We start from the raw sequence: 72,089 nt of genomic DNA, 5'->3' as shown, positions 1-72,089 counted from the left end.
ATTTTGCAGAATAATTTGTAATGCCCAAAGAGCTATAAAACTATATGTACTCTTTGACCCAGCAATACCACCACTAGAAATGTACCCCAAATATGTTTAAGAAATGGAAAAAGAACCTATATAATAATATCTATAGAAGTTCTTTGTTTTAAGTGACATTAGGAATTAAGGGAATACTCATCAGTTGAAGAATGGCTAAATAAGTTATGGCATATGATTGTCATGAAGAAAAAATGATGTAGGTAGAGGTTTCAGAATTTTAAAAAAACACATGGGAAGACCTATATGATTACAAGTTAAATGAGAAGAACCAGGAGATCATTTGTGCTCAGTAACAGCAATGCTTTATTGATGATCATCTGTGAAAGATTTAGCAACTCTGATCAATATAATGAGCCAAGACATTTCCAAAGAACTCATGATGGAAAAAATACCATCTACCCCAGAGAAAGAATAAGAGAACTGATGGAATCTGGTTGTAAGTTGAAATATAATTTTCTCAAATACTTTTTGCTGTATTATGATACAGCTAATGCAGATATATGATATATATTTTGTATGATCTCACACACATAATTGATATAATTTTGCTTATCTGATCAGTGATTGAGGGGATTAGTGCAATATAAGGCTAAAATTGGAAATGAAAATTTAAAAATGAAAGACTGTTAAGATAAAAAAGATTTAGAAAGTCAAATTACCCAAATGTTTATTTATTTTATTGATTTCCATAAAACCAGTTCTGAGTTTTATCTTTTAGTTCAGTTTTTTTTAACTTCCACTTTAAATAATCTCTCCTTTGATTTTTAGGATTTCTAATATGGTCCATGGTTTTTAATTCATTGTATTACAGGTCAGTTCCACAGTGGTGATTGCTGGATATTTTGCCTATATGGTACTCTCTTCCATTTTCTTTGTCTTTTTTGACTGTATCCCCTCTTCTAAAACATTTTGATAACTGCCTACATTAATCTATCCTCCCTGTTACCACCAGTCCCTCCTCTCATAATTCCTTGTTGAATAAGATACGTTTCTACACCCAATTTTGTGTGCACATATAAATTTTCTTCTTTGATAATGTTCAGATGAGAGTGAGGTTCAAGCATTGCCCATATTCCTCCCTTCCATTTTCTCTTCCTATGTAAAATCTCATCCTTTCATGTCTCTTTAATATAAGGTAATTTAATATATCCTTCTACTTCTTTCCCTCTTCTCCTACCACATCCTTCCTCACCTTTCTTTTCATTTTTGAGATCATCTCATCATGACAGTCTCATGCCACGGGCAAGGTCCAGCCTCACTCTTGACTCCAGGGGTTCCCAACAGGTGGCGAACAATCAGTCAAGAAAATAACAAACAGAAGACATCTGTATATTTACAGCCATGGGCAAGCTTTACATCTGATAGCTGCTCCGCCGTCCTCAGGCTTGGTGTTTATTTTTGTACCCAATTTCTTGGCACACAGATACATTACCTAACACACATGCCCAAATAGAGATATTTGGAAAAGTGATACACTAACTTTTAACTAATCACTTGATTAACATTCTATATTCTTGTATTATGACTACAGATTCTTGACAGCATAAAGGTTTCACGCAAGATAAATGATTTCTTCACAGGTGGCTTAATTTTCTCATTACCCTTTGAGGAGTTTTGAACTTACAAACAATCAAGGAAATTATTAGAATTAATTAAATGATTAGAAGTAATCAATCAGAAGTTCTTAAAGACAATGCAACAATTGTATCATTGAGGTTGAGAGGTACTGGGAATACAATTTAGATTTAATATTAGACTGATCATTTCTCAGGGCTTACTAGGGAATTACTTAAGGGGAAGAATCAAGACACTGAGGCATGATGAAGCTTACTATACCTACACATTTTGTATGGGCCTTTATAATTGATTTGTATACTGGCTTCATGAGAATAAATTTCTGTAAGTGGGAAAGTTCTGGGCTTGGCCTGTAGCTACAGTTTTACTGAGAATTATGTACCTAAGTAGAAATTAACCCATGATAGATTTTGGGATTGGGTTTGAGAGTCTGATCTTTTGGTGATGTTTTAGAGAAATCGAGTACAGGTATTTTGCTATTGTATTATTCCTTCTGAGACTGGGAGAATAGTAATAATGTCAATTTCACATGTAAGGGATGTTAATGAGAGAGGTTATGCAAAGGGGATAGAGTGGGCAGTCACATCTTGCCAAAGGCCACCCTGTGGCCTCCTTAACTACCACAAGTGACTTTGTCAAGACATCGTGGCCTGATGGCTCCCAGCAGGCTCACATCTGTTTCTATTGTCTTTGTAGACTCACTCTATTTGCCCTAATAATGATATTGTATGTCCACTCCTCCTAAAAGGAAACAAGTTTTATAATAGTTATTCCTGTTATAATGTTGAAATAAGTGCCATTTTATAAACATTAAGTGATGTTTGTATGTTAACTGAAATGGGGCACTAATCATTGGTGATTCATTTTGGGAAGAACATCATAGAATGGGGTGGGTGCTCAAATTGATGGGACTTGGGTGAGAAACCAACAAGCCCTTAGCAGCCTGCCTGGAGGCTTAAGAAGAGATAGCCTTCTTCAGGAACCTGACACAGAGAAGTAAGGGAATTGGGACAAAGATTATAGGGAATATATGCATTTTTAAGGTATGTGCATCTTCTCTGCAACTGGAATAGGAGGCCCTTGAGAGCAAGGACTGATTTTATCACCCTTTGTATCTCTGTTTCATTAAATAGTGCCCAATGTAGAATATGCAATTAATAAATGCTTATTGACTGTGGGCTGACTTTCTGAGCACTTACCGACTTCAGACCCAAGGTGGTGTTTGGGATTTCTCTTCTCTCTTAGCTCCACTCATTTCTAAAGAATCTCCAGTTTAACAACAGTGCTGGTGACCAGGTGTTCATGGATGAGAATAGAAACCCTGAGGCTCAATACAACATCCTGAACTATGTGACCTTCAGTATGGATGCTGAAGCTCTGGTCAAAGTTGGACAGTTTAGCCCCAAGGCTGAGCCTGGTCAAGATTTCACCATTGATGGGGAGGCCATAGTGTGGGGCTGGTCAAATTCCAAGGTGAGAAACAAAATGCAATATCTATCTTGTTATATAATCCTGGGAACAAATTTTACCCTGCTTGGTTCCACATTGACTTTTTCTGGTAGAAAATCCTTTCTGGAAATACATTTCTTTTCTCCTTTCAGCAAACTTCTGGGTGAAGAAGTCAAATAAGCAATCTATGAGATGATTTTCCACTTGGGATCTTTAGCACCAATGAAGAGAGAGCTGGGATGGAATTTAAAGCTTATCTTGCTCAGCCATGACATTTGATAGAAATAAGAAACTTGGACATAAATAGGAATTTATTGGTCCAATGCCTTCTGATTCCAAGGCTGGAATTTCATCTACTACCTTGTATTTTGTGAATGATGACACTTAACCATACATTTTAATTCAGTGAGAATACTTCTATTTAACTGCCCAATGATTATATCTCAATGGATCTGAGCAATGAATATCATCTCATTTCTGAAACTCATTGCATTTCTTTTTTTAATTTATTTTTTACATGTCCATACAATTTAATAAAGTTGTTTCCTGCCATTTTATATTGCATTTTCTCTCCCTCTCACAGCCTCTCTCCAAGATAGAAGTTGATCTGATATAGCTCACACTTGTGTTGTCATACTCAACATATTTCCATAGTCATCATGTTGTGGAAGAAGACACATATCATTTACACTAGAGAAAAATTCCTTGAACAAGTAAAGTGAAGAATGGTTGCTTCAGTCTGCATTCAGACTCTATTTCTTATGGCATGACAATATTCCATTGTAATCACATGCCACCATTTGTTCATTCATTCTCCCGTTGATGGACTACCCTTGAATTTTCAGTTCTTTGCTACCACAAAAAGAGTCTCTATAAATGTTTTTGTACAAATAAGTCCCTTTCTTCTATCTTTGATCTCTTTGGGATACCTATGTAGTAGTGGTATTATTGGGTCAAATGGTGTGTCCAGTATTATGGCCTTTTGGGCATTGTTTACAAATTTTCCTTCAGAAAGATTGGATTTGTTTACAACTCCACCAACAGCATATCAATATTCCAGTTATGCCCTATCCTGGGAACACTTAAAAATGTCTTTTTTTTTTCATGTTAGCTAGTCTGATAGGTGTAAGTAAGTTGATACCTCAGAATTGTTTTAATATGTGTTTCTCTAATAATGGTTTGGAGCATTTTCCTTCTGACTTAAAGACACTTTTAATTTCTTCATCTGAGAACTGGCTATTCACATCCTTTGTCCCTTTATCAATTGAGAAATGATGTGTTCTCATACATTTGATTTGGTTTCCTTCATATTTGAGAAATGAGACCTTTGCCAGACATGTTTTCTATAAAATTTTTGTTTCCCTTCTAATATTGGTTGCATTGGTTTTCTTTGTGCGACATATTTTAATGTAGTCAAAGTTATCTGTTTTATATCTCATAATGTTCTTTATGTCTTATTTGCACATAAAGTCCTTATCTAGAGATCTGACAGGCAGACTATTCCATGTTCCCATAATTTGTTTGTGGCATCACACATTATTTCCAAATTATGTATACATTTTGACTTGACCTTGGCTTAAGGTGTGAAGTATTGGTCTGTGCCCAGTTTTTGTCATATTGTTTTCCCATTTTCCCAGCAGTTTTTGTTGAATAGTGAGTCCATTTAATAAAATGCACAGATCTTAGAGTTTGTCTAACACTAGGCAATTATGGGTTTTTTTATGAATGTGTTGCATGCCAGTTCTCTAATATTGACCTGCTCCTGTATTTCTTAGCCAGTATCAAGTTGTTTGTTGGTTACTACTTTATATAAATTTGAGATCCAGTACAGCTAAGCCACCTTCCTTTATATTTGTTTATTCTCTCTTTATTCTTGGTCTTTTGATCCTTCAGATGAATATTATCATTACTTTTTCAAAATCTATGAAATAATTTTTAGTAGTTTGATATGGCAACAAGGAGGTCAATTAATTTAGGTAAAATGATTAATTTTACTAATTGACTTGGCTTATCCATGGGCAATTAATATTTTTCCAATTTTTTAGTTCTGTCACTCATGTGAAAAATGTTTGGGGGTAGTGACCATATAGTTCTTGGGTTTATCTTAGCATGTAAACTCCAAGATATTCTATATTGTCTACAATTACTGGAGGCCATCATACCTCCCACTGACTGACAAGGTCACAGTCTGGGGAAATGGGGTCTGCAAGGCAGCCCCCAGAGAATGAGACTCCCACTGACCCCCCTCTGTGACTTCTCTCTCTCCAACTTTCCATACTAATGGACTTGTTATGATTATTATTCTCTCCCCAATACAGGAGAAATGATATGAGAGCAAATACTTATAGGATCAATACATATATATCCCAATTTAATCTTCCTAGGTTGTTACCCCCAAAAGATTACATTCACAGAATTAAAACCTAAAGATCATTATCCCCCTCCTTTCCTTCTTCACAGAGCCACATTCACTCCCATTACATGCCAGGCAAACCAAGAACATCAATCACCTTCAAGACACACTCCCCTGGATTCTGTTTATGGACAGAAACCAGGCAACATTGCCAGGTGCTTTAAAGTAACACAAGAAAAATAGAACTTGTAAATTGAGGAAAACCCCAAATCTGGTCTGTCATTAAATTGCCCTCTAACCTTGTACCTAGCTATGAAATATTTTGTTACCCATCTCCTAAGTAATTGTGATTGATTGTGAAAGCTGACCAAAAGTATCAATGATTCTCCTAGGTGTCAGGGAGAACTAACCTCCAGATCACCCTGTTTATGTCATTCATCAATAGCAACAATGTTTCATTGACTATCTCCTCAAGCGTGTCTTGTTGTTAAATTCCATGGAAACACAGATGTAGAAAATTGATTGTTTGCCATAGAAGTATGTAATCATCAGCCTATATAATAAATGAATCTCTGTGCTATGGCAGAACACTGTGTGACGCCTTTGCACGTGGACCTGAGCACTCAGTGTTTGTCATCTCCATTACTTGACCAGATCATCACTCTTAGACAAAGAGACCTCGGACTCTCAGAGAGACCGCTGGACAGCTCTCAATATACAGTTGCTTTAAGTGGGATTTCTCTGTCTCTTGATATTGGACTATATCAGAAATATAGAGAAATGCTGATGATTTATGTGAGTTTATTTTATATTCTGCAACTTTACTAAAGTTGTCAGTTGTTTCAATTAATTTTTTGGTTGATTTTCTAAGTATGCCATCATATCACCTGCATAGAGTGAAAGCTTTATTTCCTCACTGATTATTTTAATTCCTTCAATTTCCCCCCTCTTATTGCTATAATTAGTATTTCTAGTACATTACTGAATAGTAGTGATGATAATGGGTATCCTTAGATTCACTCTGGATCTTATTGAGAAGGCTTCTAGTTATCCCCATTACAGATGATGCTTGCTGATGGTTTTAAGTAGATACTTATCATTTTGAGGAATGTTCCATTTACCCAAATGTTATTTAGTGTTTTTTAAAACAAAAATGGATGTTCTATTCTGCTAAAAAGCTTTTTATGCAACCACTGTATTTCTGAACACAACAAATTTTTTTCTCCACATGAGAATGGAATTTTCCAATTCCATTCTAATGAATAATCAAAACAGTCTCCTCTTTAATTTAATCTATGTTGTGCATCCTACATGCAAAGAGAATAAGTATGTTTTAGATCAGTCACATACATTTGCTTCAGTAACTTTGGTTATGAGCATCAAAAAACCAAAGCTGATATTAAGGAGTACAAAATACTAGCTAACCAAGGGTGCTGAAATGTTATCTTATTCAGGTTCCATAGCGTAAAAATGATTAAAGTCAAGGAAGTCTAAAAGATCCAGCCAGTTTTCCATAACTTTTGGCACAGATAGGTCTAGAATCCATCTCTCTTTATTTTCAGATCAGTGCTAATTCTATCTCATACTCTCAGTGAAAGAAGAACAGGAACAATTTTCACATTTCTTTTTCAGAATAAGCTTCTTTGATCGAAATCAATATTAATCACCCTCTGATAATGATAGACTATCCTCTGTCATGTTCATTTCCAGAACCATCATGCATTTTATTCCCTTGTTCCTAGACTGTCTGTGCCACATGCAGTCAGAGCTGTGGTCCTGGATTTAGACAAATCCCCCTAGAAGGGGAGCCCATCTGCTGTTTCAACTGTTCTCTGTGCCCTGAGGGGGAGATCTCCAATCAGATGAGTAAGTATCTGCAGGATCTTTGCTCCTAAACCCATTGGACAAATCAACTGGACTTTTGCTCTCAGATCAGCTTAGGCTATCACTGGCTGAGCACTAGGATATAAGGAAATAAGTAGAATCAGTGAAAAATACAGAGCTAAGGACAAGGGACATGAATAAATGACACACACTTAGAATATGGTGTCCATTATTCAAAACCACAGTTACAAAATTTATAAAAAGCTGCCTTTCCCTATCTCTTTGTAGAACTCATTTGCATGGTCTTTCCCTAGTTTCACATGAAATGGGAGAGAACTGGCTGGAGTGTGAAGGAGTATTTATTCTATCTTGATGGTATAGAGCTCAGTTTATGTATGTCTGGGTATAACATTGATTAGAGACTTTAGATTAATTTAGATTTTGAGAAATTATTCTCAGAGAAAAGAAGTACCCCTGGCATATGCTAGATATTCTGTCAGTCTTACTCTGCCATATTTCAACATTGTATTTTGATAATTATCCAAAATTGAAGTATATTCTCCATTATGTGTAAGAGCTGTACTCTGTCTAAGAATTTTTTCAAAGAGACTTTACCCTTCTTTTCAGAGTCAGTCTTGACTGGATTATTTGGGTCATTTATTAGGTAACCCCATTAATGTAATAACTTGTGATAATCTCAGCTAATGCAAGAGTCATCCTTCAATAGTAAAGACATTTAAGATTTAATACAATATATACAATGACATATTAGAAACATTCTTTGAGTCCCTCTATAAATGATTTCAAACCTCTAAACTTCCTAACATAGGATGGCAGAATCAGAGAATTTTAGAATTGGAAGGATCCTCCACAGGGGGTGGAAAATAAACCAACTGGGCATGGGTAAGGGAGAGCTCAGGAAATTGTTTTAAACTACTTGATGAAATTGGAGTAAGGAAACTTTGGATTCTTCCCCAATATTCTCTCAGCATAAATTCAGTGGATGGCACTGAAATATAATCCAGTGATTGGGACTAGATATACTGATCGAGTTCTCACCTCCCCTTCAAATGAGGTCAAACACCTGCATTTTTCTTTCCATCTTTTGCATGTGTTTTTCTTAACTTGGTGTTTTGCAGAGAAGTGGCAGGCAGTTCATGGAATGCTAAAAGCAATCACAATTTCTTTTCTACATTTTAACTCAACACAGAGTGGCATCAGTTCTACCTTGATGTTAGCTTAGTATTTGGGGATATGAGAGAGTTCTGGTGGCATAGGATAAAGCAGAAAAAGGAGAGGTACCAGTCATCCTAGAGGCCAGAATACTATCAGATATTGGGGGATTTGGAGATATATGTTCTTCAGTTATGGAGGTCCTCTTGGGATTAGAATAAGAGACTCTTCAGAACATGGAAGTGAATTCAGACATTGGTGATTCTATGAAAGAGCTTTCATGTTCTGGCACCTGGGCTGTATCAGACCTTGGCTGCTCATTCTTTTGTTATTTTGGAACACCTATCCACATCACACAAAACAATGGGGCAGGGTTATGGGCAAGGTCCAGGGACTCTGGATGGAAGGACAGATTCTCCAGCAGACATGTTAGTCAGTGAGATGGCAAGCATTCCTTCAGGGGATGTGTTCCTGGCACTAAACTAAGTCCTGGAGATCTAAACAAAGGCAAAACAGTCCCTATATTGAAGGAAGTCATATTATGAGGGGAAGACAATGGACAAGTAACTGGTAAATAGAAAATCTATAGAGATGAGGGTAATCTCAGAGCAGAAGGTAAACAGGGCTGGGAGGAATACAAAAGGCCATCAGCAGATGATAGGAATTGACTTCTGGCTTGAAAAGAGCTAGAAAATACAAAAGACAAAGCTGAAAAGAGAGAGGGCATTCATAGCATGAGGTACAAACCCCTTTCTAGAATACACTTACACATGAAATACAGATATCTATACATTTACTGGACACCTAATAAAAACTATTGAAAAAATGTTGTACTATAATCTGTTGTCTAATAGGATGTGAGGACTTTATGGGTAGATATTGTTCCATTATTATGTTTGTAACTCAATCATGCTCCTTAGTGAGTTCCTGACCCACAATAAGCAGATGATGATTCGCTGATTTCTTGCTTAATATCTAGGAAATTTCTCAGATGATCAGATCTATAGTTATTGGTAGGACATAATAGATTCAGAATGGATTGGGAGAAGAGTATGAAGGAGTTCCAGCTTCTATGTCCATTGTTTGATGAAAATAGACATGCAGGACAATTTCGTATTCAGTTAGAAAAGCTGAATACTGAAAAATGAAATAAATTCAAAACAATGGATATAAATAAAGTGAGACTAGATTGGGTACTAGGTAACTTATTGATGACCTTCTCCCAGTATGCCTTGGGAATTAATCAATACTATTTTGAGGAATTATAGCTTTTTTCTCTGTGTGTTGACTAAAATCCTAAGAACTTGTTTGTCCCTGTGCAGATGTGAAGCATTGTGTGAAGTGTCAAGAAGATGAGTATCCAAATAAGGAAAGAAATCAATGCCTCCCCAAGGTTGTGACTTTCCTGGATGTTTCAGACTCTTTGGGTGTGATTCTGATCTCTGTGGCTCTTTCCTTCTCTCTCATGACAGTTCTGGTTCTTTGGATATTTTTGAAGTTTCAAGACACCCCCATAGTGAAAGCCAATAACAGGACTCTCAGCTACACTCTCCTCATCTCCCTCATCTTCTGCTTCCTCTGCTCCCTGCTCTTCATTGGCCGCCCTTCATCAGTCTCTTGTCTCCTCCGACAAACTACATTTGGGATTGTGTTCACTGTAGCTGTGTCCTCCATTTTGGCCAAAACCATCATGGTCGTCCTGGCTTTCAGGCTTACAACACCAGGGAGCAGGGGCAGAATGTGGGTACAATTCAGAGTGTCCAACTCTGTCGTCATTATCTGTTCTGGGATTCAAGTGATTCTCTGTGGCATCTGGTTGGGAATCGCTCCCCCTTTCCCTGATACAGACACACACTCTGAACCAGGTCACATCATCATTGGGTGCAATGAGGGTTCTGTTATTGCCTTCTACTCTGTTCTAGGCTACATGGGATTCCTAGCCTTGTGCAGCTTCACAGTGGCTTTCCTGGCCAGGAACCTCCCTGATACCTTCAATGAGGCGAAGCTCATCACCTTCAGCATGCTGGTGTTCTGCAGTGTGTGGGTCTCCTTCCTGCCCACCTACCAGAGCACGAAGGGGAAGGCCATGGTGACTGTGGAGATCTTCTCCATCCTGGCCTCCAGTGCTGGCTTACTGAGTTGCATCTTCATTCCCAAATGTTATGTGATCCTGCTGAAGCCAGACAGAAATACTCAGGAGAGGATAAAGAATAAAGGGGATCCCAGAGAGAGGAATTATTCTGGATCATTGCCTGCTCATTCCCACCAGAAGTGTAATCAGTTTTGAGGATAAGTATAAGCATATGGTCCAGGACCTGGTACATTCCACCTCTTGGCTCTTGTCTTGGATAGAATAATTCCATATGATGCCTCCCCTGAATTGTGTCTGTTCTAAAGTGAGCTTTCAAAGCCTTCCCAAGGCATAGAAGTACAACTTACCATAAAGTCAGAATTGAGGAATGATATCGACATGTCTAATCACCTGTCTTCTTCAGCAGATATCTTGTCATTTACTACCTGTGCTACCTAGACTTATGATAAAATGTTCAGGACATTACCATGCTCTTTTATTTGAACAATTCTAGTTCTAATGAATTCCAAGTTCCCAAATAATTCCCCGATATCAGAATAGAAGGGTCTTTCCTAAAAATAATAAACAGCATATATCTAAAACCATCAGCTAATATCATCTGCAAGGGGGATAAACTAGATGCATTCCCAATAAGATCAGGAGTGAAACAAGGATGCCCATTATCACCTCTACTATTTGACATTGTACTAGAAACACTAGCAGTAGCAATTAGAGAAGATAAAGAAATTGAAGGCATTAAAATACACAATGACAAGACCAAGTTATCACTCTTTGTGGATGATATGATGGTCTACTTAAAGAATCCTAGAGAATCAACTAAAAAGCTAGTCAAAATAATCAACAACTTTAGCAAAGTTGCAGGATACAAAATAAACCCACATAAGTCATCAGCCTCTGGGATTCTCTCATTTCCTGGGGACAGAGCGAGATGGTAGTTGGTGCTAGGAGCTCAAGCAGGGAGGAGGCCCGCAGACAGCTTCCCTTGAGATCGATTATGTGAGTCAAGGACTGATTCTTCTCTACCTTGGCCCTTTGGGCCTAATCTCCCTCTGCCTTGGCCAGAGGTTGAGTAACCCCTTTCCCTTTTCTCCTCTCTCCTTCTCTCTCTCTCCCTTTTTCCTACTCCCCTTGTGATTAAACCACCATAAACTCCGTTCTGACTTGAGTGTTTCATTTTAGGAATTTCATAAGTAAATTCCTTGGTGACCATAAATTAATATTATAACAACCTTTAAAGGTAATTTTCACCTTAACAAAGTGAAGGATCATATGTTTTTCTTCTGTTTCTGCTCCCACAGTTCTTTCTCTGGATGTGGATAGCATTCTTTCTCAGAAGGCCCTCAGGCTTGTCTTGAATCATTGAATTGCTGCTAGTAACAAAGTCATTTACATTCAATCATGCTATAATATAACAGTCTCTGTGTACTACATTCTCTAGGTTGTGCTCCTTTCACTCTGCATCAGTTATGGGAGGTTGTTCCAGTTCACATGTGATTCCTCCAGTTCATTGTTCCTTTTAGCATAATAATATTCAATCACCAACAGATACCACAATTTATTCAGCCATTCCCCAATCGATGGACACCTCCTCATTTTCCAATTTTTTACCACCACAAAGAGTGTGGCTATGAATATTTTTGTATAAGTCTTTTTCTTTATTATATCTTTGGAGGTACAAACCCAGCAGTGCTATAGCTAGGTCAAAGGGATGAAAGTCACTTAAAGCCCTTTGTGCATAGTTCAAAATTACCCTCCAGAATGCTTGGACCAATTCACAACTCCACTAGCAGTTGTATTAGTTTCCCAATTTTGCCACATCCCCTCCAACATGTATCACTTTCCCTTGCTGTCCTATTGGCCAATATGCTAGATGTTAGGTGGTACCTCAGAGTTGTTTTAATTTGCATTTCTTTAATCAGGAGGGATTTAGGACACTTTTTCATATGATTATTGATATTTTTTATTTCATCATATGAAAACTGCCTATTCATGTCCCTTGACCACTTGTCAATTGGGGAATGGCTTGATTTTTTTGTCAATTTCACTCAGTTCCTTATATATTTGGGAAATTAAGCCCTTTTCCGAGAGCTTTGTCATAAAAATGTTCTCCCAGTTTGCTGCTTTCCTTCTAATTTTGATTGCATTGGTTTGGTTTGTACAAAACCTTTTAAATTTAATATAATCAGTCATTCATTTTACATTTCTCAATATTCTCTATCTCCTGCTTGGTCTTAAATTCCTTCCTTTCCTACCGATCTGACAGGTATACTAATCTATGTTCACCTAATTTATTTGTGATTTCTCCCTTTATATTTTCATCATTTACCCATTTTCAATTTATCTTGGTACAGGGTGTGAGATGTTGCTCTAAACCTAATTTCCCCCATACTGTTTTCCAATTTTCCAAGCAGTTTTTTTTTTCCTAATACTGAGTTCTTGTCCCCAAAGCTGGAATCTTTGGGTTTATTAAGCACTAGGTCACTGTGGTCTTTTACCCCGAGACTATTCCATTGATCCTCCCTATTGTCTCTTAGCCAGTGACATATTGTTTTGATGACCACTGCTTTATAGTACAGTTTAAGATTTGGTACTGCTAGGCCCCCAACACTCACATTTTTTTCATTATTTCCCTTGATAATCTCTGTTCTTCCAGATGAACTTTGTTATAATTTTTTCTAATTCTATAAAAAAAGTTTTTTGGTAGTTTAATAAGTATGGCACTAGATAAGCAGATTAATTTGGGTAGGATTGTCATTTTTATTATGTTAGCTCATCCTACCCAGGAGTGATTAATGTTTTTCCAATTGTTTAGATCCAATTTTAATTGTGTGGAAAATGTTTTGTACTTGTGTTCATATGATTCCTGTGTTTGTCTTGATAGATAGATTTCTAAATATTTTATATTGTTTAGACTGATTTTAAGTAGAGTTTCTCTTTCCATCTCCTGTTGCTGAGTTTTGTTGGAAACATACAGAAATGCTGATGAGTTATGTGGGTTTATTTTGCACCTTGCAATTTTACTAAAGCCTGATACTTTAGTCTCTCATTGCATACTTTAATTTATTTTTCTTCTCTAATTGCTACTGCTAGAATTTCTAGTACAATATTGAATAAAAGAGGTGATACTGGGCATCGTTGCTTGACTCCTGTTCTCATTGGAAGGCTTCTAACTTGTCTCCTTTGGAGATGATACTTGCTAAAGGGTTTTTTTAATTTTTAAACCCTTACCTTCCGTCTTGGAGTCAATACTGTCTATTGGCTCCAAGGCAGAAGAGTGGTAAGGACTAGGCAATGGGGGTCAAGTGACTTGCCCAAGGTCACACAACTGGGAAGTGTCTGAGGACAGATTTGAACCTAGGACCTCCCATCTCTAGGCCTAGCTCTCAACACACTGAGCTTCCCAGCTGCCCCTGCTAATGGTTTTAAATATATACTGTTTATTATTCTGAGGAAAGGCCTTTTTATTCCTATACTTTCTGGTGTTTTCAATAGGAATGAATGTTGTATTTTGTCAAAGGCTTTTTCTGCACCTATGTGATTTCTGTTGGTTTGATTATTGATATGGTCAATTATGTGAATGGTTTTCCTAAAATTAAAACATTCTTGCATTCTTGGCATAAATCCCACCTGATCATAGTGAATAATCCTTGTGATCACTTGCTGAAGTCTTTTTGCTAGTATTCTATTTAAGATTTTTGCACCTATATTCATTAAGGAGATTAGTCTGTAGTTTTCTTTCTTGGTTTTTGATCGGCCTGGATTTGGAATCAGTACCATATTTGTGTCATAAAAGGAATTTGGTAAACCTCCTTCTTAAGAAAAAATCCCCTGGGCCAGATGGATTCAGAAGTGAATTCTATCAAACATTTAAAGAAAAACTAATCCCAATACTATACAAATTATTTGACAAAATAAGCAAAGAAGGAGTTTTATCCTTTCTACATTTTACTATTTGTCTCTGGGTCTTATTAAAAAGGCACTCCTTGCCCCATTTCAGAAATTATGAATTCAAAATGGCCTATAATGGAGGGAGTATCACCAAACCTCTAAAGAAGAGCTAGGGGTAGGGATATAGGACACCTGAGCTGGTATAGGTGATGTGAGAATGGAAAGTGTGACTCAATGATAAAATTGGGGATTGTGCCCTGTGGCATTTGGGCTGTGAATGTGTGGATAGCCAGTAGCTAGTTCTAGGAGAGAGTCATGATCCAGATTGTCTCAGAAGATGCTCACCATGAGCTAAGAAGTGGAGAATGAGGCTCAAAGGAAAAGGGAGCCAGCATAAGTCTGGTGTCTTATGGATTCCTGGTCCAGACTTACCTGGGACTTGCACCTGAAGAGTTGATTTCCAAAAGGCAGAGTGATCTCAGCTCCTAAGAGTCTAACTTACATCCAGCCCACTATGGGTGGGTCTTCCCAGACCTAAAAGTCCCACTGTGCCCAGCCTTTGAAGCCCTAGGATGATCCCTTTTCTCCAATGGTACCCTGGGTCAGGACCTCAAGATTCTGCCTGCTGCTACTTGCCAAGTCCTGCCCTTTGTCATAGGGAATTCCCCAACCCCCTTTCCAGACTTTTTATCCTTCACTCTGATGTGATCTCATAGCAGGCACTGAGGGGTAGGGAGGAAAGGGACCCTCAGACTCTGAAATGTGGCATTTCTCCAAGTTAAACCGGATTAGACATCCCAACTATAAAACCCATAGTATCAGAATCAGTCAAACATAAATTGCAGATAGTTGTTACCAACTCTGTTTACAGGATCTATAATATGCTGTACTGGTCATCAGTTTTGTGCCAATTGGTTTTAAGTACTCATCTTGTTCTTAGAACTGTAACATCATTAACTACCCATAGAAGTAATCCAGGGTGCCACATTGCTCACCCCATGTTGTCATCCCAGGACAGGGAGACCTCTCCCACATTGACCATGATGACCAGGCAGGCAATGTGGAACAAGGGGACTGTGCACTGGGGCTCTGGTATTCCAGAGGAATCCCCTAAATTTGTGCATGCTCCCTATTCCCTATGACATCACACCCTAACACACACCTGAACCTGAATTTGACCCCCCCCCCTTCAGGCTTTTCAGGAAAGGTGAATATTCAGGAATATTTCAGGAAAGGATGACAAGCTCCCTGGCCAGAGAAAGGGAGAGAGAGAGAGACTGAGAGAGAGAGAGAGAGAGAGAGAAAGAGAGAGAAAATAGTAGAAAGGGCCTTGGCCTAGGCCTGAGCCTAAGGGAGAACAAGTCAGTCTTTATCACTCACCACAAGATCGTCTTCAACCAAGCTCCAGTCCTCTGAACTCTAACTCCAACTAACTTCCAATCAAAAAACTACTTACCTGAACTGACTTCTCCTTTTAAAGAAAAGAAAACTATAGGCCAATCTACCTAATGAATATAGATGCAAAAATCTTAAATAGGATACTAGCAAAAAGACTCCAGCAAGTCATCACAAGGGTTATCCATTATGATCAGGTAGGATTCATACCAGGAATGCAAGGATGGTTCAATATTAGGAAAACCATCCACATAATTGACCATATGAACAAGCAAACCAACAAAAAACACATGATTATCTCAATAGATGCAGAAAAAGCCTTTGATAAAATACAACACCCATTCCTATTGAAAACTCTAGAAAGTATAGGAATAGAAGAGCCTTTCCTAAAAATAATAAAAGGTACATATCTAAAACCATCAGCAAACATCTGCAATGGGGATAAACTAGAAGCCTTCCCAATAAGATCAGGAGTAAAACAAGGATGCCCATTATCACCTTTATTATTTAATATTGTACTAGAAACACTAGCAGTAGCAATTAAAGAAAAGGAAATTGAAGGTACTAAAATTGGCATTGAGGAGACCAAGCGATCACTCTTTGCAGATGATATGATGATTTACTTAAAGAATCCTAGAGAATCAACCAAAAAGCTAGTCAAAATAATCAACAACTTTAGCAAAGTTGCAGGATACAAAACAAACCCGCATAAGTCATCAGCATTTCTATATATCTCCAACCCAGTTCAGCAGCAAGAATTAGAAAGAGAAATGCCATTTAAAATCACCCGAGACAATATAAAATACTTAGGAATCTATCTGCCGAGAGAAACACAGGAACTATATGAACACAACTACAAAACACTCTCCACACAATTTAAACTAGATCTAAACAATTGGAAAAATATTGATTGCTCATGGGTGGGAAGAGGTAACATAATAAAAATGACCATCCTACCCAAACTGATCTATCTATTTAGTGCCATACCCATTGAACTTCAAAATTTTTTTTTTACTGAATTGGAGAAAACCATAACAAAGTTCATTTGGAAGAACAAAGGATCAAGGATATCCAGGGAAATAATGGGAAAAAAATACAAAGGAAGGGGGCCTTGCAGTCGCAGATCTCAAACTATATTACAAAGTAGTGGTCATCAAAACAATTTGGTACTGGCTAAGAGACAGAAAGGAGGATCAGTGGAATAGACTTGGCATAAATGACCTCAGCAAGACAATATGACAAACCCAAAGACCCCAGGCTTTTGGGACAAAAATCCACTATTTGATAAAAGCTGCTGGGAAAATTGGAAGACAGTGTAGGAGAGAATAGGTCTGGATCAACACCTCACACCCTACACCAAGATAAACTCAGAATAGGTGAATGACCTGAATATAAAGAAGGAAACTATAAGTAAGTTATGTGAACACAGAATACTATACACATCAGGCCTTTGGGAAGGGAAAGATTTTAAAACCAAGAAAGACTTAGAGTCACAAAATGTAAAATAAATACTTTTGACTACATCAAATTAAAAAGGTTTTGTACAAACAAAACCAATGTAACTAAAATCGGAAGGGAAGCAACAAATTGGGAAACAATCTTGATAACAAAAACCTTTGACAAAGGTCTAATTACTCAAATTTATAAAGAGCTACACCAGTTGTACAAAAAATCAAACCATTCTCCAATGGAAAAATGGGCAAGGGACATGAATAGGCAATTTTCTGTTAAAGAAATCAAAACTATTAATAAGCACATGAAAAAGTGCTCTAAATCTCTTATAATCAGAGCAATGCAAATCAAAACAACTCTGAGGTATCACCTCACACCTAGCACACTGGCCAACATGACAGCAAAGGAGAGTAATGAATTCTGGAGGGGATGTGGCAAAGTGGGAACACTAATTCATTGCTGGTGGAGTTGTGAATTGATCCAACCATTCTGAAGGGCAATTTGGATCTATGCCCAAAGGGTGAGAAAAGACTGTCTGCCTTTTGACCTAGCCATAGCACTGCTGGGCTTATACCCCAAAGAGATAAGGAAAAAGACTTGTACAAGAATATTCATAGCCGAGCTCTGTGATGGCAAAAAATTGGAAAATGAGGGGATGCCCTTAGATTGGGGAATGGCTGAACAAACTATGGTACATGTTGGTGATAGAATACTATTGTGCTAAAAGGAATAATAAAGTAGAGGAATTCCATGGAGACTGGAACAACCTCCAGGAAGTGATGCAGAGTGAAAGGAGCAGAACCAGGAGAACATTGTACACAGAGACTGAGACAATGTGGTACAATTGAACATAATGGACTTCTCCATTAATGGCAATGTAATGTCCCTGAACAATCTGGAGGGATCTATGAGAAAAAACACTATCCTTAAGCAGAGGACAAACAGTGGGAGTAAAAATACAGAGGAAAGGCAACTGCTTGACTACAGGGGTTGAGGGAATATGATTGAGGAGAAACTCTAAATGAGCACCCTAATGCAAATACCAACAAAAAGGAAATGGGTTCGGAGCAAGGACACATGTGATACCCAGTGGAATTGCGCGTCGGCTAGGGGAGGGGTGGCGGGAAGGGTCAGGAAAAGAAAATGATTTCTGTTTCCAATTAATAATGTATGAAAATGACCAAATAAAATAATGCTTAAAAACTAAAAAAAAAATACTTTCTAGTGTTTCCTATATGAATGAGTGCTATATTTTGTCAAAGGCTTTTCTCCATCTATGGAAATAATCATGTGATTTCTGTTGGTTTAATTATTGATATGGTCAATTATGTGGATTTTTTGGTGCGAATTAAAATTAATACCCAATACTCCAAGTATTATGTTTATAAAGTTTATTAATACTAACCTGAAGCAAAGAAAAATAAAAAAAGCTAAGATAAACAGGCATCTCACCCCACCACAGCCCCAAGCGAAAAGAGCAAGAGGCAGAGTTACAGCCAACTATATACAAAACATGACCACACAACATGGTGGAGAAATTAAAAGAAATTCTAGGAAATACTGAAGGACTTTTGGGGGATGAAGTCTAAGGGTTCAAGATTTCTAATTATACACTTCTCCCTGGGATCCTTTTGGGAGACTAGTCTCCCCAAAGGGATCATTTTAAACATAACCAACTTATAAATTGCAATAATTTGTGGATAAAAGTAAAATAGAACAAAACCAATGATTGCTAGGTTGGCAAAAAGCCAATTTTTAGGCAGTCTCCTTTGGCTTAAGAGTGTATATTCAAAACAAATGCATTTAACATCCCACATGTGAAGATAGAATTTAGTTTTTTCCTGATTTTAACAATGAAGATACTTAGTCCAACCAAATCAGGGGGGATTGTGACCTTCAAATTACTCTACCCAACTTAGACCATACTTTAAGGGAAGACAGAGTTGTAATCTCCTGAACAATGAATGTATTTAACTCTTACCTTATAGTGAAGCTAGAACTTTAGGTTAAGTCTATTTTAAGATCTTAATACAAGAAGGTGTTAAGTAACTATAAAGGTTAAATTAATCACAAAAAGGTTAAGTAACTCACAAAAGGTGAATTTAAGAAAGAAGTGTTAAGTAACTCTAAAAATATAATCTAATCAAAGAAGATGAGAACTCTAAAACATACGGGCATTTAGAGGAGACACAAGAGTGAAATATTTGGCTCACTTCCTCTCTTGGGCACCTTTCTGGTGGTGGAGAGTTGGTTGGTAGCAGATTGCTGGACCTTTCGGCATCTTAGTGTGGCGACAAGTTATTGTCTGGTTTGGTGGTGAATTTCTGACTGAGTTTTCCTCCTTTATTTTCCAACTTTATCCTATTAGAAGCCTCTAAACTTCTTCAGAGACCTAGAGGCAGGGATTTTAAACTCCCCCTGGCACAGGCCAGGCAGGAGAAATCCTATATCCTCTTCCTTCTTTCTCCTTGAATTCCTTTCCTCTATATTAATTAAATTACCATAAATTTCCAGACTGACTTAGGTATTTTATTTGAGATTTCCCTTGGCAACCAATTAAATCTAGATTTTTAAGTCACAATCCTAAAATCACTTTTACAGTTTGGCTAATCCACAAAGGTTGTAAACAGGACCTTCAAATTTCTGTGAAATCTCTTCCCTTTCTTTCTTTATTACTTACTCATCAAGCTTTTTAAACAGTTTGAAACACAGCTGCGAGAGCAGGTGAGTATAAAACATTTTTATTTCTCTAGTTTCTCCTTAATTTGAGTTGAACACAGCTGTTTTGTTTTTAGGCAACCTTCACTGACAACACTGCCTAGATTACACTTAATTAGGAGAGAGACCTGGAGAGAGTTTTGGCCTTGTCCTGCTCCCCACATGTTTTTTGAAGCCTGCTAGGAAAATAATTACAAAACATATATATATAAAAATGAATACTACATTCTTTGACATTTATATGGTGGTTGAAGAATTACGGACATTGAGGAATTCAGCATACCTCCAATTTTTTATATTATTAGGTAGTGTCATTTTTGTACTCCTCAGCACTATGATTTTAGAGATGCTAAAATCAAAAAATTATTTGAAGCTGAAATTCAGAAAAACACGTAAAATTCCAAAGCTAAAATACAAAAAATTATGCAAAAATCCAAAGATAAAACACAGGAAAATATAAAAAAAATTTGAGGCTAAAATGCAGGAGAACATGCAAGCCCAATTGGATAAATTAAAATATTTCTTACAGGATCAATTGGAAAACATCCACCCCACCAAAAAGAGATCTGAAAATGACAGAACTGTTTCTGAACCTCTAAATGAGGAAATTTCCTTTCCCAAAATAGAGATGGAAAACACCTTCTCTATAGCTCAGCTAACAGACTGGTTCTCTCATGGTTTGCAAATCTTGGCTGAACTTAATCCCCAAGACCCTTCTCCTGAAATCCAAGTTTCTCCTGATCCTTCTCCTATATAAAAACCAATTCCAGCTCACAGGAAATTTCATCCTTCTAAAGAAACTCCTTTTAGTCAAACTGACCTACAGGTACCAAATTCAATTAGAGGCCTGTTTCCTCTAAGAGAAGTACCTGAAATAGGACGGAATGGGGATGTGGTGACTTTAAGGCACAATATACCATTTACTCCCCAAGAACAACCCTAAAATTATCTTTACACACAATTCAATTTAGCACATACCAAAGTTCACTCTGGATCTTTTGGTGTGGCCTGTGGTCTCTACAGGTATCTTCATGGCACCTTCTCCAAGAAATTTGCCATCTGGATTCTGGGAGTTAGTCTCTTGTTCTAAATTAGGCTCAAATTAAATCAAAGTTCACACCAATAACATAATCCCCCTTAAGGAAGGTAATAACAAACACAGGGATCACTCAGGGATACATGGCTGAATTATGAGGTATATGAATCAATTGGCAAAATAAAAAACACCAAAAAATCCAAATAAAAGAGAAAAAATAACTTCTGGATGAACTATAAAATATCGGTCTTATGTCTAAAAAATCCAAATAAAGGAAAAGTAAACCTATAACAGATTATTGATTCAGGGCCCAATTAAAGTGATTCATGTAATTGTGGACTTACCCAATCAGTAACCAGGACTACAGAAACTGTCACACTATGAAAGACAGGAAAGGGACTATATTATTAGCAGCAAATTGGAAATATCATTTCATTGGTCTAGTTTTACCTTTTTTTCTCAGATACTCGAGCCAGGATGGCAGCCAATGTGAGGAGCTTATTAAGGCTCAGGGAAATTCTGCCTCTGGCATGTCAAAACAGCCACAACCTCAAATCCCAAACAAGTTCAAGTCCTCTTGTCTTGGCTCAAAACTTCATCAATCCCACTGGGATTGGTCTCTGATCTTGTGCTCAATAGGTGCTATGCTGGTTAGCTTTGTGCTTTTTTGGCATTGTGCAATAGCTCTTTTTGTATTCCCTTCTCCTGGAATCAGACAGAATCATTGAGCAAAGTCCCATAATTTTTTAAAAACAATCAATGACATTTCTATAGTTGGAAGCTTTTTGGGGTATGCAGGCATATTAGGATTCATGTACATTTTTAACTAACTCTAGTGCAAAAATAAAAAAAAAGTTTTAATACTGGTAACATGTGCTTCAAGTCCAAAAAATGAGAAAAAGAAAAAATAAAACTCAAATATTGTATTTGAGGGGGGAAAAATAATGCTTTAAAAATAAATATTATATATATATAGCATACAATCAGTGAAACACTGTGTCAGTCAAGGAAAGGTAGAATACAAAGGTTTCTCATGCAAATGAAATCCATTTCCTTTTTAACTTGGCTATAAACCACTGTGTGAGAACAAATGATTTTCACAAAGTAACAGCTTTATAAAAGAGTATTACAGTAGATAGCACACATTCATAAAAGTACCAAAGTTCCCAAAATTCACAATAGTCCAGTTAATGACAATAGCAAACAAAACCACTATCATATAGGATTCATCTGAGTCTCTATAGGCACTTGCTGTTGTGAATTTTAAAATTACTCCACCATAATCAGACTGTACTTTAGAAGATTTGATTTAGCTATTTCCTGATCAATAACAATAGATACTTGGAATAACAGAATCAGGTCTTGGGAAGTCCACATTTTCTCTACCCTCCTTAATTTTAACAAGATTAGGAAGGTCTGCACCAAACTCAAAGATTAAGTATCTGAGGAAAAGGCAACAGACATGTGCAGAAAAACAGACAGACCCCGAGGCTGTCCTAAGTCAAGCTAAGCGATCACTGGTACAGATGAGACACAGAAAAGTGACATAAAACCATCTATATAAGGCACGTAACATCCGCTCTCTTTCCCTTTCCCTGGAGAGGCGACTCGGGCTGAGAGTGTGCTAGGCTTTTCGACATCTTGGAGTGTTGGTGGTGAATTTTGCCCTTGAACTGATTCAAGTTTGGGCATCTTAGTTGAGCCCCTTTGGAGGTCAGGCTGATTCTTCCCTCCTTCACACTCAAAACCATACTTTCTAGATCTCCTAATCTTCCTGCCCAGTAAATCACCATAAAATTTTTAGCTGAGTTTGGATGTTTCATTAGGATTTTATAAAATTCTTGGTGACCAAATACAATTGTTACATTCAGTCTCAACCATAATTTCAACCTTTACACTGTGTAACACTTTTAAAAAATCTATGAACTAATGGACCTTTGTCACACTTTCTACAGATGTAGCAAATCTTTCAACCTTGGAAAAGAAATTAAGTGTATTACTGCTATTATTCCAAAATTTAGCAGAAAAGCCTAGGAAAAAAACAAACTTCTATACTACGGATAAAAATCTTTTGGGTCTATAATATCACTTCAAATCTAAATACTTCTGGTGGAAGTAGATTAAACTGAAGAGTTAAAAAAAAAACTATGCAGAGCCTAATTTTGGCTTTATGATTTATATAAAACTTTCACGGCAATAACTTTTATTTTGTTCTCTACCTTTAATAAACATCCATCCTCATTCAAGTGAGTTCTAGTCCTTCATCCTTGGGTCCCTTTCAACCAAATGTAGTGGAAATTAATGTTTGTAATAATCATAAAATTTTTATCAATCTTTAAATGCCGACATTTCTTTTCCCAATTTCCCATTATTCCAGTGGGACTAAATTTTTGAGCATGTTCAATTGAACTCAATATGAGATCTGTGTCTTAAATAAATGTCATCTGGCTAAATGCAAATCTTTTATACACAGACATTTGTCGATCTTAATTTTGATTTTTTGGTTTTTTAAAATTTGTCAATTTTTAAATATATTTGGGGGGAATACACACACACACACACACACACACACACACACACACACACACACACACACATCCAGAAGCTACTAGATATCTAAAGTTATCACTTCTGAAGTCCCCTTAAAATCAAGATAAATAATTAACTCATTCAATTCTCCAAAGGTTGTATACAATTTTAATCAGTTTTTTATAAGAATCCATCCATCATCTATGTGATAATTAAGAAAGGCAAATAGGAACAAAAGGCCATTTAAGCAACATGTAACATTGATGGATCTAGTGACAAGGGTTTGCATACGTTGACTATGGGACAGTACAATATTTTGTTCAGTAAAGTATTAGGGGAAGGGTACAAATAAAAACAGTATATATAACAGAAGCATTTATTAGATTAATATATAAGCTTAAAAATAAAATTAAATCTTAAAACAATTAGGAAAATACAATAAGCAATAACAGGGTACAGGCAGTGAGTTCAAAAATCTCTCCAATTTCAATAGATTTCTTCACTATTATGGAGGGAAACAAACTGAAAATAGTTAGCAAGCAATAAAACAATGGAGTCTGAAAAGGTTTAAAATTCACATCCAGATCTCATTAAGTTTCCTTCTCCTCCCCAGTATTTATCATGCATTTACATTCCTTTTATCACCCCTCTGGAGTTCCTCATACATGCACTGGGCAGAATGTGAACAAATTCTATAAAGGATGTATTACAGAGGCTAAACAGGCCAAAATAGCAAGGGGGAGTAAGACACACCTCCCATCTGAATCTTAAGATTAGTCAAGCTCTCAACTGCAAGGTATCCAATCAGCAAAAACCCCACCAGGATCAGAAGTGAGACAACATAGCCTAAAGCTATAAGCTGCATGAGCTTGATATGGCTCTCTGGAATTGGAAGCTATTTGAGATGGGTAGGAAACTGAGCCATGCATACAATCTTATTTTCTGTTTGGAAGAGTAACCTTTCTTCCCCTTCTCCCCTTGGGATAAAACACTAGGGCCCATGCTCAATGCCCTCTCACACAGGCAGAGCATGGAAGCCTATCTGGGTTAGGCAAACTGGAGCATGGGTGAGTGAGTTCCCCTGATAAAATATGACTATAACACTTGAAAACCCATGTTGTGGGTGGTAGTTTATACTTCACCCTCAGCAGAAAAAAATATAGGTGCTTTTAAATGACTCTCAAACCCTCAGGCACTTGAGCGTGGACTGTAGTAGCTCACGGACAGCAGAAATGGCAAGGAACCTCTAAGCAGTGTCTGGTCAAACCTGGGAGGCTGCAGTGGCAGTGGCAGTAGCTTGAGGTGGCAGGAGCAGCAGCAAGGGTGGCAGGGGGAGAAAACACAGCTTGCAAAATTTATCTACACTATCTTACAAAATATTTGAGAATTCTATCCCAAAGTTGTACACCAAATTGTGAGAATTAAATTTAATATCCAGTACTCCAAGTATTATATTTCTAAAGTTAATTAATGCTAACTTGAAGCAAAGAAAAATAAAAAAGCTAGGGTAAACAGGCAGCTCACCCCGCCCTAGATGCAAGAGAGAAGAGTTACAGATAGCTATATATAAAATTTGGCAACATAACATGGTGGAGAAATTAAAAATAATACTGGGAAATACTATAGGACTTCTGGGGGTTTCAAGATTTCTGATAATACATTTTACTAATATTAAACAGTATTTGCATTCTTGGTAAAAATCCCACCTGATCATAGTGAATAATCCTTATGATCACTTGCTGGTATCTTTGCTAGTATTCTATTTAAGATTTTTGCACCTATAATAAGATGGGTCTGTAGTTTTATATCTTGGCTTTGGTCTGCCTGACTTTGGAATCTGTACTATATTTGTGTCATAAAAGGAATTTGGTAAAACTTCCTAAGAAAAAATCCCCAGGACCAGATGGATTCACAAGTGAATTCATCAAACCTTTAAAGAACAACAAATCCCAATGTTATACAAAAGAAGCAAAGAAGTTTTATCCTTTCCACTTTTCACTACTTGTCTCTGGGTATTATTAAAATGGTTGCTGCCACCTTCTGAATACCGATCCTGATCTTTCTTACTAAGTACCCAAAGAATGAGGCAGGCCCTTCCCCATTTCTGAAATGGTGAGGTAGGGATATAGGGCACCTGAGCTGGTATAGGTGATGTGTGAAGGGAAAGTGCGACTCAATAGTAAAACTGGGGATGGTGCCCTGTGGCTTTTGGGATGTGAATGTGAGTGTAGAGAGCCAATAGCTAGTTCTAAGAAAGAGCCATGTTTCAGATTGCCTCAGAAGATGCTCACCATGAGGTAAGAAGTAGAGAATGAAGCTCAAAAGAAAGGGGAGCCAGCAGAAGTCTGGTGCCCTTTGGATTCCTGGTCCAGACTTACCTGGGACCTGCACTTGAAGAGTTGGTTTCCAAAAGGCAGAGTGATCTCAGCTCCTCAGTATCTCACTTACATCCAGCCCATTCTCGGTGGGTCTTCCAGGCCTAAGAGCCCCACTCTGTCCAGCCTCTGAAGTCCCAGGATGGGGTCTTTCCTCCAATGGTATCCTGGGTCAGGACCTCTAGATTCTGCCTGCCTCTACTTACCAAGCCCTGCCCTTCATCATAGGGAATTCCCCAAACCTCTTTCCAGACTTTATCCTTCACTCTGATGTGGGCTGATAGCAGGCATTGAAGTGTAGAGAGAAAAGGGACCCTCAGACTCTGAAATCTGGCATTTCTTACTAATTAAAACTGGTTAAGCATCAACTACAAAACCTGTAGTTTAAGCATCAAACACAAATTGCAGATAGTTTTCACCAACTCAGTTTATGGGATATGTAATATTCTGTACTGGGCATCAGCTTTCTGCCTCATTAGATTTTCTAAGTACTCATATTTTTCATAGAACTGTAACATCACTAATTACCTATAGTAGTCCCCCAGGGTGCCACATCTCCTATCCCAATTTTGCATTCCTGAAGGACAGGGAGATCTCTCCCACATTGACCAATGATGATAATTCAAAACAAGGGGCCTGCACACTGGGGCACTGGTATTCCAGAGGAATACCCCAAATTTACACATGCTCCTTATTCCCTCTGAAATCACTTCCTAAAACATACCTGCACCTGAATTTGGTCTTACCCCTTTCAGGTTTTTCAGGAAAGGTGACAATTTTTCTAGAATGGGGGATGATAAGCTCCCTGGCCGTGATAAATATGCCAACTCTAATTCAGAGTTGGGAAGCTACTATTCTACAGTTGAGGCTGCTACTCCATACATGAAGCTGCCATCGTACAACAGAGCTGCTACTCAATACAACCAGCTGCAAAGAGGTTACTCTACTAGCCCCTGGACGTGTCCATCAGCCCTGATGCTACCTGATTAGCCTCCAGACAATTCCACTTGTTATTATACAACCATAAATTACTTCTTCAGTATGATGGTCAGACTAAAGGAAAGATCATGTTTGTAGAAGAAAAGTTACACAGGAGGTGATGGGCTACTCTTGTTTCCACATATCAGTTAATGAAAACTGCAGACTCCTATTATTCCACCACAACAATCAATGAAAACACCAAGACCCTGACTACTGCCAAGTTACCACCAATAGGATCTTTTTTACAATTATCAGGTTAATCAGCACTTGGTCTTAAAGATGCCAATGTGAACGATTTTGCATCCACTCTTTTTTAATCATAACTATTTTCTGTCACTGAATTCTTAGGTTCCTTGGCATAAAAAAGGCTATCTCCTATAGCTCAGGGTCTCTGCTCTTGATCTGACCAGGGTCCAGCTTTATTGGGAGTCTGGCCTCCTCCCAACAGAACTATTTAGAATGCAGTTCAGTAGTGGTGTGATAAATTTCCCTCACGTATGTACCACAGACCTTAATGCAAAACAGGCTTAAGATTTGATATAAGTGATTGGTTTAGAAATTGTAGAAATAAGTGTAATCAAATCAGTTATATTACACTGGCTTCTAGGTGCAATCAGTCCAGAATTTCAAACTGATTGTTCTATGTAAGATAATTGTTTTAATAATGCATTCAACTAAATACGAGTCTTTGCAATGCCAATAATTTTACTTCATATTTGAAATCCGTATCATTTGTTATATTTTAATTTTTCCTTGTATATAAATTTTGGGGGGAAATTTACATAGGAAGAGATGCTAATTATGAATGATTTTTATAGAGCAAAGACATTATTTTATTCCTAATATAATTCCTCTTTAGATCTAAATGCCATGAAATGATGAATTAAAGCATTTGAGAATAGGGTTAGTTTTTTAAAACTGAAGTATTGGACATATTGTTGTGTGGCTAATAATTTTGTTAACACTTTTACTCTTGGTTGCGTTAGTTTTATTTGTATAGTTTTGAATTTAACAAAAAACATAACTACGTTATACTTCATAATATTATCAATTTCTTGTTCATAAATTCCTTATCAAAAAGCAGATATGAAAATTAAACTATTCTATGCCACCTTAATTTTCTTATGGGATCACAATTCAGGTCTAACTCATATGTCACATATGGACCTAATCTTGGAAGAGTTTAGGATATAATGGGATGAATTGTTGGATTTTGAGCAACATCAAAGTTCAGTGTGAATGTTTGTGGTTTCTGTAATGTGTAGCAGAAGAGGAAAAGTTATGAGCTCCATTTAGCTCGATATTCTTTGGCCACCATTAGAAGACAAGGCAATGTAAATAAAAATAGAATCTTTCTCAAGGTGAGAACTTGAGGATTTGCTCATTGGGTTGTTTGTGAGAGGGGGAGGGTTAGTTTGGAACAGTTTTCCCAGTTGAGGACTCAAAGTCCAGCCGCTAAGATTAAACACGGCTTTACTATATTTGTTTTTAAGGGAAAAAAGAAAAGAAAATATTTGAACTTACCTCCTGCAACTGATTTGTGTAGATTCAAAATAACCTATCAAAAGCTGACTTAGGGACAGTCACAAAACTAAAGGAAAAGTTAGAAGAGCTAAGATTGAGGATATTTTGTCACAACAGATGTGATCTGCCAAAGATGTAAGGGGGAAATGGGTTAATTTTTAAAGGGTTGGACTTGAATGTTTAAGAGTGGTTGCTAGGAATCTAATTAATTCCAAAGAGATTTATTTACAAAATATAGAAAGAATGAAGAAGAAAATCAGAGAATAGGATAAGATATCTAGCCTAGACACTAAGTAATTTACTGCCAGCCCTTCTGGGTAGGGAAAATTAGTTTTACCCGGGCTTGGCAAAGCTGAGGACCTGGGAAGTGTCTCTCAAGAGGATAGGTCTTTCCTGAGGTTAGTCTCTTCAGAGAAAAGCCAGCAATTAAGAGTCAGCTTTTTCACTCACCATGTGTCAGTAGTCAGCAGATCCTTGTGACCCTCTTCACCAGCCTCAATTCGAAAGCATGAAGAATTGAATTCTCACTGGAAGGACAAGCTCCTTTTAAAGACATTTTCCCTTGCATCAATTCCTGTGTCTTCCCCCAATTCTATGTCTACCAGTCACAGTTGACACTCTGCTCTAGGACTGTCCAGAAGGCAGTCAGTCGATTCTGATTCATCATCCACTATCACGCACATGGATCACAGACCTTGCACTTTTGGTGATTAAATCTAAAGACGCAGAGCTTCATACTTAACTTCTAAGTACTATGTTTATACCTATGGAGATTAAATCTAAAAATAGAGAAGGATTGCAACTTGATCTTCATAATAAAGTATTTTCATTGTTATAATCAGGGGACAGTTAAATTTAATCTTCACACACCCTAGCCATGCTGACAAACTCCAGCATTAACAAAACTGGAAGAGAAGAGCCTGGAAATCTCCTTTTATCTCAATTTATCAAACTTGTCCTCTGCCCACTAACGCTCACAAGTAACATCACAAAGGTAAACTGTGATTTAAAACTTTGCCTGGGTCACTCAGGGGGCAGCACAAGGGCAGTACAGGAGACACCACCCTACCCCCATCTTGTGATTTCTTGTATCTATTGCTGCATTTCCCCAGTTGCTATTCTATGATCACTCACTGTTTCTATAGCACAATCCTCACCTCTGAGCCAAGGTCAAGATCACACCATGTAGGCTATTCCAGGAAGGGGGGAGGTGGTAAATTTCCTCCAAATAGCAAGATCAGAGCTATGTGTGAACATCTTTCCATTAGCTTGCATACATGAGATTTCTCTCCAGTATGGATTCTGTGATGTACAGCAAGAGTGGAGCTCACTCTGAATGCCTTTCCAAACTGCTTGCATTCTTAAGGTTCCTCAACAAGTGTGGATTCTCTGATGAACAGAAAGAAAAGAGCTCTGAACAATTTTATTTCAATACTGATTATTCATGAGATGTTTCACCAGTGTGGTTTCTCTGATGCACAGCAAGATTAGAGCTGCGACTAAAGGCCTTTCCACACTGCTTGCATGAATAAGGTTTCTCCCCAGTGTGGATTCTCTGATGTTCAGCAAGATGGGAGCTGCGACTGAATGCCTTCCCACACTGCTTGCATGAATAAGGTTTCTCCCCAGTGTGGATTCTCTGATGCACAGCAAGATTGGAGCTGCGACTGAATGCCTTTCCACACTGTTTGCATTCATAGGGTTTCTTTCCAGTGTGGATTCTCTCATGTTCAACAAGACTGGAGCTCTGACTAAATGTCTTTCCACATTGTTTGCATTCACAAGTGTTGTCTTCAGTGTGTATTCTCTGATGTACAGTAAGATTGGAGCTGCGACTGAATGTCTTTCCACATGTCTTGCAATCATAAGAGTTCTCTCCAGTGTGGATTCTCTGATGTACAGTAAGATTGGAGCTGCGACTGAATGTCTTTCCACATGTCTTGCATTCATAAGAGTTCTCTCCAGTGTGGATTCTCTGATGTACAGTAAGATTGGAGCTGCGTCTGAATGTCTTTCCACATGTCTTGCATTCATAAGAGTTCTCTCCAGTGTGGATTCTCTGATGTACAGTAAGATTGGAGCTCCGACTGAATGTCTTTCCACACTGTTTACATTCAAAAGGTTTCTCTCCAGTGTGTATTCTCTGATGTACAGCAAGAGTGGAGCTGCACCTGAATGCCTTTCCACACTCCTTGCATTCATAAGGTTTCTCCTTAGTGTGTATTCTCTGATGTACAGCAAGAGTGGAGCTCCGACTGAATGCTTTTCCACATTCCTTGCATTCATAAGGTTTCTCACCATTGTGAATTCTCTGGTGTAGAGCAAGATAGTTCCAACTGAATAGCTTTCCACACTGCTTGCATTCATAAGGTTTCTCCCCAGTGTGTATTCTCTGATGTACAACAAGAGTGGAGCTCCGACTGAATGCTTTTCCACATTCCTTGCATTCATAAGGTTTCTCACCATTGTGAATTCTCCGGTGTAGAGCAAGATAGTTCCAACTGAATAGCTTTCCACACTGCTTGCATTCATAAGGTTTCTCCCCAGTGTGAATTCTCTGATGTTCAGCAAGAGTGGAGCTACAACTGAATGCCTTTCCACACTGCTTGCACGCATAAGGTTTCTCCCCAGTGTGGATTCTCTGATGTACAGCACGAGTGGAGCTGCAACTGAATGCCTTTCCACACTGCTTGCACTCATAAGGTTTCTCCCCAGTGTGGATTCTCTGATGTACAGTAAGATGGGAGTTCCGACTGAATGCTTTTCCGCAATGCTTGCATTCATAAGGTTTCTCCCCAGTGTGGGTTCTCTGATGTCCAGCACGAGTGGAGCTGCAACTGAATATCTTTCCACACTGCTGGCATTCATAATATTTCTCCCCAGTGTAGATTCTTTTATATCTAGCAAGACTGTCCCTATGCATAAAAGTCTTTCCACACTCATTATTTCCAGTAGACTTTTCCTCAGTGTGCATTCTTTGATGTTCAATATGAGACAAGTTTTTAGGTGAAACACAGAATTCTCTGAAAGCAATATTATTGGGACCATAACTCATGAATCTTTGAAGGTTCAATTCTTCCACAGGAAGGCTCACCTCTGTTGGATTTGTCATTTCAGATCTCATCTCTCCTAAAAGAAACAAATCATAAAACATATATGTATATATATGCATATATATGTATATACACACACAAACACAGAGGGAGAGAAACATATAAACCTATATAACTCTCCTTTCCTCAACTATCAAAACATAAATTGAGTAATATCCTATTTCCTCAGGTAAAAAGACTTCCAATTTAAATAGGCACAATTCATACTTTGAAAATGTCACTACCACAAAGCTAAAGAAAATTTTAAATAACAAAGAGTCTCCCATATGACCTCTTTGGCTCTTCATAAAAAATCTGGGGTTGTGGACAGACTAGCTTTATAACATTAACTCAGAACACAATTTCAGAATGCCTGGATGAGTGACTCAACCTCAAATCCTGGCAGCTGAGAACAAATCTTGTGACTGAGTATTCTTTCTATGTCCACAGTACTAGACAATTCACTTTCAACTGTTTTATTTTCATCTTCATTGTCTATACATTCAATCCTCTCTTCATAGGCATAATACCATTGGGTAAATGAAGACTAAATATGATGCTATTATTTAATCATCTAGCTTCTCTGTAAGCATTACGTAAGTTCATTTGTGATTGCTTTCAATCTCATATTTTGTTCCAGTATCCGAGATCAGATGAAGAAATTCAGCACTTTTTACATTTATCCAAGGCATAAAAGATTTTGTTCTGTTCCCTACTCCTTGTGAGTAGCCATTATTTTTCCTTAAATGTCCCTTTTCACTAAAATAAAATCCTTCAACTAAATACAATTTAAACAAAAACATGGTATTCCCCATGTTTAAGAATAAATAAGTCCACCAGAAATGCATCAATGTCCCAATTTTGCCACATCCCCTCCAATATTCATTACTTTCATTTGCTGTCACGTTAGCCAATCTGCTTCATGTGAGGTGGTATTTCAGAGTTGTTTTGATTTGCATTTCTCTAATTATAAGAGATTTAGAATACTTTTTAATGAGGATATTAATAGTTTTGATTTTTTATCTGAAAATTTCCTATTCATGTCATTTGCAGATTTATCAATTTGGGAAAGGCTTGATTTTTTTGTATAATTGTATAATGGATTTAGCTCTTTATAAATCTGTGTAATCAGACCCTTGGAAGAGGTTTTTGTTATCAAGATTTTTTTTCCCAATTTGTTGCTTCCCTTCTCATTTTGGTTGCATTGGTTTTGTTTGTACAAAAACTTTAATTTAATGTAATCAAAATTATTTTACATTTTTTCATTTTTCTAACTCTTGCTTGGTCTTAAAATCTTTCCTTTCCCAAAGATTTGACAAGTATACTATTCTGTGTTCATTTAATTTACTTATAGTTTCTTCTTTATATTGAAGTTATTCACCCATTCTGAGTTTATCTTGCTGTAGGGTGTGAGATGTTGATCCAAACCCAATCTCTTCCATGCTGCCTTCCAATTTTCCCAGAAGTTTTAGTCAAATAGTGAATTGTTATCCCAAAAGCTGGGATCCTTGGGCTTATCATAGACTGTCACTTACCCCAAGACTATTCCACTGATCCTCCTTTTTGTCTCTTAGCCAATATCATATTGCTTTGATAACCACTGCTTTATAGTATAGTTTGAGATCTAGTACTGCTAGGTAACCTTCCTTTGCATTTTTTTCATTATTTCCCTGGATATCCTTGATCTTGTTCTTCCATGTGAACTGTTATGGTTTTTTGTAATTCAGTAAAACTTTCTTGGTAGTTCAATGGTTATGGCACTAAAGTAAATAAGTTTGGGTAGGATTGTCATTTTTATTATGTTCGCTCATTCTACCCATGAGCAATTAATGTTTTTTCCAGTTACTTGAGTCTAGTTTTAATTGTGTGGAAAGTGTTTTGTAGTTGTGTTCATATAATTCCTGTGTTTGTCTTGGCAGATAGATTCCTAAGTATTTTATAATGTCTAGGGTGGTTTTTCTTTCTAATTCTTCTTGCTGGGATGTCTTAGAAATATATAGAAATGCTGGTGCCTTATGTAGGTTTATTTTGTATTCTGCAACTTTGCTAACGTTGCTAATTATTTCCACTAGCTTTTTAGTTGATTCTCTAGGATTCTTGAAGTAGACCATCACATCATTTGTAAAGAGTGATAGCTGCATCAACTCATTGCCTATTTTGATACCTTTGTGTCAAGGTAAGTTCATTTCCTCCCCCTCCCGGTTGCTGACTTGATTGATCCACATTCCCTAAATGTCAGAGTTTGAGTCCATTATGTCTGTGAACGTCAATAAAAGAGAGGGGGCAGGGCCAACTGGGGCTTTTTTTTGATGAATTCTGAGAGAGAGCAGAAAGGTAAGGAGGTACAGGAAGGAAATGGAGAATAGGCCACATGTGGTCAGGGGGACTTAAGAGTAAGAAAGAGATTTTAACTATGATTGTCTACCCCTTCAAATAAACTTTATAAAAATTAATAACTGGGTAGATATATTAATTTCAGATATTATAGTAGCCAACCACTAGCCAGGTTTATTTCAGATCCTTAAATTCTTCTGAGAGCAGTTCTCAGTAGTGCTTAGGTAAGCATAGGGGAATAGAAAGGGTTTCAGTTTGCTTGCTTGCCTTCATATGAGAAACGCACCTTGGCTTGTAATATTTATAGCGGAAAGATGAGTGGATAATGAAGAACAGGGGATATGGAAGATTTGTAGCAGGGAATGGAAGAGTTGAAGGGAGAGCAGGAATATGGCTGCTGGTGAGGCAAAGGAGAGAGATAACTCCTGCCGAGAGGCTGTTTTAAAACAAAATGGGTTATCTGAGAAATGGGCCACTTATGATAGCCTGTGGAGATGTCATCTCTATGGATCGATGCCAAAGATGCCCCAGAGCAGGTAAACACTGACCCTCCTGAGGGACAAGATTTCCCCAGACTTTGGTTGTCCAGCAGGGGTCCAATAAGGACTGTTTGTAGTTGGATGACTGAACTGAGGGTCAGCTCCTTCTATGCCCCAGAAAAGATAGTCCACTTATCTGACTGCAATATTCAAATAAGATAAATTTGAATAACCAGTTAGGATTAGAGAGGTATTAGGGAAAAAGGAAGAGGGATGTTCCTAAATAAGGTTGGGAGTTTTTCTCAGCATTGGAGCTGAGGCCAGGCCTAACAGGCTGGTGGAGGGTTTCTCTTATTCCTGTCTATGCTATAGCTATGCTAGTTTTCTTAATTTCAAAACCTTAGCAGTAGACAGCAAGCAACAAGAAAAGTTCTGATCTTCAGAGCTGGTTGGGCCTGTCTCTTTAGGCTGAAGAAAATAGTGCCACCTCTATCCAGAGACTCCAAAGAAAAAGCTCCTCTCACTCCCCTCTTCCAGGAAGGAAGTGCCAGTCACAAGACCCACTGCCACTTCCAGTTGCCCCTTCACCCACCAACCGTCAGTCTCGTCAATTTCTTCTCTCTCTAATATTTCCACTGTTGCTTGTTCCAACACAGTGGCAGAAAGTCTAGAACTTGTTCTAGTTTCCTTTCCACAGGCTGTAACGGAGAAATGGCAGCCCCGGATTGGATCTAATCAGTGAGACCTGTGAATTTTCGATTTACTCCACCCTGCTTAATCTTTAGAATTTTACCAACAAGGAATGTATGCACCCCAACTTAAGGATTAAGTGTGGGGGAGGAAGGTCTACGACTGCTAGCAAATGACAAATCAGGAATGACTAACCCCCTGGGCTGTACAAAGCCCTGTTTAAGCCACCATTGGTACATGTGAGACATAGGAAGTGCCTTTATATTTCGAACCATTTCCTATGAGAGGGTGTTGGCAGTGGAAAGTAACTGTGGAGGAGCTCAAGCCTGAGACCTCAAGTTGATTCCCTTAAGATTGTCATGTGGTGAATGCAAGGCTTACTTGCCTTTCCTTGGCTTTTCTGGAGGCACAAGCCTTCAAGAAGGCCCCTCATCTTGGAGGAGGGCTCGTGACTGGAAGCCATGCTAGATTTAATTCTCAGCCCCTCACCCCTGGCTGGGGCCTCTGAACTCCTGCCTGAGATCTCTCTCCTTTTCCTCTTTCTTCCTTAATATCTTCACTCTATTGTAAATAAACCACCATAAAAATTCCATTCTAACTGGAGAATTTCATTGGGATTTAGAATTTAAATCCCTTGCAACCAACTAAAAATATATTCAGTCCAACCATAAGTTTTATTCCTAACACTTCCCTCCTATATGTATTTCCCCACCCCCATTCCTTTACCTTAGCCCAGGGTGGGTCAGTAGAGTAAGGGGCCCGAGCCTTTCTGCATGGAACCAGGGAGGTTTTAGGACCCAGGTAGGGAAGAGGCTGATGTTTTTTCCCCTGAATCATTAAGGACTCTCTGTCCCACATGGTTCCACCTACACACCCAGTTTAAGAGGATACTGGGAGCCCCCTGATAGTAATACAGGGAAGGACACTGACGTGGGCTCCTGAATGCCTGCAGCTTTTTCATTCAGCATAATGCAGCTCGGGTAGACATCCCTTAGACTAATCTTGGGGGTATTCTCAGGCTGGGAGGGATATTAAGAGTTAGGAGGTCCCAGTCCTTGAGTCCCAAACACTGACATCATAGAGGGTCAGAAACTAATCCCGTCAAGGGAGCTAATAGGAAATAGAGTCCAACAGTTACAAAATAGGAAAACAGTGACTTGCCCCAGAAGCCCCTGCTAAAACCTCTGAAAAAGGGAAGAGAATCTAAATCAATTGAGGTATCAAATTTTTTCTTACCCTACAGGGAAAAATATTATTTGTAACTGTAAAAAATTGTATTCACTATTAGAATAGTTAGAAGAATTATCCACAGGTAGAGAATGGGGTACTAAGTGGTTTTAAAATCATATATAAAAAAAAAGAAGAAAGAAGGGAGAGAGGTAGAGAAGAAGGCACCAAGAGAAACGTGAAGGAATAAGAAAATTAGGATAATCTATATTATACAAAAAGGCACACGGGAGTGGGAGGAGAATAATACAACTATAAGGAGAAGAAGAGAGTGATAAAAGGTAATACTCAAACCTTACTCTCAGTGGAATCAATTCTGAGAGGGAAGAGCATCTAGTTCCACTGGGGTATCAAGTTCTATCTTATCCTATAAGGAAGTTGAGAGGGGAAAACGAAGAGGGGAAGTGGGGCAGAGAGTTGGAAAAAAAGTGGGGAGGGAAAAAGAGAGGGAAGGGAATTTAATAGGCCCTAAAAAAATAAAATGCAATAAAAAGGGAGGGAGCAGAAAGGGAGAGTGGGGAGGGAAGCAATATGGACAAATCATAGAAATAAATTAATAATTTCATTGAGGAGAATGACAATGATGAGACACCCTATAAAAATCTATGGGATATAGCCAAAGTATTAGTCTGGGGGAAATTTATATCCTTGAACTCGTATATTAACAAATTAGGGAAGACAGAGGTCATTGAATTGGGCATACAAATTTAAAAAGTTGAAAGAGAACAAATTAAAACTCCCTAAATAAAAATTAATTAGAAATCCTAAAATTAAAGGGGAAATTAATAAAATCGAAAGTGAAAGAACTATTGAATTAATAATAAGACTAGAAGCTGGTATTTTGAAAAAAAAAACTGAATAGGCAAAATACTGGTTAATCTAATAAAAAATAAAAGAAATAAGAAAACCAAATTAACAGTATCAAAAATGAAGAGGGAGACCTCACCTATAATGAAGAGGAAATTAAAGGCAAACATTAAAAACTATTATGCCCAATTATATGGCAATCTAAGTGATATGGGCAAATATTTACAAAAATATAGATTGCCTAGATTAACAAAAGAAGAATAAATAATCCCATATCAGAAAAAGAAATCAAACTAGCCATCAAAGAACTCCCTAAGAAAAAATCTGAGGGTCAGAGGGATTCACAAGTGAATTCTATCAAACATTTAATCCCAATCCTACACAAACTATTTTAAAAATGAGCAAAGGAGTTCTATCAAATTCCTTTTATGACACAAATATGGTACTGATACCAAAGCCAGACAGATCAAAAACAAAAGAAAAAAAAACTACAGATCAATCTCCTTAATGAACAAGATTTAAATAGAATACTAGCAAAAAAACTCCAACAAGTGATGACAAGGTTTATTCATAATAATAAGGTGGAATTCATACCAGAAATAAAAGAAAGGTTCACTATTTGGAAGACCATCCATATAACTGACCACATTAATAAATAACCAAACCAATAAAAATCACATAATTTATCTTCATAGATGCAGAAAAAACCTTTGACAAAATGCCACACTCATTCCTATTGAAAAACTATAAAGTATAGGAATAGAAGGACCTTTCTTAAAAATAATGAACAGTATACATTAAAAACCATCAGCAAGGAGGCAGCTGGGTAGCTCAGTGGAGTGAGAGCCAGGCCTAGAGATGGGAGGTCCTAGGTTCAAATCTGGTCTCAGACACTTCCCAGGTGTGTGTCCCTGGACAAGTCACTTGACCCCCATTGCCTAGCTCTCACCACTCTTCTGCCTTGGAGCCAATACACAGTATTGACTCTAAGATGGAAGGTAAGGGTTTAAAAAAAAAACCATCAGCAAGCATGATCTGCAATGGGGATAAATTAGAAGCCTTCCCAATAAGATCAGGAGTGAAACTATGATGCCCATTATCACCTCTATTATTTAACGTGGTACTAGAAACACTAGCAGTAGCAATTAGAGAAGAAAAAGAAATTGAAGGTATTAAAATTGGCAATGAGGAGACCAAGGTATCACTCTTTGCAGATGATATGACGGTCTACTTAAAGAATCCTAGAGAATCAACTAAAAAGCTAGTAGAAATAATCAACAACTTGAGCAAAGTTGCAGGATACAAAAAAACCCACATAAATCATCATCATTTCCATATATCTCCAACATATCTCAGCAACAAGAATTAGAAAGAGAAATTTCATTTAAAATCACCCTAGACAATATAAAATACTTAGGAATCTATTTGCCAAGACAAACACAGGAACTATATGAACACAACTACAAAACACTCTCCACACAATTAAAACTAGATGTAAACAATAGGAAAAACATTATTACTCCTGGGTAGGATGAGCTAACATAATAAAAATGACAATCCTACACAGATTAAATTTACTTATTCAGTGCAATACCTATCAAATTTAGAAGAAACTTTTTTATTGAATTAGAAAAAACTATAACAAAGTTCATTTGGAAGAACAAAAGATCAAGATTATCAAGGAAAATATTGAAAAAAAATGTCAAGGAAGGTGGCCTAGCAGTACCAGATCTCAAAATATAGTATAAAGCTTTTGTCTCATCACCCTGCTTGCTCCACCCTCCCTGACATCTCTCTGAGCCTTGAGTACTCTTTTCTGGGGGAGTCTCTGCCTCCTCTTCTAGAGAATTTAACAATCCTTTTTGGGCCCAATGTTGTCTCTCAGCCAGTCCATTAATCTTGACAAGCATAGAGGAGGGAAAGTAGGGGTGCAGGAGGCTTAGGGGGCTTCCTGGAGAAGAGTCTCCCCAGCATATAGGGTGGGAAAAGAAGGGGGGAAAGTTCAGGGAACCAATCTGGAGTTAGGTTATAGGGCATTAACTTCAGAAAATGCTGGACTCAATCCATAGTTTTCCATTATGTGGAAATGAGGGGGCAGGGGCCTGGGAATAGAGGCAGAAGGGCTTCAGTTTACATTTTTCCACAAACAGCTACTATAAGGGTGCCTCAAAACAAGCCACTTAATCAAATCTATTTCCTCATATGTAAAATAAGGATAATTGTGTCACTGAATTAGGAAGATGAAGATGAGGAAGAAGGGTCATAATATTACGAAGAAAACCCTTGGCAGAGCCCTGGGCCAAGAGCAGGTCATTATAAACGCTTCATCCCTTTCTTCCCTTCCTCACTGGCTCTGCTGGAGGCTTAGGGCAATAGGAAGGAAGACCAAGGACAAACCATCTCTCCTGGGGACACCGAGGATCTGTGAGCTCTTAGTTTAAGCTGGTTAAAGAGAAAAAGATACACAATAGAGGGGAAGAGGGTGGGAGGAAAACCCACCCGAACAGTTTTCCCTGATGGGTTTGGGAGACCCAATTCCGGGTCAGAGAGGCGAGACAGAATCAGCTCTGAGATTACTTCCACATCTGAGATTCTCCAAGAAGCATTTGATCTCAGACTTCAGACTCACCAAAGGGAGCCCCCAATGTCCCATTAAATAATGCAAAGGCCTTTTACAGGAGAACCAGGCAGGAGGAGGGCCCTGGCTCTGGGACTCAGCATATTGGCCCTCATCCCTTCCTCATGACTGAAAACCGCTCCCCACCCTGCCTGCTGCTCAGGGCGATACTCCCTTGGATGGTGGACTCAGGCAGCAGGGAGAGGCTCCTTACCCACAGAGAGCAGGTTCCGGGCATTCTCCAGCATCACCTCCTTGTACAGCTCCTTCTGGGGAGGGGACAGGAGGCGCCACTCCTCCCTTGTGAAGACCACAGCCACATCCTGGAACGTCACCACCTCCTAGAGCAGCCCAAGTCAGAGCACAGAGGCTGAAAGCCACATCACAATGAAAAGCCCACCTCTGGTCAGTTACAGGAGGAAACTGACCCACTGAGAAGGGAGGAGCCCAGAATTCCCACCCTTTGTCAGTGTCAGAGCCAGCTCTAGAAGCTGAGTCTGTAAGAGCCCAATGGAAGCTGGAGAAGAGCAGCTCTCTGATGCTCCTGTAGGAAGCTGAGGAGTTTTTAGTGTGTGAAGGGAAATCTCTAGGGGACCTCCAGTGCAGCCTAGATCCCAGGGTTCCCTGAGGTGGGATGTATGTGTCAGTCACATGTCTGTGGCCCTGTTGCTATGTCCCAGGGCAACCAGCATCAGTGTGAGACTCTCCGACATGCCAGAACATGACCCACAGAGGGGGGAGTGTAAAAAGCAGGTGAGGGAAGGAGAGGGGCATTCTCCAGCATCACATCTTTTGTACCTCCCCCAGAACTAACTGGCTCTGTAAGCTGGGAGTTTCTTTTTCTGATCTGCCCTATGACAAGCCCAGTGTGAGCAAGCTGAATCGAGACTGAGATCTAGAAAGGCTGAGCTAGCGGGAATGCGCGCTCTTTCTCTCTCTTTCTCCCCTGTAATAAATGTTCATCTGTGGGATACATGCCTAGATCAAAGGGAATGCACAGTTTGAAAGTCTTTTGGGCAAAGTTCCTAATGGTCCACCAAATGGTCAATCAATGGTCAACAACTCCACAACAATGCATCAGTGGCCCAGCTTTCACACATCTCTGTAGAGATCATTTTCTTTTTCTGGCAAATTGGTCAAATTGACAGGCATGAGGGGGTGCCTCAGAGGAGTTTTACTTTGCAGTTCAAGGTCTCAAATGCTTAGATGAACTCAAGATAGAGGTAATTACCAAGAAAATGAAAAAGTTTGATTCCTTAAAACAGAAAAACTTCTGCACAGAATCTTAACCTCTGTTTGCCTCAGTTTCCTCAACTGTGAAAGGATGAGAAGAACAACATTTACCTTGGAGTGTTATTACACAGATTGCTGAAAGCAGATTGTTAGAGGAACAGGAAGCATTCCAGTCAGTCTGTATCCCATTCTTTATCATTGAGCCAGATGACTTTGTGACAAGGCCAGGATGTCTCCCTCAGGACCTTCCTAACCCTGTTTGCACAGAAAACTCCCAGCCCTTCCAGAAACTCACCCCTTTCTCTGCAGCCTGTTCTACAAGGCGAGGACAAGACCAGTGAGGAAGTCTCCTACTCAAGACTCCTCTTCTGAGAAAAAGGCCCCATTTCTGTGTGAGGACCCTTCCTGAGCTTACCCCAAACTCCTCATACTCTTTCTGGATCAGGGAGCTTAGCAGTAGGACGACAGTGGGGGGTGGGGGGGGGGTGTCACACTGAAGCCACAGGAGAGCTCTCTGGGGGCCTCCCCACTTGCCAGATTCTGGCTGTCCCTGGCTAGGACCCTGACTATTCACTACAACAGGCTCCACTGGCATATACTAACCTTCCAGCCTCTTCCTCTCCCTTCACAACTCCCTCCTCCTCCTCTGACCAGAAACACAGGCCTCCTGGTTGATCCTTGGCCAAGATCTTCTACAGTCTGATTCTGGACCTTTCTAGGGGCTGTCTGTGTCCCTACAGAGAAGGTTCTCCCTCATGTCTGGGGCCTTGGAGGTTCCTTCAAGCCCCAGCTGAATCCTCCCCTCAGAAACCAATGATCTCCCCAAAACTTGAGAGCTTCCCTTCCACAATGCCTCCCTCCATCCTGCCTACACAGAGCTTGTTTGGACACAGCTGCTGAGGGGTCCTCAGTCAGACTGGGGTGGAGGTGGGTGGGTGGGTGGGTGGAAGGCAGCCAATTGGCTTCTCCCTTTCTATGGGCTAAGCAGTGCCAGGCACACACCAGTGTTCCTCCACACTGGCTGACTTCGGATCAGAAGTGGGAGAGAGGAAGGAGCTGGAGAGACCCAGGAAATACTCAAGGACTTGAGGCAAAATTCAGTGAGCAGCTCCAGGGAAGACATTGTCCCCTGTATGGCACAGACCAGGGGACATCCTCAGGCTCAGCTCCAGGTCACACTCAAAAGGGAACAGGTGAAAAGAAGCAGAAGAGGGTGTGAGTGTCACCAGGCAAGTAGAGAGAGCAAAGAGAGGATTCCTACAAAGGGAAGGAGTCAATGGATGTCCCTGGCATTCACTTGTTCCCAGGGAGAAATCCGACATGGGAGGCAGCACTGGGGGTGGGGGTAGCTCTTGGGGTCAGATTTGCCTAAGGGTCAAGGAATCACTCCCAAAGCTGAGAAGAGAGTCGGGAAGGGCTGTTCCTCCTGTTTTAGATGTGGAGACAGAAATGGTCCAGCAGGAAGGAGGGAGCAACTTCCCAGCCCATCTTGTATCAGAGCCAGGGGAGGGTCTCCTTGGCTGATGGGGCTCCCATCTTGGGCTGGAATGCACTTACCCGGGCTGTGCGTCTATCCCTCTCCACGGCCATCCCAGGAAATCCAGGCTCCCTAGAGAGGCAGCAAAGTAGCCCCGGTGAGTCTTCATTCTCCATCTTTTCCCGGCCTTGATTCTGTAAGGGTTAAATTAGGAGTTTTGACAAACTAAGGGAGCAGCTTTTAATCATTTAAGTTTTAATGAGAATAGAGATGTAAATTAATATTATCCCTTTAAGCCAGCCAAAACAAAACTCCTAGCAGCTTTTAACAATTAACAAATTGGTTTAGAGATAGTAAAAGGAATATAGTAAAGGAGAGAAATATAAGAGATAAAGAAAATTTTCCAATATCTATGCTAGTTATCCTATAACTACTGCCAATAACAACCACTACACAAACATTTCAACACAATCAAAACCAACTCCATCAGTGTTTAAGCCAACACCAATTAGGTCTGTCAACAAAGACCAACCACCTTCCAAAAAGTTCAAGAAAGAAAATAAACCTAACTGTCCAAACAAAAACCTCAAACACAAAAGCCCGCTACAGAATAAATGCAAAAAGCTCTTTTGGTAAGCTGAGGCCCACCTTTATATTCCAACAACTTACCACCAACGGCCAACCCAACACACAGCAGATAACTTCCCCCGAACTGCCAGCCCTAATTATCAACAACTGACACTGGCCCCCTTTTATAGCCTTTTTACTACCTCACTTCCTGACTCTATGGTTCCTCCTTCCTGTCATTCTTAGCTGGTTAGTGCCTCCACGTCCCTATGGTAAGAGGAGCCCCAAGTCCCGTTAAATTAAAAAAGAAATAAAAAATTCCTTTTTACATCTCCTCACTCAGACTCCTGCTCTGCCCCCCCCCCCATCTTCCCCCTACCACTTTCTGGCCCCCTAAATGGAGCTCCAGTCAAAGATCTTCCCAACAGGCCTCCCTTGGCCCTCTCTGCCCTTCTGAGTAGCAGGAGCTGGCCTAGATACCCCCTCCTGGGGGACTCCCTCCCCTCTTTCCCCCAGTGTAGAAAAGCCCATCTTCCTCAATGCCTTTGGGTTCATTCTCTGGGCCAATTGCCCTTGGTGAGACCTGAGAAGAAAGCTGCCCTGATCTCCCTCCCAGCTCATGGTCTGGCTCAGCCCTATCCCTTGTGGAGCCAGGCCTGGGCCTCTGCACCCTGACCTTGGGAGGGAGAAGGGACCCAGAAGGCAGAGGTTTTCCCTTCGATTTCCAGGCCCGGGACTGCCTCACAGGGATCTCCCCAGGGTGAGGGGCCACAAAAGTCACCCAGGGCCAGGCCTGCCCTCAGGGGAGACCCTGCTACCAGCAGAGGGAGGGAAGAGAAGAGGGTCTGAAGGGGCAGATGAACCCCTCCTAGACGCCCAAGAGGCAGGGCTTTGGGATCCCACATAACATGGGTCCAAGCCAGAGTCCAAAGTCCCCTGGCAGGGAAGGGGCCTGGGGGCTGTGCCAGATGGGGGAGCAGGGAAGCCTGGGGAAGGGGAGCCAAGGGAGGGGCTTGGGGAGCCACATAATCCAACAAAGCTCCTGGCAAGGAAGGCAGGGACCCTGGAGAGACTCGAGTGTTCCTGGGGCGGCTGAGCCTGGGGAAACAGTATAAAGGGGAGCTGGGGTCTCCCTAGGAGCTAGATAGGGCTCCTGGGACCCTCTGGCACAGTTGAGGCTGGGAATCCCTAAAGGGAACTGGAGCCAGAAAGCCCAAGGCCTGGGCCCTAATGGGGACCAGCCCAAGGCCCAGGGGGCCAAAGAATAGGACCAGGAAAGGGATTTGGTTCCTGGGGAGACCCCAGGGGAAGAAGGCAGAGCTCAGGGATCCTCACAGAGGGCCTGGTCTGAAATCAGCAAAGAGGAATCTCTAAGTAGGAGCTGGGGGTCAGGACACCTGGGTCAGGAATCTGTGGGCCCCTGGAATGGCCCCTCTCTCCCCCTAAACTCCACCCCAGAGTTGGGATGCCCCCTGGGACACCCCTCACCAGGCTGGGCTGGGCCCCCTCCTCCTGCATCCAGCCCCCTCCTTCCCTTCCTACCATCCTAAGGACCCTCCCCCTGCCCTCACCTCAAACTGTCTAGATACAGCCTGAGGGAGGTGGGGGCAGCAGAGAGGTCCTAGAGGAGAGCAGGGCCCCATGGGGGGGATGGGGTGATGAGGGAATGTGAGGCCCAAAAAGAGGGACCATCTGGGGGTTGGGGTTGAACCATCTCAGGAGAATCAGGCAGATGAAGGGGGTTTATTGATAAATGGCAGAAGGAAGAGAAAAGGGGAGGGGAAGGGAAGGAGGGGGAGAACCAGGAACAGGGCCTGGATATCCAAGAGGCCAAGATGGTAAAATGTGACAAGAAACTGGCCCAAAGCCAAAGCCCTGCTCCCAGGGGCAGGGGCGGCAGGGGAAATCCCCTGCTCCAGCTATCCCATCCCAGAAGTCCTCAAGTGCCTGCTGGAAGCCCCCTTGGTGTAGGGGAGGGTCCCAGGGGTCCTTCCCAGTGCTTCAGGGGGGCCCAACCAGCCTCCAGGGGGCGATCCTTCAGCCAGGAAGCCCTTCCAGGGGGTCAGGCCAGGCTGAGGATTCAAAGACAAAATGGGGAGCTGCCAAGAGCAGAGGAAGGGTCTGAGGCCAGACTGGAACCCAGGTCCTCCCCACAGCAGGCCTGGCACTCTCCCCAGTGGCTGTGGTGGGGGTCCCTTTGCCAGAGAGCAGTCCTCCCTGTGAAGCAGGCTCTCCTCCTCCCTCAGCCCCCCATCCCTGACTGCAGAGCCTTCCTGGGGCTCTGCTGGCCTCCTGGGTTCTTCCCCCTCCCAGCCAGTCTCCATCCCTCCAATCAAAATTCCCATGATGCTCTCTGTCACTCCCAGCCCTAATGTTCCCATCCCCCTCCTCCCTGCCACACCCTCTGCCCGGACCACACCAGTCTCCTGGCCAGGAGCACCTAACTCTCCCTCGTAGCTTGGACCACTGCCCTCCCCGGCTTCCCTGCGGTCCAAATGACAATCTCGTCTCCTTCAGGAAGTCCTCCTGAACTCCTCTTCACTCTCTGTACTCACTATTGCCTGTCTATACTGAGGTAAAATTATGTCTGGTACTGCCCTCCCATCCCCTCCAGTTAGGACGTTTTAACAGGAAAGAAGATCCCAAGAGGAAGCCGGAGGCCACAGCCGACCCTGTCAGACACCAGAGCAGCTCCGTGGATACATTGTACCCGGCAGGAAACTCGCACCCCGTACAGCTGCCCGTACAGCTCCGTTCTGGCCTCCGTCCTTTTCGGACTCAGCCAGCCGAGTCCCAGGACGTGGGGGGAGGGAGGGCTTCCAGCTTTGGGGGATCCAAGAATTGGCCTCCAGGAGGCACATGGGTGGGGGGTGTCTGACCCAGAGGAACTCGTAAAAGGGAGGATTCAAACTCAGTCATGCTCTCGGCCTCCCACCCTCCCCCAGACCCCTCTCCCTCCGGCCTCTCCCCTCACGGGTCCCCTCTTTTCTGCTGTCCCCCGATACCACTTCATAGTTACCGAGGCTTCTGGGATGGAGCGGACGAAGTTCCCTGGCCTGCTAAGCAACTGAGGATAGAAAAGCTTCATAAGAGCTGGAGAAGAGAACTGCGCACCATCCTAACTTCCGGTTTCCCAAAGTCCTCTACGCCCCCAGTTCAGGCCTAGATTTTCCCCGCCCTGTCCCTTCTGGCTAGCCCTCCCTCTCCCTGCCTCCAAGGCCTACCTTAGGAGCCTCAAGCATGAGCCCTGCCCCCACCCCGCCCCTCAACCCTCCCCTTCACTGCTCCACACTCTCCGTGGGCCCGCCTCCATGCCTGCCCCTCCCCTCTGAGGCCCAGGCCTGAGCTCACCCCGCTCAGTTTAGACAGTAAAAGGCAAATTTGGGCTAGTTTGCTCAAGACAACACAGTATAAGACTAAGATTTAGATGCTTGGCCGGAGGGGGGAGAAGCGAGAAATAGCACAAGTGGGCGAGCTCATGGGAGAAAGCGTCCGTCTGATGGGCGTTCACCAGGGCCACAGCTCGCAGGCCGCTTTGGGGACCCACGGCTGATTGACCAAACCGGAAGTGCTCTAGTGTATGCCTCCGCTGCCGCTCCCAGGCTCCTCCCCGCTTCCTTCCATTTACACCTAGAATCCTTCCAGTGCCACCAGCGCGCACACTAGGCCTCTGCCGAATGGGCGGCTCCGTCCCTCTGGCACCAGCCACAGCATACGGGCCTCCGCGTTGGCTCCCCCTTCTGGAGATGCCCGGGACGGTGCCGGGCTAATGGAATACTCTTGAAGGACAGTGGTTCTGGGTAATGCATAGAGCGCCCCCGGCCGGACACGTCTCTGCGCTGTCATCCGCCCGCCTGGCACCCCTCCACAGATCAATTCGGCAGTGCCAAATGAGCTCAGTGTCCCCGCGTGCCCGGCTCTACCTGCAGGGATCCTGGACACATGGAGGTGACGTCAGCATAGGAGCGGGAAGTTCCTCTTTGGACTCCGGAGCAGAGAGCTGACGGGGACCTGCAGGCTTCCAATGAACCAGGAGCTCCTCTACCCGCTGCTCCCCTGGGCTTGGAGCCACACCCCCACCCTGTGCAGAGATCCGGGGTCTCTGAGGTCGGTTGGGAAATTCCGAAATACATCGGGAAGTCGCTGAAGTTAAGGAATGAGGGAATGTTGGGAGGAGTAATAGATGCCCAGAATGTGAATGTAATGAACTCAACCATAAACCGCAAGCAAATAGAGTGGATTAGAAACCAAAATCCTACCATGTGGTATACATGAAACACACATGAGGAAGGTAGACACACATTGGGTAAAAGAGGATGGAGCCAAATCTATCGGGCATCAACTTAGAAAAAGAAGGCAGGAGTCACAATCGTGATACCTGACAAAGTAAAAATAGATCTCGTGAAAAGAGATAGGGAAGGTATTTATATCCTGATAAAAGGCAGTATAGACAATGAGGAAATATCAGTACTCAACATGTACCAAATGGCAGAGCATCCAGATTTCTAAAGGAGAAACTAGTGGAGTCCAAGGATGAAATAGAAAAACTATACTAGTGGGAGACCTGAACCTTCCTCTATCTGAACTAGATAAATCAAACCAAAAAATTAATAAGAAACAGACAAGAGAAGGTAATGCAATCTTAGAAAAATTAGAGTTAGTAGATATATGGCGTATAAATGGAGATTTTGAGCCTTTGGACTTCATCCCCCAGAAGTTCCTTAGTATTTTCAAAATTCCATGTTCCTGCGTCCCTGCTTCTAACAGGAGGTAAGGTCCATTTTAGTAGCTGAAGTGAAATACAATTATAATCCCCACCTCCCATATTTATAAAAATGTGAACAATTGGGACATCACAGTCTCATACCAAAGGAGCTGGAAAGTTAATCCCAGGGAATGGTACCCCTGAATGGCTCCCAAAAGAGGAGCATCTCTCATTTATAACTCTTCAACTCACTTTACCCAACATCAACAGTACAGGGGTTTGGGTTTTTCCTAGACTCCTCTGCCACATTTTTGTAATGATATCTAGATTTCTTGATGATGTTCTAGACCCAAATAAGTTTTACTTTGTTTTTAAATGTCTCAGCCAAGGTTGAAACATTGCTATACCTGAAAAACTTGTGACAAATATCTATTTTCTTTAAATGTCATACAGCAGACTCATGTAAAAAAATGATAGTGGCAAATCTGGCCTCAGACACATCCCAGCTGTGTGACCCTGGGCAAGTCACTTGACCCCCATTGCCTAGCCCTTACCACTCTTCTGCCTTGGAGCCAATACACAGTATTGACTCCAAGATGGAAGGTAAGGGTTTAAAAAAAAAATGATAGTGGGTTTCTTTGCTATTGTATTTAACTGGGATATTGTGAATTTGGGGGATCTTGGTACTTTTTGAATGTGCATTACCTGTTGTATTACTGTTCTTTATAAAAAACTGTTACCTTGTGAAATTCACTTGCTTATACTCACAGTGGATCATGGCCAGGTATGAAGAGGAAATGAATCTCATTTTTGGTAAGAAAGCTTGTATTCTACATTTCCTTAGCTGAGACAATGTGTCAATGATTATAAGCTATATTTTTTATTTTTAAAAATCATTTTATTATATTTATCTTGCATGTGCAATATACTATTCCAGTTTTTTTATTTTTTTCTCTCCTTTTTATATTTGAAGCACATGTCACCAGTATTAAGATTTTCTTTAACTTTTTTGATTTTGCAGTAATATAAGTTTAAAATATATTTTCTATAATGTCAATGCATGCCCCCAAATCTTGATTGTAAAATTGTAAAAAGATTGTAAAAATGATGCCACTGATTGTTTAAAAAATATTATGGGACTTTGCTGACAACCACTGTGTGATAGAACTAAAAGATGAGTATATTTTAATTGTACATTTCAGAGGTTTAAGATGCTCAAACAAACAAACTTTGCCAGCCCTGTCTGACCAAGAAGCTTGTTTGAAGCTGTGGAATCTTAATGCAAACATTCCACGTCCAGAATGATAAACTGAGTGGAGTGATATGTAATTGTTCAAGTTACCTCACATGAATTTTGGGAATATATTGGTTGATATTTTGATCTGTATAAAGATATATGTTGTAAACAGTAGCCAAGGAATGGGTAGGATGTTAAAAACGGCAGATATGTGAAAAATGCTAGCTCAGAATTTTATGATTCTTATGTGAGTTGCTCCTAAAACATGTGTTTTGAGAGAGAGAGAGAGAGAGAGAGAGAGAGAGAGAGAGAGAGAGAGAGAGAGAGAGAGAGAGAGAGGAGACATATAGGGAAGTGAAAGAGAACAGATAGATGTTCTACTCTTATAATTGGATCCCTGACCTAGGGATAATGTCTAAAATTAATGTATGTGTTGTGGGAAAATCATATATAATACTATAATTTCTCTGTACAGTTACCCTGAAGTAATTCCTGACTGATCTTGTCATGGTCTTTCAGATGGCCTAGGTCCAAGAGATAATACAGCTCTGATTTATATTACTAGGGAGCTACTCAATTCAGCACTCCTTTTCTTTATTTCAGGTTTTGTGACTGAAGTGTGATATGTAAATTATTGCCAAAATACATAAGAATAATTGAGTGATCAGCCTTGTAGGGATATAAAAGGCTTGTTTGAAGGTATGGAAATTTGTTTCTGGACTGTTGATAAGCAGAATTTCTCTCAGCTGAAATGAGTGAGACTTGTCTTTTAAGGAAAAAGAAGGCTTCTGGGATCTAATGGAGACACAGTACCCAAAGGACAGAGAATGTCCTGGGATGGTTATAGAGGCATATTCTGGGCTCACTTGGGAATGGACCTTTTCTGACCATCTAGGCAGTTGATCCTTGAGTGATGCAGTGATGTCAGAGCCAGTGGTGGCTTTGGCCTGTATGTGAAGCCCTTACTATGTGTCCCTTGGGATGTGGGGAAATGCTTTCCCTATCTGCCTTTTCTTTTGTGACGGGTTCTCATAGTCAGCATATGGTACAAATTGTAAAATTAAAGTTTATATTTCCTCAAACAACCTATTAGGTTAATAATTGAAAACTCTTAAATTGTTAGGGAACATACTTTGAGAAGTAGGTGAAGTTTATTAATAGATGGCTTGTATTTGTAGCCTTAATTGACCACAGTTGAAGTTTGGATCTTGAGCTTGGAAATATAGCTCAAAGCTTTCTTGAATTTACCCCAGAATCTGGGGTAAAGAAATACATCTGTAAAATATTGTTACTCAAGTGTTTATAGATGTTTATAGTTAATGTGTACTTGGCAAAAGGATATTCTTTAACAGAAACATCACATACCAACTCTGCAAACAACTCAGGAATCCGATTTCCTAAAGGGATCTATTCCTGTCAGAAGATGATTTCTGAAGAAGTCTGTTGGCTAAGATACCCAAATGGAAATGTGTAATATCAATTACTATTGTACTAATTTCTCTGTTTCTATCTGGTGTTCTAGTTTTTGCCCTAGTCCTGGTTTCTACACTTCTATCTTAGGAACTGACTCTCCCCCTTGTGACCTGTCTGCCAATCAGGGGAAGCAGTCACTGGACATCCTTCAGATCTCCAAGCAGGTCGCCCCCTACCTAGGACCCAGGCATTCACTGAGGACACGTCCCTAAAGACCCTGTGTCCACAGCCTTTCCCTCCCTGTTCAAGTTCCCCTGTGGGATATGTGGACCTTGCATTTGTAACCTTGTCACTTCTCTAGTTGCTTCTAAGGTAGAAGCACTCATGGGAGCCACCCAGATGCCACTGTAACCTCGGCAACTATTCCAGCCTGAAGCCCTGGACATTGCCTACAGTCAATACCTCTCTCATGACCATAGGCAAGGACAGCGCTACAACCATTTTCAGCTCTGAAGAAACTACAGAAGACTGAGACTATCGCCCCTTTCCCCTTAGATATTTGGAGGGGGGGAGGGGAGATGACATGGGTATTGCACCCCCAGAAACTCGGGCAGTCTATTGTCAGGGAAATTCCTTTGCTCCCTTACAACCTCATGACTCCTAGCCTAAGGATTCTTTGCTTTTATGCTGATCATATCGGGCTGGTAAATCGCTGAGTAGCCTTTGTCGAGGACTACATTAATATTGTCCAGCTATGGTCCTTCACCAGCAATATCAAACTCTGACTCCTACTGAATCCCCTTATGATGATACAGTCACATGAGGAAGATTCCTCATGTACAGCAGAAGAAGTGGGGAATGAAGAACCAGCTCCTATGCTCTTCCCTGATCCCCTCGCCCCTAGAACCCCTGCAGGACTCCCTAGAGCCCCTGCAGTCAAGTTACTGAAGAACCAGTGACCATAACCTGGAATGTGCTAGGGACTGATAAAGACTCAACCCCCAGGACCGAACCCCACCTAGGGCCTCCCAACTTTTCTGAGGAGATAAACTGTACTAGGCACCACAAGCCTACACTTTGTAAACCTTAAAATTTCTTAGACTTGTGAATGTTGGAAATTTCACCATTGGAATGTGAACCCCATTGGCAAGGGAGGTTCCTCCTCCTCCCTTCTTAAGATTACTTTAGGACAGAAACCTTTTGCTGAACAATGGAAAGGGCTGCAGCATAGATCAAAATTTAATTATTCCAATCTCCACCCTACTCAGGGTAACAGGATTTAGGAAGGGCTGCAGCAAAGGATCAAGATTTAATTATTTGAGAATATGACCTTCAACAGACATGTGCAAAGCCACAGACCTCTGGGTGGTCCTGGGTTAAGCTAGAGCCACCATTGGCACAGGGAAGACATGGACAGTGATTGGTAGATATGAGAACTGAGGGGAGGGAACTTGGATGGTTTCCTTAAAGATAGCGGGGTCTGAGGACTAGGGGTGGTTGGTTGGAGAGGTTGTGCTCTGAGAAGCTTGCTCTGAAGAAAGCTGGAGGTGGAGGCCGCTGAGACTGTTTCTCCATTTTGGTCACGTGAGTGATAGGAACTGATCTCTTTTCTTTGCCTCAGCTATCTAAGGGCTTGGGCCTTTTGGCCCAGCCTAAACAGAAGGGGTATTTAAGCCCTATTCCCTTCTCTCCCCTTTCTCTCTCCCTCTCTATCTCTATCTCTAATGCCTTTCTTCCTCCTGTTTGTAATTAAACTCCATAAAGGGTTGACTGCTGACTTGAGTTTTCATTTAGGAATTACATAGCTGAATTCCTTGGCGACCTTAAATTAATATATATCAGTCTTTTAAAGTGATTTCCTTCCCACAACTTGACTGCAAGGACCTAACCCTACCCAACTGTTTTATAAGACGTCCTCTTCTGCAACTCAAACCTACCCTATATAATCCTTCTCTCCCTTTCGTTCAGGGTTCCATCTGCCCAGGAGGTTGTGGGACCCAAACTCGAGCTTGTAATAAAGCAGTACCTCTTGCTTTTACATTATCCTGTGTGCCTCCCAATTTGGGAAACCAGAACCAGGTCTAACACCATGAAACAATTATGAATTCTCAAAAATTTTTCAGCAGATAGCCTTACAGTAAAGATAGTAAGTGCCTCATGGCTGCCCACCACGAGGTCTAGTGACAGGGTGTGCCTGCGCTCCTGCCCTGCCCTGCTTCCCGCTGCCTGCTGTTTCTCCAGTCCATTTGTTTGACCAGCATTCCTCACCGCTCTCCACCCAGCTTGAAGCCTCCTCTTGCGGAGACCACATGTGCCACAAGAGCCTGACAACCCAGCCATTTTATTTCCACAAAGAGTGACATATAATAATCTTTTCACCCCAATCCCTTTCCACACTGCATGTGTTTCTAGCCTGCCATAGCCATTTTTCAACATGAAAAAAGGAACCCCACACTTACTAGTTTTCAAGCAGATTTTTTTTTAAGCTGATCCTGGACTCCTAGTTTGGAAGGCTGTTACTAAAAGTTTTTCACAGAGAGGGAAGTTAGTTCCAAATCAGTAGATTTAAAGTCAGTTTTGAGGAATAAGCCTGATTTTTTTTCCTTCTTTTGCTTAACCCAAAACACCAAGGAGAAGTATTTTTTCTCTCATATGCAAATACGCTATTGTTTTCCCTAGAAGTTTTGTCTCTTTCTGTTTACTCTTTAAAAACAAACCCCCTTCAGCATCTTTCAGGAAAAATGCTATTTCAAAGCATGCTTAAAACTCTGAAACAACTGTTTTGAGTTGGTATAGCTAAAAAGTGCAGCTTGGATCTGCTTAATTCTGTTCCTGGGAATTTTTATTTTCATTGGAGATTTCCCACTTTATTTCCTTCTCAAGAATATGCCACAAGCCAGGCTGCTTATGCTACAAACCAACCTGAAATATTTTGACAAAGTTCTAAAAGTCCCAACTGCTATCAATATGCAGAGTGGAGATTCTGCCCTGTACTTCTATGAAAAAATTCATAGCGCTGCCAAAAGAAATCTAAATGGATAACAATACTGAGGGAGGGGAAGGAAACTTTAAAGAGATCTCGAAGTTTCTTGCTAACTATTTTGAGTTTATTCTCCTCCTATAATAGCAAACAAGTCTATTGGGATTGGTGAAAAAGATTTTGACTGCACTGCCTGTCTGTACCTTCTTATTGGTTTATATTATTGTATTTACTGATTGTTTTAAGGTTTAATTGTTTTAAGTTTATCTGTTTTAATTCAATCAGTATCTTTCTGTTATACTGAATCATTTTAAGCTACTATGTTTTGCCTATATTGATCTTTAATTTGTACCTTTACCTGTGCTGAAGAACAAAATATCACTGTATAAGCTCATGAATATCTTGCCCAAACTCTTGTCACTAGAACCATCAAAGTTCACATGTTGCCTTTGTTAATTGTCACATAGATGAACAATTTTAGGATAAGAAATTTACTACCTCCCAGAATCCAGAATGCCCCATGAAAACAGATGACTGCAGAGACCACATGCTTCACCAGAACATCCAGAGTGAACTTTAGGGTTCGAATTGAACTATAAGGGGGTTGAAATGCTTTTGTTTTGAATGAATACTCTTATGCCAAAGAGGACTGCCCCAAATTGGCTTTTTGTCAACCTAGTAATCATTGTTTTTGTTCTCTTTTCCTTTTGTCCACAACTTACTGCAATATTTAAGTTGATTATGTTTCCATGATCCTTTTGGGGAAACTGATTTTCAGCACTCACTTGTGCCCAGGGAGAAATCCGACCTGAGAGGCAGTACCTGGGGTGGGGGGGAGATTTTGGAGTCTAAGTTGCCCAAAGGCCAAGGAATCCTTCCCAAAGGCCAAAAGAGAGCCAAGGAAGGATTGTTCGTCCTGCCTGGGATGTGGGGACAAAAATGGCCCAGAAGGAAGGAGGGAGAAGCTTCCAAGCCCATCTTGTGTCAGAGCCAGAGGAGAGTCTCCCTGGATGATGGGGCTCCCATATGGAGCTGGAATACTTTTACCTGGTCTGGGAGTCTGTCCCTCTCCAAGGCATCCCTGGGATTCTAGGCTCCCTATAGAGGCAGCCAAGTAGCCACAGTGAGTCCATCAGATGAAGCTCCTCCACCTTTTCCTGGACTTGTCTCTGTAAGGAATTAAAATGAGGAGTTTTGACAAAATAAGAGAGAGGGTTTTAATCATTTAAGTTTTAATGAGAATACAGCAGAGTTGCAAATTAATATTATCCCCTTAAGGCAGATGAAAGAAAACTTCTAGCAGATTTTAACAATTAACAACTGAGTTTAATTAAAATAGACATGGTAAAAGAATTTAGTGATATTAATATACTAAAGGAGAGAAATACAGGAAAGAGGGAAAGAAAATGTCCTAATCTCTGTACTAATTATCCTATAAGTACCTATATTTACTACCTAAAGCTGCCTATATCAATTTCAACCCAACCCAACACATTCAAAACAAATTCAATCAGTGTTTAATCCAACCCCAATTAGGTCTGCCAATGAAGACCAGCCACACTCCAAAAAGTTCAAGAAAGAAAACAAAACTTAACAGCCCCAAACAAACCCCCCAAATCCAAAAGCCCTCTGAGTAACCCGAGACCCCTCTTATATTCCAGCAACTAAATGCCAATCACCAACACAACACACAGCAGCAAACTTACCCCCCAACTGACAGACCAACCAATTAATGGTACCCCCTTTTCTACCTCACTTCTGTCTCTGTGGTTTCTACTTCCCATCATGGTGAGCTGGTTAGTGCCTGCATATCTCCATGGTAAGAGGATCTCCAGATCCTTTGTTAAATTAAAAAAGGAATAAAGAATTCGTTTTTATATCTCCTAATTCAGGGTCCTGCCCTGCCCACCTTCCCCCCACTTCATGGTCCCCTGAATGGAGCTCCAGCCAAAGCTCTTCCCAACAGGCCTCCCCTGGCCCAGGCAATGTCTCACTTCTCTGTCCTTCTGAGCAATAGAATCTGGCCTGCAGCCCCTCCCAGGGCAGTTCCTCCCCTCTTTCCCCCAGTGTAGAAAAGCCCATCTTCCTCACTGCCTTTGGGCTCACTCTCTGGGCCAATTGCTCTTGGTTGGGGATGAGAAGTATAAGGTAAGAGAAGAGACAATCCACATGGAGGAGGAAACAGTCTCTGACAGAGACTAGCTGAAGAGAGATTGGGGGAGGAACAAGAAGAAAAAACTGAGAATTGTAGGAGAGAATCAGAAGCCTGAGTGATCCAACAGGCAACTTCACCTCCAGCTGGGAGCCTGAGGAGGGACGTGCATTTCCTAGGCTGAGAAGAAGCCGGTTTCTTTGGAGAGCTACTTACTGTCCTTTCTGAACCCCTGAAAACCTCCACTCAAACTCTCAGGGACAGCAGTCTGAAGTCCTCAGCGGGACTGTGGATTGGGACTTTTTGAAGACAGCCATCCACAGATCCTTTCCAAGGATTTCTCTCTTGTCTCTCTCTCCCTTGCCTGTCCCTGGACTTTGGAGGGCCAATCTGCTAGAGGGGATGACTTATAGGGCTTCCCTGCCTGTTTAGCTACTTTCCTACCTGATATCCTTGACACCCCTTCCCTGCTTGAACCCCAATAAGTCAAGATTTAGATGTGGGCCAGTCTAAACATAGTCAAGGGGACTGAAGATTTGGGGAGGGGCACACCTCTCCCCACAAGGGGGTTGACTTCTAGATCTCAGGGATTCAAGATTGCCTGGCCCAAGGGACTGACATTTCTCCTTGGCCGTTGAGTAGTCCTAAGATCCCGAAAGGGACTGACAGTTGATGTCCCTGGAGGAAGCAGAGGCATAAGAAATCCTCTTGCCTCTCAAGGATAGATTGGACCTCAGGAGCCCTGGGCTCACTAAGGCATTCCCTCTCCAGTCTCCTGGCCTCCATCTCCCAGAAAACATCCTCTGGGGAGACATATTCCCCTTTTAAGGAGACAGGATTTGGCTCTCACCCCCTGGAATGAAGGGAGGAGAAGAAGATCTCTTCACTCTCTCAACCTCATGCCCTCTTTCTCTCCAGCATCACTAGCCCTTCCCAAATCCCTCCATTACAGAAGAAAGCTGCCCTGATCAATCTCTCAACTCGGGATCTGGCTCAGCCCCATCCCTCCTGGGGCCAGGCCCTGGGCTTCTGCATCCTGAGCTGGGGAGGTGGAAGGGACCCAAAGGGCAGAGGTTTCCCTTCTCTTCCCAGGCCAGAGGCTGCCCTACAGGGATCTATACAGGGTGAGGGGCTACAGGAGTCACCAAGGGCCAGGCCTGCCCCAACGGGGTCCAAAGGGCAGATGAGCCCCCTCCCTCTGTTCCTCCTCTTCTTCCCCCTCCCTTTTCCCGTCCTCCCAGACCCTAAAGAGTCAGTAGGGTTTTGGGATCCCACATGGGAGGGGACCAGGAAGAGCCCCCAAACCCCTTGGCATGAAAAAGGCCTGAGGGCTATGCTAGAGGGGAAAGCAGGGAAGCCTGGGAAGGGGAGCCAAGGGAGGGGCTGAGAAGGCACAGGGTCCCACAGAGCTCCTGGCAAGGAGGGCAGGGACCCTGGGGAGACTCAAGTGTTCCTGGGGGCGGCTGAACCTGGGCAAACAGGATAAAGGGGAGCTGGGGTCTCCCATGGAGTTGGGGAGGGCACCTGGGACCCTCTGACACAGCTGAGGCTGGGAATCCCAAAAGGGAATTGGAGGCAGATTCCAAGGCCTGATGGGGACCAGCCCAAGGGTCAGGGGGGCAAGGAAGAGAGTAAGGAAAGGGCTTTGGCTTCTGGGGAGCGTGGGGGCAGGAAGGCAGGGCTCAGGGATCCTCAACAGTGTGAATCTTAAAACTGCTCAGACTCTACTTCAGAAGATTTGATTAAGCTATTCCCCATTTTCGACAATGGAGGTACTTAGTCAGGAATGTATGTAAGAACTTTACATTACTCCACCCATACTTAAGCATACTTTAGGGGAAGATAAAGTTGTAAAACTCCTTACTGAACAATGAAAAGTCCCCAACTCATACTTATAGTGAAGCAAAAACCCTAAGCTAGGTGGTCTATTTTTAGATCTAATACAAAAGGGTGCTAAGTACCTATAAAGGTTCAATTAATCACTAAAAGGTCAAGTAACTTAGAAAGGGCAAGCTTAACAAAGAGGTGTGAAGTAAGCTGAAGATTTTACCTAACCAGAGAAGGTGAGAACCAAAGAAGATGAAAACTAAGAATGGGCAGTCCTAGGAAAAAGCGTCTACTGTGATTGGTAGATGTGAAAATTTAGGGGAGGTGACATAAGAGAAAATTTCTTTAAAAGGATAATTCAGTTCAGTTTGGTTTTAGTTCAGTTTGGAAGCTGAATTGGAGGTGTTCAGTTCAGAGGAGGGTCTCTGAACTGAGGTCAGGAGTTGAGGATTTCAGTGAAGAACTACAGCTTGCTTGGGACGATCTTGTGGTGAGTGATAAAGACTAACTAGTCTTCCTTAAGGCTCAGGCCTAGGTCATTTGGCCTACACCCTTTCTACTATTTTCCCTCTCCCTCTCCCTCTCCCTCTCCCTCTCCCCCTCCCCCTCCCTCCCTCTCTCCCTCCCTCTCTCTCCCCCTCTCTCCCCCTCTCTCTCCCTCTCTCCCTCTCTCCCTCTCTTCCCCTCCCTCTCCCTCTCCCTCTCCCTCTCCCTCTCCCTCTCTCTCCCCTTTTAATTCCTTCATTTATATTAATTAAAAATCCCATAAAACCCAGCTGTCTTGGGTATTTTCATATTTGGGAATTTTCCCATGGCAACCACTTATTTTTGATTTAAATCAAGACACTAAAAATTATCTTTACAGTTTGGCCAAAACCTTTACAGTTTTGGCAATTCACAGTCTTGGAAACCCACATTTTCGGGGTTACAACAGATGGCCGACTCTGAAGGCAGCACAGAGGAACCTCTACAAAGGATCTGGGGGTCAGGACACCTGGGTCAGGAATCCCCGGGCCCCTAGAATGGCTCTTCTCTCCCCCTAGACCACTTCCCGACCTCTAGACTGCACCCCAAAGTTGGGATTTCCCCTGAGCCACCCCCCAACCAAGCAGGGCAGGACAGAGCCCCCCTCCCCTACCATCCTAGGGACCCTCCCTCTGCCCTGCCCCCTAACCCAGACAGCCTAAATACAGCCTGAGGGAAGTGGAGACAACACAGAGCTCCTGGGGGGAGCAAGTCCCCATTGAAAGAGTCTTGGGGGGGGCTAAGAAATGTGAGGCCCCCAAAGAGGGGCCATCTGGGGGCGGGATATGAGCCATGTCAGCAGAATCAGACAGGTGAACCAGGGTCAGTGGGGGGTGGCAAGAGGAGGGAGAGGAGAGGGGCAGAACCAGGAAGGGGGCCTGGAGGTGGCCAAGAGGCCAAGGTGGGTCCAATCTGAGAAGAAACTGGCCCAAAGCCAAAGCCCTGCTCTCAAGTGAGGGGCTGCAGGAGGACCCCCGGAACTCTCCCACCCCAAAAGACCTCAAGTGCCTGCAGGAGGTCCCCTTGGGCTGGGGGTAGGCCATGGGGGTCCCTCCCAGTGCTCCAGGGGAGTCCAGTCTGCCTCCAGCGGGAAATCCTCCACCCAGGAAGCCCTTCCAGGAGATCAGGTCAGGTTCGAGGTAAGAAGACAAAAGGGAAAGCAGCCAAGAGCACCAGAAGGGTCTGAGGCTAGACTGGAACCCAGGTCCTCCCCACATCTGACCTGGCTCTCTCTCAGGGCTCCCTTTGCCCCCCCCCCCTCCCGGTGGGGAAGGCCCTCCTCCTCCCTCAGTCCCAACTGCAGGGCCTTCCTGGGCTCTGCTGGTCTCCTGGGCTCTCTTCCCCTTCCTGGCAGCCTCCATTAAACCCCTCAGGTGACTTTCCTCTGGCTCCAGCCCCCCCATCAAATCCCCCAGGATGCTCTTTGGCACTCCCAGCCCTGATAGCCCCATCCCCCTCCTCCCTGCCAACTCCTCTGGCCAGGACACACTAGCCTCCAGGGGAGTCCATGAACAGCACCTCCAGCTCACAGGCTCTCCCTCCCCTACTGGAACCACTGCCCTCTCCTGCTTCCCTACAGTCCTAACAACAATCTCGCCTCCTCCAGGAAGCCCTCCTGAACTCCCCCTTAACTCTCTGCCCTCTTTCTGCTCATTATAGCCTGTTTAGCCTGAACAGACCCTGCTTGTGGTGACTGAAGCTGAGGCTGGCCAAAAGGGCGGGGGAGCAGGAACTGGGGGTCCGGGGCACAGAGGCTGGGAGGCAGGACTCCTAGGTCCAGACAAGGCGCTGTAAAACTACATCCAGGACTGCCCCACTGGACACCTCCTCCAGGCAGGACATTTTAGCAATAAAGAAGATCCGTAAGAGCCGATGCCAGAGAGTCCCGGGATACATTGTACCCCGCAGGAAATTGGCACCCCGACGCTGCCCGTCCAGCTCCGCCCCATCAGCCAGCCCCACCCAGCTGCAGAGTCCCAGGATGCGGGGGGAGGGGCTCCCGGCTTCGGGGAGATCCGGGAATTGGGCTCCAGGAGGCACAGGTGGGCGGCGTCTGCCCCAGAGGGACTCGGAAAAGGGAAAATTCGAACTCAGTCATGCTCTCTACCTCTTGCCCTCACCCAGCATCCTCTACGTCCGCCCCCCCCCCAACGCAGGCCCCCCCCCTAACGCAGGCCCCTCCCTTTCCCGCTTACCCTCCACCACTTCATAATTACCGAGGCTGGAGGCTCGGGACGGAGGAAGTTCCACAGGCGGGTACAGAGCCGAGGAGAGAAAAGCTTTGGAAGTAGAGGCGGAGGGCTGGCCGCGATCTTAACTTCCGGTTTCCCGGAGGCCTCTACGTCGCCTTGGGGTTGGCCCTCCCCTTCTCCCCTCTTAGCAAGCCTCCCTTAAGATCCTCCAGTCTGAGTCCGGTCCTCGCCCCCGCCCCTCCCCCGTGGGTCAGAGGGTTTCTGGTGCCTGTGTTCGCCCGCACACTTTAGGGCGCTCGGGTCTCCTGGCTTTAGGGAAGACGGAAAAGGCTGCCGGGGCCTCGGGCGTCCCCAGTTCCCAGCTCTTCTGTCTCCTAACACAGCTCGGGGCCCTGCACTTTCCTCGAGGTCTCTGCATTCCCGCTTTGTGCCAGGCAGGAGGGGGGCCCGAGGGCACCGCGCGGGGCATTCTGGGTAGCAGATCGATCTCCAGGTGGGCACTCGTGCTCCAATGGGGACTTTCTCTGGCGCTGCTTCCCAAAGCCAGTCAGGAAGACGCCGGAAGGAGGCCCGAGTGGGGTTCCTGGTCCGGTCCAGCCAGATCCGGGCCTTTTCCGGTGTCGGGCTCCCTTTCTCCGTAGCCCGTCAAGGAAGCCCCCGTCTGCCCAGTGAGGTCTCTGCGAGGCTTCCTGGCGCCTCTCCCCGGCCATCACGTGGTTTCCTTCTTCCCGGCATCCTCCCCGCTTCCCTGTTTCTCTCCTTCCCCGCATGTCCTCCCTCTTCTCCGCCGCTCTTTTTCCCCTTTCTCAGGCTCCCGCCTTCGCTCCTCCCCATCTCCCTCCGCCCCCCTGCTCGCTCCTCTAACTCCGCCTCCCTTCTCACACCCCGCACAGAGAGTTGGGAGGGGAGGGGCGGGGGCGGGGGCTGACTAGGAGGCGGACGCGACCTCAGTTTAGGTTGTGGAGATAGACAAGTTCTCAGAGCCGGAGCTGGAGTCAGAGGGAGGACTGCAGGAATAAGAGGGAGAGCCGGAGGCGGGGAGAGCAAGCAGCGGGCAGCGACGGAGAAGGGCTGAGGGCGCCCGGGCAGCTCCTGGTGTCCAGTTCCGCAGACAGACTGCGCTCAGGGTGTCCTACTCTGGGCGTCCAGTGGGCCAAAGCGCGGGGCCCCCCTACAGGGGCATGAAAAGGCGATGCAGCGCCCAGAGTGGGTTGCGGGCCGGGGCAGCCCAGAGAAGAGAAGCTCCTGAATCCTTGGGACCCCGAGCCGCTGTGCAGAGGGCGGAGCTGGAGAAATGAGCTGTTGGGCGGGAGGAGGAGGGAGGAGGGAAAGTTGCTCCTCCTCCAGGCCAGGAGTTCGACGGCCACGTGAGCTGGCCACAGCCTCAGCCCCAGCTGCTCAGAGCCCCACGTCTGCCGACTCCTTCGAGGGGCCACAGTGGACACTTTCGGAGGGGTATCTCCAAGCGTCTTTTTCGTGGCCTTCAGGGCCAGGGAGCCCCAGCCGCTGAGAGCGAGGGTAGGAGGTACGCGGGGAATTAGCAGGCAGAGCTAGCCCCTCCCCTCCCCACCCTCACTCCCCCGGGCCACACACAGAGGAGACAGGACTCTGGAAATAACCTGATTTGAGGAAAGATTGAAGGCAACAAGAAAAGCAGATGCATAGAGAGGGTCCTGGAGACGCAGGATGTGGACTCGGACAGACTTCCGGAAATAGCTGAGGCCACAAGATCCTGCTGTGCTCCTGAAGAATCTGATCAGAATGAACTACTGAATAGTAGCTGCCTCGAGGATCACATGGAAGCTTCTCTGCTTATCTTGTCTTTAAACAGCTTTTGAGTATTGTTTAATCCACACTCTTGAGTTCCAGATTCTCTTTCTGCAACTCCTTCCCCAGCCACCGACAAGTCAGAAAATCTATCAATTCCGTGTGTGAAATCAAATGCAACATATTTCAATATTATTCATATCTCCAAAAGCAAACCAAAAATGGGAGAAAATTCTCCTTTGACTTGCACTCCGAGCTCAGCAGTTCTCCCTGCAGCTGGACAGCTTTGGCCCCAGGAATCCTTTGGAATTCTCTTGCCTCCCTGTTTAGCCCTCAGTCAAGTTCTTCCCCAGTTTTTCATCATTACAGCATTGTTACTACTGTTCACAGTGATAGCCTGATTCTTCTCCCTTTGTTGTACCTCACTTCATTGAAGTCTTGCCAGGTTTCTTTCCTGAAAACACCTTTGTGATTTCTTATAAAACACAGTAATCCATCAGTGTCATATGCAAGTTGTTCAGCCCCTCCGGATTGATGAACATCCTTTCAATGAGAAGGGTAGGAAAAGAATGACAGATAAAAGGGAGAGTGATCAGGGGAAGCCATGGTCAGAAGTAAAATACTTTTCAGGAGGGACATTAAATGGGACAAAGAAGAAGACAAGAAAACAGCAAGTCATCACAATTCTGTATTGGAGTAGGATGAACTCACCTGTAGAATGGAAATAGAGTAAAATGGATTCAAAACCAGAACTTAATAATATGTTGCTTATAAGAAACACACAATGCTGAGATATACACACAAAGTAAAGATAAAGAGGTAAAGCAGAAATGAATAGGTTTCAGTTGAAGCAAAGAAAAAAAACAGATGTAATCATATCAGACATAAAGAAGAAATAGATCTAATTAAAAATCAAAAGAAAGAAAACTACATTTTCCTCAGAGGTACTCTACATCCCTAAAAGGTGCAAATCATTTCTCTGCCCCAATGTATTTGATTATTCTTCCCTCTTTGAGTCAGTTTCAATGCATGTAAGAATTGAGTATTTCCTATCTCCAACCTCTTAACCCTTCCAGTGTATTGATGTTCTCCCCCCACTCCTGCCATAAGCTTCTTTGTGACATAAATTTATCCCATTTTGTTTCTTTTCCCATTTCTCTTAGTATTAACCTCTTTTTAAACTCTAGTTGTGTGTGTGTGTATATATATGTACATATATTTATTTCTTGGCATTTCATTCTATATAGTTTGTCACTGTTCCCTCTAATTATAATTCTTCTAGCTACCCAGGGGATAATAACAATTATTAAGAACTACCAATATCCTCTTTTCTTGTAGGGATACATATCATTTTAACTTATTGGGTCCCTTCAAAAAAAGTTTGGGGTTTTGGGGGGGGTTGTTTGTTTTTTCCACCTTTCTTAATTACCTTTTGATGATTCTCTTGAGTTCTGTGTTTGGGCATCAAATTTTCTGTTCAGGTCTGATTTTTTCTTTACAAATGCTTGGAATTCTTCTATTTTATTAAATGACCATACTCTCCCCTGTAAGAATATAGTAAATTTTGCTGATTAGTTGATTCTTAGTTGTAGACCTAGTTCCCTTACTTTCTGGAATATCATATTCCATGCCTTTTGGTCCTTCAGTGTAGATGCAGTCAGATCCTGTGTTATCCTCAATGTAGTTCCATAGTATCTGAATGATTTCTTCTTGGCAGCTTGTAATATTTTTTCCTTGGTCTTGTAGTTCTTGAAATTGGCTATAACATTCCTGGGTGTTGTCATTGGGGATTAAATACAGGAGGTGATCTGTGGATACTTTCAATCTCTACTTTTCCCTTTTCATCTAGAATGTATGGAGTTTTCTTAGATAATTCCCTGTAGGAAGATGCCCAGGCTTTTTCTTTTGGAATGGTCTTCCAGTAGACCAGTGGTTCTTAAGTTGTCTCTCTTGAACCTCCTTTCTACATCTTCAGTTTTGTGGCTGAGGTGTTTCATATTTCCCTCAATTTTTTCATTCTTTTGATTTTGTTTTATAGTTTCCAGCTGCCTTGTGAAATGGTTTGCTTCTAGTTGTTGGATTCTAGTTTTTAAAGCCTGAATTTCATCCCTGGCTTTTTGGTCATCCTTCTTGTGGTCTGATTTTCTTTGGAGGCCATCTTTCATCTCCTTTGCCTCATTTTCAAGCTAATTAATTTTTGGCTTTCAAGACACTATTTTCTGTTTTGAGATGACTTATCTTGCTTTTTAAGTTCATTTCCCAGTTGTCTTCAGCCTCTCTTAATTGTGTTTTGTATTGTATTTTGAGTTATTCCAAAGCCTGTGTCCAATTCACTGTAGTTTTCTTTGTTTTTGTTTGGTGTTCTTTGATCCTCCTCTGTTACATTTGCTCTTTGTTCATTGCCTAGATAGAAGCAGACGATTGTAATTTCTTTTTTTTCTGTTGTTTGCTCATATTTTCTCCCCGTAGTTGCCTGTAGTGTTGCTCCTCTCGTTATGTGCTGGATCTGTGGGTTTGGGCTTTTCTGTCAATCTTAACCCTTGAATCTTAGTCAGCAAAGCTCTCAGAGCAGTCTGTGGGGGAGGGGTGCTAGAGCTTGAGCTTCCCTGCCCTCTGAAGGCTTGATAAGATTAAGCCCAGTGGAGTTGATCTTGCAGAGCTGGATGTATCCTGAAACCAAAACCTCAGGAAGGGAAGGGCAATATGGAGTGTCTCAGCTGCCATTGGGCTGCCTCTTCTGAGGTTCTCCTCCAGCTGCCTCCCCACTGCCTGTGTTCAAAGCCCTGAGCCTGGCAGAGTTCTGACAGCAAGGTGTACTCCCTCTAGACTAGTGCCCTTGTCCTCCCAGAGATACCAGTCACTGCTGGAGGCTCAGTACTGTAGGTGAGGGAAGGGTCCTGGGACCTTCCTTCTTCCTTCCCCTTAAACCTGAGTGTTCTTTAATTCAGGCTTTTTTGGGAGTGTACCTTTTAAGTTGAGTCCATCAGGAGGGTTCCTTAGCTCTGTCCCGTGGTTAGATTTGGTTTTCAGTCTCCTAGGAGCATTTTGTTTTTAATTGGTGAGGAAGGGTTTTCAGAGGTCTGAACTTTTGCTGCCTCTACACCTCCATCTTGACTCCAAGACTCGACAGCCCTTAAATCTTGAATAAAATGATTCACAGGTCTACCATTTCATCTAGCTTTGGCTTTTTAATACGAAGAATAGGAGTATTAAATTCTGAGAAGCAAGCTATTATTCCTTGTTGGATTAGGGATTCTATGATTGGTATAATTCCCTCAATTGCTTCTTTAGTCAAAAGATATTAAGGTACACAAGGAACTGCTCCTCACTTAGTCCTCACCCTGACTAGAGTAGCAGATTTCAACAATCTCACATCTGTAGAAGACATGGACCAGAGATCCTTAGGGATGTTCTTAGGTGTACTGAACCTTCCATGAATCCATGAGAAAGAGTTCCTCTTCCCTGATGTTTACGACATACTATTCCTGCTGAGTATGCAAAAACATAGAATTCTCAGAATAAAGCTGCATAAACAATTCCAAGAACTATTGAGAACTGGCCAACTCCTCTGTTCACAATCTGGGGAGGATAGGTTGTTTTTTTCAAGGAGAGTTATAAAACTTGTGTAGCTGCATACAATAAATGTGCATTATCCCTGCTCTGATAATGTTCCATTCTTTCGTTATTGTGACTCCGTAGCAGTCCCCTGACAAGTGGTGCCCATGAACAGGGACTTCTCCGGTTCTTCCGTGAATCCCTGAAAATGTGTGCTGGTCATGCAGAGTTCCAATGCTACGGAGATCCCCTCGGTGGTGAATATATGATCATCTAAGGGTGAGAGGGAATGTCAGCTCTTTTAATTTGTATTTTAGTAGGAATAGGTCTTGGTCTTTTGCTAGTACTATTTCTTTATGGCTGCTATTTTCCCCTGATAATTACAATTGTTTGGTTTAAATAAGATGGGTAATATTCCAGTATTCATTGCAGATGAAGGTCACATTGCAGGAAAGCTAATCAGACCAGTCCTAGGGTTACATGGAGTTAAAGTAAAAGGGAGGCAGTTAAAAGATTTTGTCCAATATGTCCAGAGATTAGCCCCGTGGTTTCTGGATCAAAATAGAGGTGACTCCAGAAGATTGGGAACTGTAAAGATGGAGATTTGAACCCCAGACTTCAATCCCCAGAAGTCCTTGGTATTTCCCAGAATTTAACTTCCTCTCTGCCTCCCAGGCAGTCTCTTCCATTTTGCAAGGATGTACTAAGTAAGCTAAGCATGGGGGTTCTGAATTGGCTAATCAGCCATGGGCACAAACGTGGTTTATTTGTATCATTGATTTCTAATAATCTTAATAAACTTCATATTTGGAGGATAAAGAGGCAGAAAAGAAAATGACATTATTACTTAGTGAGGAAGAAGATTCTGAGGAAGAAAAGGAAATTGAAAATACTGAACCAGTTATATCCATACTGACTAAGCCAATGGCGCCATCTAGTGGACTCGAGGAGAAATGCCTTTCGTATAATACTTTCTCCCTCCGCTCGGGCTCCTGTTATTGCTCCATATACTTAATACATTAAAGGTACAATTGCAGCTATGTGAGCCTGAAACTGAGAAACTAGGTATGTATTCAGTCTTAGAAGATCCCCTTACAGGAAATGGGTCCTTTGGTAAAATCCCCTTAAAGCTATTAAAAGGCCTTAAGGAGTCTTGTGTTAAATACGAAATGCAGGCTCTGTACACTATATCTTTATTGGAAATGATAGCCACGGATCACAACCCCATGTGACTGGAAACAAATTGCGAGTCTCACCTTAAGCCCTGGCTACTTCAGCCCTTCATTCTGTAAGACTGCACTTTCCTGCTCTGCACATCATCCATTATGTGGATGATATTCTTATTGCGGCTGAAAATGAATCCCAAATAAGCAAGTGCTATAGACAATTGGAAATTACCTGGCAAAAATACCATTTAGTCATTGCTCAAGAAAAGATTCACAAAACAAGTCCTGCACTCTATTCAGGGGCTCCGTTATGTGCAACATCTGTTACGCCTCAAATATACAATTGAGAAAGGACTGCTTTAATACCTTAAATGATTATCAGAAATTGTTAGGTGATATCAATTGGGTTAGGCAATATTCATTTCTTACTACAGCTGAACTACAACCGTTATTCAAACTACTGGAAGGGAGTTCTGACTTGAATTCCCCTGGAACTTTGACACCGGAGGCCTCTCTTGCTTTAGAGATAGTAGAAGACAAACTGAATCAGGCTCCACTTAACCGCTATCAGCCTCAATTAGCCATCGAAGTGACTATTTTTGCAACTCCAGTGTTACCAACAGGTGCCTTAACTGAGAAACAGAGTCATTGAATGGCTACATCTAAAAAGCAAAGCAGGAAAGGCTTGACAGAGTTATGACTGTCTCATGGCTCAATAATATGGAAAGGCATAGAGCATGTGGTCTGAGGTTTAGGACATCCTCATAAAGTCCAGGTACCCATTGCTAAAGATATACAACAGAAATATTTACAAAGTCGTGACGAATGGCCTTGGCTATTAATGTACCCCACTGCTATTTCCACCTGCACTCCACAAGGCTTATTTCCTTTTTTGTCACCACATCCTGTTGTTTTTCCCCATATTCTAAGAGATCGTCCGGTATCAGGACCTAATGTTTACGTTGATGCGAATGCTCGTTATGAGGCAGGCGTATATGGGACGGCAGCTCCCCTGTCATTTTTACACTCCTTTTTCTTCTACCCAACACAATGAATTAACAGCTGTTTGACCAGCTTTTTGGTTATTATAATGGACTCTCAATATGTTTTTCAGTCTGTGCAGGGTACAGAACAAGCTGTCATCAGAGCCACTCAAAGCAATGTACAAACGTTATTCTGTGAATTACAAACTCTCCTACGACACAGGACACGTCCAGTGTGTGTCCTGCATGTACGCAGTCATACCACTCCGCCTGGACCTGTTTTTAAAGGAAATGACATCATAGATCAAGCTTTGATTGCTCCATGTTATCTCACTAATATGCAAATTAGCCGAGGAATCCCATCATAGATTTCACCAAAATAGTCCTGCTTTACACAAAATGTTCCAACTCACAAAGCATCAGGCCAGGAGTATTGTTCAAAAGTGTCCTAATTGTGTTCCTAACCACCCCCAATGCATATTGCTGTGACTCCCAGAGGCTTAACTAGTACAGAGATATGGCAAATGGATGTGACCCATGAACGGTCCTCTGGACGACTTCAATACATCCATGGCACTGTGGATGCTCATTCAGGGGTTTTATGGGCTTCCTGCTTGACGGGAGAAAGAACTTCTCCTGCTATTAATCTCTGCTTAATGACTTTCCAGATGGCTGGTCCTCCCCGAACATTTAAAACAGAGAATGGACCTGCTTATGCTTCCAATCATTTTTTTTCCTTTTTTGCCAAACTTGGGGTATTCGGCACCTCACAGGTATCCCGTCCAAACCACAAGGACAAGCTATTGTGGAATGCAGTAATCAGATCTTAAAAACATTTCTTTTAAACAAAAAGGGGGAGACGGCACCCCGCATCGGCAACTGGCAATAGCTGTACATACTATCAGTAATTTGATCTTTACTTCCAAGAACATATCCAGAGCTGAACAGTTTTCTCTGCATTTTCCTATGAACGAGATTCAGGCACCGCCACTCCCGGGCTCCCTGCCTGCCCCAGAACAACAATGTGTCACGTGGAAAGATGATCATCAATCTTGGCCCCACCCAGGGGTCCTGCAGGCCGAGGCTGTGTTGGCGTCTCCACAGGTAAAGACGGAGTTCGGCTCCCTCCCGCCGAGTTCGAGAAATCGACCCTAAAGAGAAGGACGAGGAGAGGACGCAGGAAGCCTCGCAAGGAGACTCGACAACGTCTCCCTAAGATGCTGCCTCTTCTGCTTCTGTTCCAGAACTTAAGTGCAGCTACTGGAATAAAGGGATGGTTTTGGGGAACCCTTGGGTAGAGCCTGTCGGCACGGGACACGCTTTACCGGAAGTAAATACAAAAACTAACTCTGGTATTCCTGGCATTTACCATTGTGAGAGACAAGCCAAGGACAGCAATCAGGCCAACAACTGGTTTGTGCCTTTCAATTGGACTGGACGAGTTGGGGCACCCCCAGTGTGCCTCGCGCGAGACCATCCTGCCTGCCTGCCCTCAGATCTCTGCAGGCGCCTTATTATGGTCTTCCTGACCTGTCAGACTCTCTGGACAGGACCTTATCGTGTACACAAAGGGGTAAAATAGGAAGGTTATGGCCAATGGTAATATCTAGGTTGCCTGGGGGGAACCTTGTGATAGTACTTGGGGACAAGAGAGACCTGTTTGTCCTTCTGGGATGGGATATGAACAAGGAGACACCGTTAATATGCTTCCGCCCTTGCTATCGTGTAGCTCTAAGAGGGCGTCACGTATTCAATGGAAAAACACGACTGGGGTGTCTTGGCACAACGACACAAGGCGGATTGGACAGAAACTGGATTCTTATAGATTTCATGACTTTTATAGGAGGAGAAGCTCGCCTGTGTGGGTGACACCCCAGAGCTAGTTGGTGACGCTCTGCTACTGTCACACAGATGTTGACTGATTGCGGACTGACAGCCCTGGCGTTGGATAAAGTGACTTTGTCTCCCTGTGTGACTGTCACTAATACTGGGAACGTCCAAACACCAGTACATAGAAGTGTTACATTAGACATTCGAGCTTGCCTAACTGGGATGTGCTTTTATAACTGCAGTAAAAAATCATCCTGAAGCTTTGAACATTCCCGAAATAACACACAAAGGAGTTAGATATTGGAATGTAACCTGTAGCAATTGCAGGGTCAGTTACTGTGTAGGATCACAAGTGGACGGGCCAGTCTTAACCATCAGGCGACCACGCACGGCCCTTTTTGCCCCTGAACATAAAGATTCATGGTGTGGTCATCCAGGGGGTCAAGTTCTTCATGTATTACAATGAAAAATAAGACCACGATGTAAACGATGTATTGCTTGTATTGCATTAGGCATAGTAGCGTTAGGTTCTGCATTGACTTCTACTATAATAGGTTCTGTATCTTTGGCACAATCCGTTTCTAACTTACATACTCTTGAACATGATGTTAAATATTTGAAAGCATTGGCTGCTAATGTCACCTCAGCATTAGAAAGACAAAAAGAAATTGATGTAAGTTTTTACACAAGTATTATGATGTTACAGAAAAATGATTGATCTAACGAATGAAGTAGAATATTTGTCATTGAAAACACGCATGAAATGTGATTATAGATATACCGCATTTTGCTTCCTACCCATAACAGTAATAATGACACAGAAACATTGAAAAAAATTAAATTATAATTACAGGGATTATGGGACCATGAAAATATCACCAAAGATATTAACGATCTCAGTATATTGATTCAAAATATTGATTTGTCCCTACAGGAGGATCCCGCAACACATTGCAGATTCTTTGTATAATTGGATTAAAACAGGACAAGGGTTGTTTTCCTCTGTCAACATGGAATTTAGGAATCCCAAACTTGTTACCTAGTGAGATCTGATGAACCCCAAGTTTCAGATTTAGCTTGTAGATTGGAGACCCCAAAGCTTGTCCTTATTCCCTGTTCCCATGGGAATTTACCCTGAAGGGAATCCCAAGCTAGCAGTTTCAGACTGAGTGGGAGACCCACAGGGAAATGACTATCCTGGTTGGGTGAGATAAGCATATGCTAAGGACCCTCTTTGTTTTAGGTAGTCTCCCCTATTGTATTAGAACCTTTCCCAGGAAGATCTACACCTAAGCAGGAACCATCCTTTAGTATCTATTGTAAACAGCCTCTTCTCTTACACCCTAGCCTCTAGCTATGATTCTTTTACTAAGCTTGATTGTATCCTGTCAGTGTAGTTTGAACACTCCCATTTTCCTTGTAGCCATAGTGATGTCAATCATCTTTCCCTGTCCCTGGACTCCCCAAATGGTATAGAGGTTCCCCAAATTCTTTTGTTCCCCAAAGTCCATCCTGAGTTGGTGGCACTCCCAGAGGTCAGTGACCAGGGCATCCAGAATCTATGCAGTCTTGGGGAGCAGCTCTATTGTCGCACTTAGTAGCACGAACCCCTTTTCCCTTGATTAAAGAGTGATTTTGACTATTTAATAGTTCTGTGTTTTTTCTAGTTGACACCTCCTTATTTCATGATATTACTCTCCTTGTAGTTGGTGGGCTTGTGATCTTGTTTATCTGCCTAAGCTTGCCTTGTTTACTTAAAAGCTTTAATGACTAGTTTTGCTGTATTGCAAAAAACTATTACTGGGATCCTGTACCAAAGGGAATTGGATGGCATAAACAAAAAGGGGAATTTGTAGTGAACCTCCCATGAGTCCATGAGAAAGAGTTCCTCTTCCCTGATGTTTACGACATACTATTCCTGCTGAGTATGCAAAAACATAGAATTCTCAGAATAAGGCTGCATAAACAATTCCAAGAATTGTTGAGAACTGGCCAACTCCTCTGTTCACAATCTGGGGAGGATAGGTTGTTTTTCTCAAGGAGAGTTATAAAACTTGTGTAGCTGCATACAATAAATGTTCATTATCCCTGCTCTGATAATGTTCCATTCTTTCGTACTGCGACTCTGTAGCAGTCCCCCAACACTTAGGTATTGGAAAAACTCAACCTGAGTCACCCTTCATACTCACTGAATCTAAGAAAAGCATTGGAAAGGTTTTCAAATATTCTTCTGGAAGATGTAATGAAATTTCTCCAGTTTGAGAACAGTGGATTGTAGCCCTCAGTTTATACAACAAATCTCTTTCTAAGAGATTCATTGGGCAATCTGGCATACAAAGAAATGCATGCTTTACAGATAATGGGCCTAAATTAGTCATCTTTGCTTGCAATTTTGCTACTCTTTGTGGTCTTCCTGTAGCTCCCACTACTTGCATTGTACCAATAGCACTACAATTTTCAGGAGGAGTTTGTAACACTGATTTACTTGCACCTGTGTCAACGAGAAGATCATAAATGTGGTCTCCAATAGTCACAGATATATGTGGCTCCCCAACACTTGAGCTAACACAGTAATATCAATAAAAAGCTCAGTCATCTCCTGACCATCCAAACACACATCTGCTTGACTTGCATGACTTTTCCGGGATTTTACATTTTCATCACATTGCTCAGATTTAACACTACTCTTATTGGTCCCCTTAAACTCTACCTTAGTTCTGTTGTTCACATTTATAATCATATTTTCTTTATCCATTTTATAGTCTTCATTATTTTCCATTATTACACAATCATTAGAATTTTCAACTAGTTTTACATCCAAATTTTCT

General features: G+C 42.1%; 2 protein-coding genes and 1 long non-coding RNA gene across 7 annotated transcripts in view; 1 reads left to right on the top strand and 2 right to left on the bottom strand.

The window, feature by feature from the left end:
• The window catches only part of VN2R519 (vomeronasal 2 receptor 519), a 20,104-nt gene extending 9,401 nt beyond the window's left edge, over nucleotides 1-10,703 (top strand). Inside the window, exons 4-6 of the mRNA NM_001099556.1 lie at nucleotides 2,863-3,090; nucleotides 7,162-7,285; nucleotides 9,739-10,703. Of these exons, the coding sequence (NP_001093026.1) occupies nucleotides 2,863-3,090; nucleotides 7,162-7,285; nucleotides 9,739-10,703 (1,317 nt within the window). The remainder of the gene's footprint in view (nucleotides 1-2,862; nucleotides 3,091-7,161; nucleotides 7,286-9,738) is intronic.
• A 12,968-nt stretch (nucleotides 10,704-23,671) lies between these two features.
• On the bottom strand, nucleotides 23,672-46,182 carry LOC100019400 (zinc finger protein 420-like). 5 transcript variants are annotated; one of them, XR_001629600.2, is made up of 6 exons: nucleotides 45,949-46,148; nucleotides 42,443-42,556; nucleotides 39,867-39,993; nucleotides 29,564-31,535; nucleotides 28,857-28,933; nucleotides 23,672-26,178 (listed from the first exon to the last, which is right to left on the bottom strand). XR_001629600.2 is itself a non-coding variant. In XM_056820302.1 (4 exons), exons 1-4 carry the CDS (start codon nucleotides 46,169-46,171, stop codon nucleotides 29,845-29,847), a joined length of 1,950 nt encoding a protein of 649 aa, XP_056676280.1. In that variant the 5' UTR covers nucleotides 46,172-46,182; the 3' UTR covers nucleotides 23,672-29,844. The 5 variants fall into 5 exon arrangements, 2 of the variants coding, with proteins under 2 accessions (XP_056676280.1, XP_007490277.1); XR_008917119.1 differs by having other exon boundaries at nucleotides 28,857-31,535; XR_001629599.2 differs by having other exon boundaries at nucleotides 23,672-28,933.
• A 2,983-nt stretch (nucleotides 46,183-49,165) lies between these two features.
• LOC130457873 (uncharacterized) lies at nucleotides 49,166-60,900 on the bottom strand. Its single transcript, XR_008917120.1, has 2 exons — nucleotides 59,985-60,900; nucleotides 49,166-54,433 (listed from the first exon to the last, which is right to left on the bottom strand). It is a non-coding gene; the product is annotated as an uncharacterized LOC130457873 (long non-coding RNA).
• Nucleotides 60,901-72,089: the final 11,189 nt, after the last annotated feature.

The sequence above is a fragment of the Monodelphis domestica genome, chromosome 3 (assembly GCF_027887165.1).
Source record: "Monodelphis domestica isolate mMonDom1 chromosome 3, mMonDom1.pri, whole genome shotgun sequence".
Taxonomy (NCBI): Eukaryota; Metazoa; Chordata; class Mammalia; order Didelphimorphia; family Didelphidae; genus Monodelphis; species Monodelphis domestica.
This window is presented reverse-complemented; position numbering and strand designations above follow the sequence as displayed.

Coding starts and splice junctions, on each gene's coding strand:
- LOC100019400 (XM_007490215.3), bottom strand. CDS start 46,017: ATGAAGCTTTTCTATCCTCAGTTGCTTAGCAGGCCAGGGAACTTCGTC. Junction 39,994..42,442: donor GGGATAGACGCACAGCCCGG/GTAAGTGCATTC, acceptor GGGCTGCTCTAG/GAGGTGGTGACGTTCCAGGA. Junction 31,536..39,866: donor CCGGAACCTGCTCTCTGTGG/GTAAGGAGCCTC, acceptor TGTTTCTTTTAG/GAGAGATGAGATCTGAAATG.